Source organism: Thrips palmi, unplaced genomic scaffold (assembly GCF_012932325.1).
Source record: "Thrips palmi isolate BJ-2018 unplaced genomic scaffold, TpBJ-2018v1 HiC_scaffold_15, whole genome shotgun sequence".
Taxonomy (NCBI): Eukaryota; Metazoa; Arthropoda; class Insecta; order Thysanoptera; family Thripidae; genus Thrips; species Thrips palmi.
The window spans coordinates 11909152-11980254 of NW_023144624.1; the positions used below are offsets into that span (position 1 = coordinate 11909152).

Below are 71103 nucleotides of genomic sequence, written 5' to 3' on the forward strand. Positions count from 1 at the left end.
CCCTCAGCATGCAACACGTAAGAAGTAACCGACGATGGACAAGCCAATGCCTGCCAAAGGCAGGCTAGCGCCGCAGGCCAAGGTAGGTACGCCAGGCGCGGATTGGAGGAACACCCCAGACCAACTTTTCGTAGGCAACATCGGGCAGGCATTGGTCAAGTACCGAGCAACTATGCGCAACCAATGGGTAACTACCGGGCAACTTCGGGCAACTGCCGGGCAACTACGAGCAACTGCCGAGCAACTCGGGGCAACTGCCGGGCAACCACCGGGCAACTCCGAGCAACTTCGAGCAACTGCCGGGCAACCACGGGCAACGACCGGGCAACTGCCGGGCAACTGTTTGCCCGTGCACAGCTCGCGGGCAACTAAAAATGTGGGGAAATAATCAGTTTCAGCGGCACCGCGGCGTGCGCCAAGTGCTGATTATGCACTGTTTTGGGAGCTTGTGACTGCTTGTGACCTGCAGAGCGGTAGCGCAGTGTCTCGAACCTGTGCGACATTCTGTGGGAGGTGCGAGAGAGACAGAGTGTCGAAAAAGCTGTGCATAATCATGCCGACGTGCGTGCGGAGACGCAGCGCGCGTAGTAATACGGTTCTCTTTACGCTGTACACGCTGCATTACCCGGCCCCGGCCGCCCCAGCCGCCTGCCACCACTGGCATAGGCAACCATACCAACAGCGGTCCCAATTTGTTGCCTACCCTTGGCCCGTCAGGCGCCTCCACAGCGCGGACTGGTTAGTCGGTGCGGTCGGAGCAGGTGGGGCAGGTGGGCAGAGGAGAGGAGGCAGCAATATTTTTCTCTCCCTCTCCCCCTCCCCTGCCAAATGTAAATATCAACAGCACAGCAAAATCTGGGTTTCAACGTCGTATACTGAAAGTCGTGTTGGTACGTGTTTACATCTTCATGGCACGCATTCGCTTCGAGCATTCCTAGTTACTTTTGCCTTGACATGGCATTAGTCTTGCAGCTGTTGCTGGTTTCGAACTTTATCTTAACCTCAAATACCATTTGAAGCACTTTGAATAACCACGTTCGTTCGAGCTTTTCTACTGCACACGCTTTACTTTCCGCATTATTGGCTTTCCGTTTGTCCAAGTGACACACAAGATTGCTGCGTAGGGATGTCACTGATTTGATAAATATTTGATGAGGCTAATGTTCTATGATGTAATTGGTTTTGCAGGTAACTTCATGCTTGGCTGATTTGGAGACCACCTTCTTACCACCTCCAGCCTGACTCTGGACAGCAACCTTGAGGGCCCTACATCTAAGCCATTCGGATGAGGCAATAACACCGCTACGATCACATCACATTTTTGTTGCCACTCATGGTGAGTCTGCGCTATGCGTGAAGTCCTTTTTCTTTTAAATTGTTTTTTTTTCCCGTCCACTCATTTTATTTCTTTCATTTCATCCCTTTTGTGTTCCAAACATGTTTACACCAATTTTAAAAACTGTCTACCCATTTCCCTTTACAGAAGCCGCTTGCTTGGACCTGAAAACCATGTTTAGAAATGCGAAAGATCGACTCCAAGGATGGAGTGGGCAGCGATGTTGAATGTTATAATATTCCCTTAGTCTTTGTAAAATAATCAAGAACCTATAAAGCCCCAATCCGACTGACTCACTGACTCACTCACTGACTCACTCACTCAAAGAAATGTTTGGGGTGAAGGAGTGGTCGTAGAGACTTGCGGTTTTTTCCATTCGATTCCAAATTTTATGGGAGAATTGGGAAAAATCCCAAAAGTTGAAAATTCCTCACCGTTTCCGAGAAAACCTACTTTATCTACAAAAAAGGGGAACAAATTTCTCACCGTTTCCGAGCAAACCTACTCCATCTTCAAAAAAGGGGACCGACCGACTAAAAATTTTTATTCGCCCCATCGGTAGGTCTGGTCGAGACATTTCCGAAACTGTGCCGCAATCGAGTCCTCGTCACCGGCAACATCCTCAAAAACGATAAAATAGGCCTAAATTTAACAAAATCCACTCAATCTTCAAAAAAGGGGACCGACCGACTAAAAATTTTTATTCGCTCCATCGGTAGGTCTGGTCGAGACATTTCCGAAACTGTGCCGCAATCGGGTCTCCGTCACTGGCAACATCCTCAAAAAACAATTCAATGGGCCTAAATTCAACAAAACCCACTCAATCTTCAAAAAAGGGGACCGACCGACTAAAAAATTTTATTTGCCCCATCGGTAGGTCTGGTCGAGACATTTCCGAAACTGTGCCGCAATCGGGTCTCCGTCACTGGCAACATCCTCAAAAAACGATTAAATAGGCCTAAATTCAACAAAATCCACTCAATCTTCAAAAAAAGGGACCGACCGATTAAAAAATTTTATTCGCCCCATCGGTAGGTCTGGTCGTGACATTTCCGAAACTGTGCCGCAATCGGGTTCCCGTCACCGGCAACATCCTCAAAACGATGAAATAGGCCTATATTGAACAAAATACAACCGTTTCCGAGCAGTTAAAGCCATGTAATATATTGCGTCTTAAACCTGGCCGGAGAAATCTGTAGAAATCAGAAATGAAAGACGCAAAAGAGGCCCATTAGTTTGGCCTTCGGTCACATTGACCATAATGAACACAGATCTTATTCTTTTCAAAGCTGTCTTCAATATTTTCCGGACCTTGAATGCCGTTGACTGCCACAGTAGCCAATACAATACAAGCTATCTATTTGGGCAGTAATAGTACCTTAAAAATTAATGGTCAAAAGCAGTTAAATAGACCTTCCCAAAAAGCAGTACAGTTACTCCATTAGAAAATTTTCCTTTGGTCACCACGGACTTACTAATAATACTTCGGTACGCGCCCCACACATGCGGGGGTCTGGGGGCGGAGCTCCCAGCGAGCAGCGCGAGTCAAATGATAAATGTGTTATCAGCTGGAGAGTAATATGCTATTCATCTTACTGTATTTTTCATCAGCTAGAGATTTATATGCTATTCATCTTACTGTACTTTTTAAGCAGTGTGACCACATTGTATTATTTGCTTCAATTGACATCGTGCTGCACAGCCGAGTTTAATTAATTCCCAGATTTGAGTGAGCGCTCTATTTGTAGGATACCTGCAATGCCACTGAATGAATTACAATTTATCTTATGTTCAACTTTATTTCTCGCATTCTCTTTCAAGCCAAAAGAACTCAGAGGGCCAACCTCAGGTCGTGTATTATTAAATGATGGATTTCAGGACACCGAATTTAAGAACAAAAACAGCAGTTGATTCATGGAGTATATATTTTTGATTTCACAGCAATGGTTAATTAAGTTTGCCTACCATCACTCTAATTTTATCTCTTTAAGGGGAGGTTCTGGTGAAAATGCTATTTTCTCCTAAATAGGTCCCACTGTGAAAATTTGTTAAAATTTTGATGTCTTATCAAGTATTTATTAAAAATTTTTATTGGGTAGGCACATTCTATGCCCTGAATCCAGTCGCAGAGCCTTTTTCTCCCATTTAGGCTATAACTTTAAAAATCTTCTTGCGCATACTATTTTGTCGTAAAAGGTTGGCTTAGACATTTTTCACTTCTTCGATTCATTTTTTAAAAATGCCGGCATGCCCATCTCAAAATGTCGATTGCATTTTTATTCGCAAGCTTTCTAACCAAGCATTTCACTAAAATTGGTCAAAAATGTACAAAATAGTCAAATTTTAGGGACTTTTCAGCTTAAAAAGCCAATAATTAATAATATAATGGAAGTTTTGAGCTATGCATGCCGGAATCTTTTGAAAATGAGTCGAAGAAGTGAAAAATGTCAAGGTCAACCTTTTACGACAAAATAGTATGCGCAAGGAGATTTTTTAAGATACAGCCAAAATAGGCTCAAAAAGACTCTTCGACTGGGTTTACAGCCTGGCATGTGCCTTCAAAAGTCAAATTTTAGTCTCCCCAATGAAAAATTTTATATTCCGAACAAATTATGACTGTGGGATCCATTTGGAAAATGGCAAGATTTTCACCAGAACCTCCCCTTAATAAGTATGATCAGAAAAATTCTAAGCTCCCTCTTCAACTTCAGAGTCACTGCCATCTTCGGACTCTTCCTCTTCCTCTCTCTTCATCTTATTGTACTCTCTCTGTAGGTAGTCATACATAAAATAGGTGAATATATATACATGAATGAAAACATGCCAAAAATGTTAGTTAACTAACTGGTATTGCATACCTTTGCCACTTGTTCTTTTCTGGTTTTCTCATTTGTTCTATCCCTCTTTACATTCCGTAGGTGATCACTTAAATATGTTGTCATAACAGATTCTACAATCCTGTGTTCTTCAGGGAGCTTGAAGTTAAGGTAACCTTGATAATTGGAGTGAAATTGTTAGCTTTGTCTTGAAAATTATAAGTATCAATGAAATGGTAACTTTACTTACATCTTATTGCCAAAGGAATGTCTTTTGGTATCTGTGAATACTGGATATGTTTTAGAATATCAATAGGGATAAGCTTATCCAAAAGATAGGTGGCTAATCCTCGGGGGTACAGTTTGCTTCTATCAGTACGTGTTTTCTTTCCCTTTTCTTCGGGGGTTTTTAATGCTACTCCTGGAATGCTGCAGATGTCTTTCTTTGGTAGATACACTGGTATAGTTTGAACTAATGGGAACTGAAACAAAAGAGGAAGTAAGTATCTCATGATATTATAACTTTTAAATACCTCAAACTCAAATGTTTTTTGTACCATCAATTCGCCTTGCTGTAGGCACTTCAAATCAGTTAATACCAGGGGAGTTGGTTTAGGTGCTGGTTGTTTGAATGGTTTCTTTCTTTCAGACTCCTAGGCAATCAATTAAATTAATAAAAAAGAATAATTATTCAAATACTACTTAACACATCATAACAGAGCTTACCGCACATCCATTGTGTACTAATAATGCTTGATACAAATTATCCAAGAAAGTCAAATTTTCTGGAGTTGCTGAAAATAAATTGTATATGAATCTCACTATCTGAATCAGACTTTGCAATAGAGTTTCAAGTAATAAATGAAATACCTTGTTGCATAACTTTCAGAAATGGGCAATGCTCATCACTTAAACATTGCATATGTTCGACACTCGATAAAACCTTAAAACAAGTCTGTTTTGAAGTTCCAGGAATGGAGGAGGGATTCGGTCTAGGTACTGAGGTCGCTGAAGTGAATAAGGGGTTAAAATGACTATCCTTTGTAATTCCAAAAGTGGATGATGGTCCAGGCATTGAGGTTGCCGGAGGAAATGAGAAGGTGAAAGGAGCTTTCTTTGGAATTTCAAAAGTGGATGAAGATCCAGGCATTGAGGTTGCCGGAGAGAAGCTGAGAGGAGCTTGAAAGGAGGAAGTTTGAGGAATGGATGAAGGATTTGGTCCAGCAGGCACTGAGGAAGCTGGAGTGTCATTTGAAAGTGACACTTTAGGGCTGCCCATTGTTGAAAAAGGCAGATTTGGAGATCCAGGTGCATTTTGCTTAGGGCTACTAAAATTTGAGACTGGCTGACCACTCACAGTTGCTTGGGTTGTCTGGTAACACAAAAAACATTAATTCAAAATTACATTTTTTAAATAAGCATCTAAGGTTTTCCTGGAACATATATAGAAGTCACTTACATTAGGAGAAGATAAGTCACCACCCGGAGAGATTCGCATTAAAACTGGAGAGGAAACCTTCGGTGTGAGGGGCAGGGCCTGTTATTAGGAGAACATTTTGGGAAAGCAATTAATTAAAGTAATCGGTGACTTTATATCAACAAGACATTGACATTGAGTGCATGATTCTTACAGTTGAAAGATTGAGTAAACTATTGTCAATGTCGGTCAGCACCTTCCGCTTCGAAGCTGTTTCTGCTGCTTTTACAGATCTCTTACGTAATGCAAGAGCATTTTCTTTGTTCTCATCAATATCTTCCAATACCTTTCCAGTTATGTCAACTACCAAATTTTGCAAATAATCAGTGTCATCTAAGCAAGAAAAAAAAACAAATCAGTTAGAAACTGCCAGTTAAGTAGAGGCAAGTAAAGACACAAAGGCTGGAGGTGGAGGGGAAGGGAGGGGAGGGGAGGAGGAGGGTGGGTGGGTGGAAGAACTAGTCTCTTACGAACCGATGCAGAATACTCACATCCCAATTCAACAATTTTCGCATCGTGTAGAGGCCCCTTTTGCAGCATATCCAGCTCAATAGGAAGAGGCGAGTGGCACAAAGCTCCTTTAATGAAGCCCTTTTCTACATTCTTCAGAACCACACTAAATCTTGTTACAACTCCAGTAGTTTTGTCAGACAAGTACAATACTAAGACAAAGTCAGGCAGTTCCTCTTCACGCTTGGGCTTCTTCTTCGGAGGGTTAACAGCAGATCTGCTCCTTCTTGATCCTGCCATCTTACAATGATTTTCCAGAACAGCTACCGTTTAAGTTGGAATCAGATGAAATTTTTGTAATAACCGATATCCGCGGGCTACAATCGCGATTTGCTTTTGTCAACTTTTGTGCCAACATCTGAACACTAAAAATGACATGCTCGTCCACATCTTAGCGGGCGAACTTCTCTGAAGCGTACTTTAATTTATTCAATAATGAATCAAAATTATTTTTTTAAACCGTCATTTGATTGTTTTTTTTTTCTTTTTTATAAAACTACATTGTCCCTCACACGTTGGATGAAGTTGGCGGCACAAAGCTAAAACAAGAAACAAGACGACAACAAACAAAACAATTTGAATCCCGCACCTGCCGAACAATTCTAGCACAGTATATAATCTTAGAAGAATTGAAGTAGTTATTCGTGCCAGTTGTGGCTGATCACTTAGAAATAATGAGCGATCCTCATCCTAAACGAGCGAGGTTTGTTCCCATGCAGCAAGTTTTTTTCAGTCGACTTTGTTTCTCAAAGTCTTCAACTTGTTTTGGACCTAACCTTTCTAAATTCTTCTTTTCTTTTTGTTTTAGAATCGAGGGATCTCAGAACTTGAGTGGAGAATGTTCTCAAAACAATGCAGGAGATGCAGGTTAGTGAGATGGTTAAATTTATTTCTCTAAATTTACTTCTGGAAGGCAATTATATTTCTTAAATTTCCTTACAGTGTTGACATCAGGTCTAGAGCCAGCGCCAGTTCCAGTTTCACTGCCAGTGCCCCTACTTCATGCAGTGCCAGTGCCCATCCCTATCTCGACCCCACTACAAGATGAGCTTCAAGAGCCTGTTCCCTCTTTCACCAATGAACCTGCATTACCTCAGTCTGCGCCTCCGGAAGTCTTGAAACCAGAGCCCTCGTCTCTCCAGCTTTCAACTTGTCCGCTTCCTGAACAAGAAATAACACCTGCAGAAGATTTATTTGTGCCACCTTTACTTCTTGAAGCACCTTCTGTTGAACATCAACCAAATCCTGCTGTGATTCATCATGCATCAGCTGATGCACCACAGATGGAGATTGAGCCAGAACCTGACCCTACAGTGTTTGATTTGAAACATCTATTAGATCAAATACTCCTCAGTGATGACAGCAAGGAGTTGGATATTGACTTTGAACCATCTGGAGTGCCCTTAGTAGATGTAACTGAGGGTAACTCTACTCTGTACCCTGGTGCACCAATTACTCTACATCAGTCATTAGTAGCTATTCTGACATTATTACTTTCTTTTAAATTGTCAGGGGTTTGTTTATCTGCTATCCTTTCTTTGATTTCTCTTCACTTGCCAAAAGATAATATTTTTAAGTCATCTCTGTTCTCATTTAAAAATTATTTTGCACATCTTCAGAGTGAAAAACAATATATGTATTTTTGTTCAACTTGTTTTGCTAAGTGTGAAAGAGCTGGTTGTTCACAGCATGTTGGTGCAAAGTTGTGCACCTTGATTTGCATTCCTTTGATAGAACAGCTGCAAACCTTATTTCGAAGGGAAGGATTTTATGCCAAGTTGAAATTTGTAAATGATAACCACTCTCCTGGAAAGTTTGCTGACGTGTGTGATGGTAATGTGTATCGTATTGAAGTCGAGGCAGGACGCCTTGGTAAGGAGGGACAGGTCTCTTTCAGTTTGTATACTGATGGCATCGCTGTTTATGAATCGTCACAAATTAGTGTCTGGCCATGCTACCTGAACATCAACGAACTGCCTTATGAAGAACGGTACAAGAAAGAAAATGTGCTGATACCTATGCTTTGGTGTGGCCCTGTAAAACCTCCAACCAACATTTTAGTGTCTGAACTGTATCCTGATCTGAAAAAGCTTGCTGAAGGAGTACTATTTGAAGTTCCAAATGAAGATAAGAAGATGATAACAGGTTTTGTCCTCTGCAGCACTGGGGACACTCCTGCCAGGAGTATGTTGATGAATATTTCTCAATTTAATGGGGCAAGCTCCTGCCAGAGATGTGAGCAGCCTGGACAGGCTCGTGCTGACAACCCAGGTGTTCGCATATTTCCCTACAAACCTGCTGAGATGCTGCCAAGAACAGTGGACAGAATAGTTGAGTTCGGGAAAATGGCTAAACCTCAGAAGCCCTACAAAGGAGTGAAGGTAGGATTCCCACCTCTAAAATGTATTATGCCAGATTTTGTTCGTGGTGTTGCGATCGATGCTATGCACCAGGCATATGGAGGCGTGGGAAAAAAGGTAACCGAACTCTTGACTACTACCTCTGGTTTAAAAAAATACTCCATTAAGAGTAAGGTGGAACACATCAATGAGATGCTACTGCAAATACGTTCACCAGCCCACATTTCAAGAGCACCTCGCTCTCTCATTGACTCAGGCTATTGGAAAATGGTTGAACACAAATTGTTTCTTCTCCAATACTCTTTGCCTGTGTTGAAGAAATTTGTCTCCAAGAGTTATTTAAGACATCATGGAACTTTGGTTGCTGGACTTCAACTACTGAGTTCTGATGTTGTCACCAATGAAGCATCGGACTTAGCTGGATCTTTGCTGCACAAATATGTCTCTCAGTTCCCTGATTTCTTTGATATGAAGTTCATGACAATGAATTTTCATCTACTTTTACATCTGCATGAAGTAGTAAAAGATCTAGGGCCATTGTGGGTACATATGTGCTTTACCCTGGAGGGAATCAACGGGGAAATCTTGAGTCTTGTCCATGGTACACGATGGCCTGACACACAAGTTGGAAACTCCGTGCAGATCGTCTTGGGACACTCTGAAATCATCCGAAAATTGGAAGATTCAGCGAGCAAATCCTTTTGTACCAAGATTATAAACCGCAACAAATTAGTTATCTCTGGTAAAGTGGGTAAAATTAAGATTATTGGCCCAAGTGCTCGAGTAAATGAGTTGCCTCTGGACTTACAATGTATCAGTCTTGACACGAAAGTCACAGAATTAGGCTGTATACAGATTGGAAGAATCATTTATGTATCTCTTGCCAAGCACAACTCCAACTCACGCAGGGATTCCACTGCTGTAGCATTCCAACAGGAAAACAAAGAAGAATTTGGTCTCATCAAAAATATTTACCGAAAGTTCATCTGTTCTTGCCCTCAAGAGTGTCTCTGTGATAGTACCATTTTTGTTTCAGTGCAGAAGTATGAAGTTTGTGGGTTCTTTGAAACATTAATTCAAGGTGTTAATGTGCCTAATAGTGCACAATTTAAACCTACAAATGAAAATGTTGTAATTAAAGCACAGTGTCTTATAAATGTTTGTACAAAGATCCAAGATGGTGATGACTTGTTCCTATCAAAGCCCTGCAACACCAGGGAGGTAGAATAAAGAGAACTGACTGTTCCAGACCGCCTCACTTTCTTCAATTTGTGTGATGGTAGGCAAACTTAATTAACCGTTGCTGTGAAATCAAAAATATATACTCCATGAATCAACTGTTGTTTTTGTTCTTAAATTCCGTGTCCTGAAATCCATCATTTAATAATACACGACCTGAGTTTGGCCCTCTGAGTTCTTTTGGCTTGAAAGAGAATGCGAGAAATAAAGTTGAACATAAGATAAATTGTAATTCATTCAGTGGCATTGCAGGTATCCTACAAATAGAGCGCTCACTCAAATCTGGGAATTAATTAAACTCGGCTGTGCAGCACGATGTCAATTGAAGCAAATAATACAATGTGGTCACACTGCTTAAAAAGTACAGTAAGATGAATAGCATATTAATCTCTAGCTGATGAAAAATACAGTAAGATGAATAGCATATTACTCTCCAGCTGATAACACATTTATCATTTGATTATTTTACAAAGACTAAGGGAATATTATAAAATTCAACATCGCTGCCCGCTCCATCCTTGGAGTCGATCTTTCGCATTTCTAAACATGGTTTTCAGGTCCAAGCAAGCGGCTTCTGTAAAGGGAAATGGGTAGACAGTTTTTAAAATTGGTGTAAACATGTTTGGAACACAAAAGGGATGAAATGAAAGAAATAAAATAAGTGGAGGGGAAAAAAAAAACAATTTAAAAGAAAAAGGACTTCACGCATAGCGCAGACTCACCATGAGTGGCAACAAAAATGTGATGTGATCGTAGCAGTGTTATTGCCTCATCCGAATGGCTTAGATGTAGGGCCCTCAAGGTTGCTGTCCAGAGTCAGGCTGGAGGTGGTAAGAAGGTGGTCTCCAAATCAGCCAAGCATGAAGTTACCTGCAAAACCAATTACATCATAGAACATTAGCCTCATCAAATATTTATCAAATCAGTGACATCCCTACGCAGCAATCTTGTGTGTCACTTGGACAAACGGAAAGCCAATAATGCGGAAAGTAAAGCGTGTGCAGTAGAAAAGCTCGAACGAACGTGGTTATTCAAAGTGCTTCAAATGGTATTTGAGGTTAAGATAAAGTTCGAAACCAGCAACAGCTGCAAGACTAATGCCATGTCAGTATACGACGTTGAAACCCAGATTTTGCTGTGCTGTTGATATTTACATTTGGCAGGGGAGGGGAAGGGGGGGAAAGGGAGAGAAAAATCTTGCTGCCTCCTCTCCTCTGCCCACCTGCTCCGACCGCACCGACTAACCAGTCCGCGCTGTGGAGGCGCCTGACGGGCCAAGGGTAGGCAACAAATTGGGACCGCTGTTGGTATGGTTGCCTATGCCAGTGGTGGCAGGCGGCTGGGGCGGCCGGGGCCGGGTAATGCAGCGTGTACAGAGTAAAGAGAACCGTATTACTACGCGCGCTGCGTCTCCGCACGCACGCCGGCATGATTATGCACAGCTTTTTCGACACTCTGTCTCTCTCGCACCTCCCACAGAATGTCGCACAGGTTCGAGACACTGCGCTACCGCTCTGCAGGTCACAAGCAGTCACAAGCTCCCAAAACAGTGCATAATCAGCACTTGGCGCACGCCGCGGTGCCGCTGAAACTGATTATTTCCCCACATTTTTAGTTGCCCGCGAGCTGTGCACGGGCAAACAGTTGCCCGGCAGTTGCCCGGCAGTTGCCCGGTCGTTGCCCGTGGTTACCCGGCAGTTGCTCGAAGTTGCTCGGAGTTGCCCGGTGGTTGCCCGGCAGTTGCCCCGAGTTGCTCGGCAGTTGCTCGTAGTTGCCCGGCAGTTGCCCGTAGTTGCCCGGTAGTTACCCATTGGTTGCGCATAGTTGCTCGGTACTTGACCAATGCCTGCCCGATGTTGCCTACGAAAAGTTGGTCTGGGGCAGGCCGCGAGATATCGCGAAGCCTGTTACGACAAGACGCGGTCTGGCGTATACCTACCTTGTTAGCAAAATCTCATCACTGAGGTCATTCAACTCCACCATTGCCAACACTGATTCAAATAGCATCACGAAACACGCACTCCAACCCAACAAAAATAAAATTAACTTCGTGACTCCTAGGATTTCGTGAAATCGTATTTTTTTTTTTAACACCCTAATGCCGGCGTAATGGCATCTAACTCTGCAAAAAATTAAAAAACAATTGTGATACAGATCCACTACACTTATGATCCCCCTGATACCCCCCGGTGACAAATGTCAACGTACGAACGCACGGCACGCATCACGGAGGCCAGCCCCACGCGACCCGGACGGTCCGGTTTGTCCGGGCTCTTCTGGTTGGACGGCAGGGCCGCCAAGCTCGGCTTAGACTGCTTAGATCATAATCACCGCCTCCAGGCAACTGAATAGTCGCATTAATATTGACAGTCCTTAGGTCTTTCACATGGCTGCCAAAACGAAACCTGCAGCACGTAAGAATAAAAGACTTCATGAGACTACACTGCACTTATTTCGGTTTCACATTTCCAACACAGAACTTACCTGTTTACAATCACAAGCAAGAGCAGGTGGACATTTGTGAATTAAGTACTGCCGTGTACACAACACATTTGTGCTGCAGGCCCTGCATTTGATTGGGACATTAGACTCAGGCAAATACAGCATATTAATGAGATCTTGTGCAGAGGATGCAGATCTAGACGGAATTCTTTCAATTTCTCTAAATGCAGAGTAGGTCTCACTTTGGAAATTGCACAAAGGATTTGAGCAAATGCCTGCGACAGAATTAAAACATTGACTTTACCCTCTACCATGAAACCTAAATCATTACACCAACATTGACTCCAAAGGGATTCATACATGTGGTCTTCAGCCAGCCTGTGAAGATCCTTCCATTAGGGGTTGTAAGGCTCCTCAGATATTCGAGCCTGTAGGGAACATTAAACAACATATCAAGAAAAATCTACAATCTACTTCTACTATTTGAACAGTAAACAAACACTTTGAAATATTACTTGGTACGAAAGCCTGCAAGGAATTCAGCATCAATGAGGTCTAGTAAACGATAGAAGAACTCATAGGCGTCTTCCTGTTCGCCCGTAACTAATTTGGGAAGGCTAACTGGAAACAAAACAATTTGTTTTCAGATGTCCAGATATCTTGTTTATTGAACATAAATAGTACAAAAGAAATAGTGATTGTAGAGAAAACGTATGATGTAGCACGTTCTTGTGTCAGTGCTATTTAGAATTTAACTTAAAAGACATTAGGTTGATAATCAGTAAAAGGATAGAAATAAAAATTACATCTTAAGTGAAGCTTGGGAAGTTAAAACTAGTTACAGTTGAAGCGAAAATTAAAAAATTAGACTCGAGGTTCAAAACCTCCTCTGGCTGGATTCTCATATTTGGCTGTTTCTTTGTGTCGACTTTCACTCTTTCACTGCTCTCTTTCACTTTGTCACTGTTCTCTTTCACATTTTCATTGTTTTCTTTCTCTCTCAGGTTCATGTTGAGTCCAACAAGAGGCGAAGTGACCGAAGGCTCAGACTACTTACCTTTGGTCTTTTCGTTTGAAGGGGGAAGAGAAGAAGAATGTGTTTCACAAAGTCTCAAAGTAATAACCCGAAATGTCACCTGAAGGAACTTTTGTTTTGATTGAAATGAACAAGAAGGGCGAGTCATTGGGCCAGAACTGATGAGTTTCAAAACCAACAGGACCAACTTTTAAATCTTGGAACCATAATCCACAGTGGACGTGAATCTAAAAGGAAAAACATAAATAAATTAATAGATAAATAAATAAATAAACAGACAATGAAAGAAGTGAAGAAACAAGAGGAAAACTTACAGACGCTGCAATTCCACCAGGAGCGCTGAACTTGATCAACTGACCTACAGGGGTACGCGGTGCGCTTGGACCGTAAGATACAAGGTAGGTTTACGCCAGACCGCGTCTTGTCGTAACAGGCTTCGCGATGTCTCGCGGCCTGTTCCTCCAATCCGCGCCTGGCGTACCTACCTTGGCCTGCGGCGCTAGCCTGCCTTCGGCAGGCATTGGCTTGTCCATCGTCGGTTACTTCCTACGTGTTGCATGCTGGGGGCTCCAGACCGCCCTTCATTCTAGATAGAGTTGCTTCATCTACAGATAACACGATCTTGACGCTTGTCACTTTTTAACTTGACGAAGCTGGGGGGCTCCGCCCCCCAGACCCCCCTTTTAAGACAGAGGTGATCTACCTGCAGAAAACTCGATTTTTCGCCGTTTTTTAGGTGTTTTTCGGCTATAAAAACTGAACCACTTGAGCTAGGATGGTGAAATTTCGCGTGTGCCGAGCCAAAAACATACCTAATAAGCCTGCAAAATCTCAGCCAGATCGGCCGAGCCGTTCAGGAGGAGTAGTGTACACACACACGCAGACAGACAGACAGACAGGAAAAATTTTTCAACCCCACTGGAGTAACAGGCTTCGCTATCGCTCAGCCAATTAAAGACACCCATTATAGGGAGTGTAAAGCAATAAGGAATAATAAATCAAACAATAAAAGCTTAGAGCTGAGTTGGTGAAAATAGCGAGAGAACAAGAGAGAGCAAGATGGCGTGAGAAACAGGAGCGACAAGAAGAAAACAAGCAGATTGACCAACGCAGGAAAGTTACAGGAAGTGTTTACTAGGGGTACGCGCCGTTTAGTTTGGGCACGTAGTAGGCGAGCGATGCGTCTGAACACATTCTTATAGGAGATGGCGAAGAATATGTGCAGAATAAGGCCAATACAGTGTCTTCCGTCACGAAAGGGCCGGAATTCATGTCATTTTCGTGATTATCTTACTGAAAACTGCAGGAAACAATGGGAAACTCAACTTTGAAATTTTGGTCACAAATTGGTTAATTTTGGGAAAAGTAAAGGTCTGGGATGGAATTGGAAGTCATTTTCGTGATCAGCACACCTAAAACTGCAGGAAACTATGTAAAACTCGACTCAAAAATTTTGGTCCAAAATTGGTAAATATTTGGAAAAGTAAAGGTCTGAGATGAAATTGGAAGTCATTTTCGTGATCAGCACACCCAAAACTGCAGGAAACTATGTAAAACTCGACTTCAAAATTTTGGTCAGAAATTGGTAAATTTTGGGAAAAGTAAATGGTCTGGGATGAAATTGGAAGTCATTTTCGCAATTTCTAAGTGTGTTTCCTGTTCATTGTGTCGTAACATGAACCCTGACACTGTTACTCAGTCGAGTAACATTCAACAGCCAGCATTGAATTACTTAATACGATTCACAAATGCTTCAATTACCATTCGATATCTCCTTGTTATTGAACTCATGAATACACAATGTTATAAGTAATACCTACAAAGCCTTTTATCTCCCTTTTATTTTAAACTAGTGGATAAAACTACATTGATTTATCTCAATTAATTAAAAAGAGACACATTTACAGGCAGGCTGATTGCAACTTCATTACGGAGAACACCTTCTTCTGTCAGATCCAATGAATCGTTCCATTGAATTCAATGTCGAGCCCACTTATTGCTAAACGCAAGTTAATCTTATTCATAATGATAGTCATGATGTGATATTTAATCTTTAAAACAGTATAGCATAAGTATTTACCTAACATTCTGAATAAATTAAAAAGACAGCCAACTCAAACCATGACTGACACAAATTACCAGTTGTCGCAGACAATGTAAGATGAAGTTAAAAGAATCGTCTCATGAAATCATGTGACCAAGTCACTGAATCGTCTCATTGAATCAGATGTCAATGTCAAACCATGTATGCGCTAATCTCACTCACCATATAGTTATCTTTAAGGTTAGTACTATAGTAAACTTACAGCATTGCAATGAAGCCTTTCCCCAGAGTCAGTGCCAAGAGTCAGTAAAGACTATTTATTTTGGCAAGATTAGTGTCTGGTTTGTACTTTTAGATTGTATTGATCTATTTTCTAACTGTTATTGAGCAAAGCAAAAAACTAAAAAGTATAATGTCTGAGAATAAAAATGGAAATACACTCTCAAAACTTAAAAAGACCAAATCATTCTTGCAATTATCAAACAATCAAACACACTCCACTGACTAAAACATTTCCCCTGTGGCGGGGGAGGGGAGGGGGCGGACGGACGGACGAAACGCGTAATAATTGTCACTTTCATTTTCCGTATTTCACTGTGTTGACACTCCGGAGGGGTTTCAATCATTCTAGAATATCGAAAAACTAAGACCGAACTCACTTCTAAGCCCTTTTCCTCTCTATTTTGTTTTATTTGCCAATGTTTTGCCAGTCCCGTATTTGAGAGCCGCGGCCGCAAGTATGAAAAATTGCTATATATGCTGCCAACCTAACCATGCTAAGAACCTAATTCAAAAAGATGTTTTGAATATTTCAAACGGTAGTAATCGTGAATATAAGATAAACTCCCCCTGTGGGACCTTTAGGGGATGTTCGGTGCAAAATTTGGGAACTATTCGTGTTGTAGTTGCTGAGAAACGTGAGCGTGTACGCTACAGACAGACAGACGCACGACCAGTCACTTTTTGGAGCGCCCAAACACGGCAAGGGCTCGCTATCGCTCGCCAAAAAAGAACGCGCGCTAAATTTACAATGCAAAACCGCACGGAAAAAAATAACGTGAGCTGAATCAGCTAATTTGTTGGCTAACTAGTGGCCAGCCAAAATATTGGCTGTGACAACTAATCTAAATTGTCCATTCTTCACAAAAGTCAAGGTCAAAGTGAATTCGCTAGCCCAGCGACGAAATTGTCCATCTCAGCACAGTCTACAGGCGACGGTAATTCACAAACTAAGTTATGCTGACCGAAATTCATAAATGTAATTGAAACGAACAAATTTCTCTGGTCGGCTGGTTTTGTCTTCTCCGTAGGGCTGGTTAACTACAGTTCATTCCCTGCTATTTCAATTCTTTGAACGGTATCAGAAGACACCGCGCATGGGAAAACTGGTTACGCTCCGACCGGGAGTCGAACCCTCGTTCTGTCGGACCCGGCTTACTATCAAGCCTCCCGGCACGCAACCAACTGAGCCACCGAGACAACTGAGAGGGAGGCAACTTCATCAGACCCAAGAAAGACTATAAGTCTGCGAGTAGTCCAATGGGTTTACGAGGCTGCGAAATAAAAGAGTCTTCTTGCGGGTTTGAGCAATAGGTCCTACCCAGTTTTTGGCTGAGCGATAGCGAAGCCTGTTACTCCAGTGGGGTTGAAATTTTTTTCCTGTCTGTCTGTCTGTTTGTCTGCGTGTGTGTGTACACTACTCCTCCTGAACGGCTCGGCCGATCTGGCTGAGATTTTGCAGGCTTATTAGGTATGTTCTTGGCTCGGCACACGCGAAATTTCACTATCCTAGCTCAACTGGTTCAGCTTTTATAGCCGAAAAACACCTAAAAAACGGCGAAAAATCGAGTTCTCTGCAGACAGATCACTTCTGCCTTGAAGAAAGGGGGGGTCTGGGGGCCCCCCAGCCAGGACAAGTGAAAAAGCTACAAGGGTAAAGATCGCGTTATCTGCAGATGAAGCAACTCCATCTAGAATGAGGGGGGGTCTGGGGGGCTCTGCCCCCCAGCATGCAACAAGTTAGGAAAATCGACGATGGAGAAGCCATTGCCTGCCGAAGGCAGGCTAGCGCCGCAGGCCAAGGTAGGTACGCCAGGCGCGGATTGGAGAAACAGGCAGCGAGACATCGCGAAGCCTGTTACGACAAGACGCGGTCTGGCGTAAACCTACCTTGTATAGCTAATCCTTTCCTGTTCGTTTAAATCGAAATTTCACTTGACGACAATGTCTACACGAGATGATCAAAATTCATCGAGATACTTTTTTAAAGTGAAAGTTATAACCCGTAACTGATGACTTCTTTTAAAACGGTTTAGTTATTTATCCAGCTTCTCGAATTTGTACTCGGAAGCTACTTGCAACAGTCCATACCATTACTGAACATTGTCTTTTGAAGCGTTATGAAAGCAGTTGTCAAATATGTGAAAGACCCCCTGATTTGAAGTGGTCGAGCTTTTGTTTTTTCAATGATTTATTGGTCAGAACAGGGTGCAGAACTCCTGGTCAATTAATGACGCGAGTTTTTCGATCAGTAGAACTATCTATGCCAATTCTGCTCTACAAATCGGAGAGCGTACATTGTATGCTCTAACTGGAGCATGCCTGCAAGCACGCTCTAGCTAGCGCATGCTTCCTACACGCTTCCTGATGCGGGCAACTCCCTATCCCCTATGCACTAGATGCATGCTTCAGTTAGCGTGTACATGGCTTCCATGCACTAGTAAGTCCATGCTTGGCAGGCATGCGCTAGAGAGCGTGCTTGCGGGCATGCTGCAGTTAGAGCATACAATGTATGCTCTTCGATTTATAGAGTGAGTGAAGTCATCAAAAGCTCATGTTGACTAGGCACTCCTCAGCTTTGGTGAGCTCACTGTTAGGGCCGGCCCTACATAGTTGTACAAACATCATCCATGCCCAGAAGTACGGACGATATTCAAGTTAGAAGTACGATGGAGTAGCAAGAGGGTAGTCAGGTACAGGAGTGCGTACATAGTGGCACACGCCGGGGCCGTCCCCCCACCACTTCTAGCCGCGCCGGACGGCCCCGCCCTCCGCTCCCTTTCCGCTACATCCCTGAATGCGCCGTACTAACCAAGTAGGACGTTGAATGTACTTGTGGATTGCACGTCGTGTGCGTCTCAGAAGTACAGTGGATGTACGTCTCGCTTGTATGGTATCTGTTCAACCGGGGTCGGGTTTGGGGGGTGGGGAATGAAAAGCTGGAAATGCTGGAAGTGATTTTATTGCAAATTGATTGTCCTAGCTGAAAATGTAAAAATAACCATGATCTCTTTCCAATACTAATTGATTCAGAAATGAACACCCACAAAAATGGAATGCTATTGGAAGAGACCTGAAGAAAATTGGGAACAAAAATGATAAAACAATCTCTCTATTGTTCTAATGCACAGATAAAGTAACAAGGTAGGTTTATGCCAGACCGCGTCTTGTCGTAACAGGCTTCGCGATATCTCGCGGCCTGTTCCTCCAATCCGCGCCTGGCGTACCTACCTTGGCCTACGGCGCTAGCCTGCCTTCGGTAGGCATTGGCTTGTCCATCGTCGGTTCCTTCTTACGTGTTGCATGCTGGGGGGCTAGACCCCCCTTTTTCTAGAAAGAGTTGCTTCATCTACAGATAACACGATCTTGACCCTTGTAACTTTTTAACTTGTCGAGCCCCCCAGGCCCCCCTTTCTTCAAGACAGAGGTGATCTACCTGCAGAAATCTCGATTTTTCGCCGTTTTTTAGGTGTTTTTCGGCTATAAAAACTGAACCAGTTGAGCTAGGATAGTGAAATTTCGCGTGTGCCGAGCCAAGAACATACCTAATAAGCCTGCAAAATCTCAGCCAGATCGGCCAAGCCGTTCAGGAGGAGTAGTGTACACACACACACACACACACAGAAAAAACTTTTCAACCGCACTGGATTAACAGGCTTCGCTATCGCTCAGCCAACAAAAGTATTCACAAATCACCCAATAAATGAAAATTGGTTACGTGCATAAATAGACCATTAATTGAATACGTTTGTTCTTGCAGACAGGAAAAGTGTAAAAATAACCATAATCTCTTTCCAATGGTAATTGGCTGAGCGATAGCGAAGCCCGTTACTCTAGTGGGGTTGAAAAACTTTTTCTGTCTGTCTGTCTGTCTGTGTGTGTACACTACTCCTCCTGAACGGCTCGGCCGATCTGGCTGAGATTTTGCAGGCTCATTAGGTATGTTCTTGGCTCGGCACACGCGAAATCTCACTATCCTAGCTCACGTGGTTCAGTTTTTATAGGCGAAAAACACCTAAAAAACGGCGAAAAATCCAGTTTTCAGCGGGCAGATCACTTCTGTCTTGAAGAAAGGGGGATCTGGGGGGCGGAGCCCCCCAGCGTCGAAAAGTTAAAAGGTAACAAGGGTCAAGATCGTGTTATGTGGATGAAGCAACTTTAGAATGAAGGGGGTGGCTGGGGGGCTCCGCCCCCCAGCATGCAACAAGTAAGAAGTAACCGATGACGGACAAGCCAATGCCTGCCGAAGGCAGGCTAGCGCCGCAGGCCAAGGTAGGTACGTCAGGCGCGGATTGAAGGAACAGGCCGCGAGACATCGCGAAGCCTGTTACGACAAGACGCGGTCTGGCGTAAACCTACCTTGTTAAATAAGAAAGTAAAAGGTGTCGTCAATAACAAATAGACATAACACTCAGTAGGTGCCTCAATTTACCAAGAACTGAGCCAGGTCCAAGTTTCATACCACATCTTCATCACTTGTCTGGAACAAGGAAAATGAAATAAAAACTAACAACAAAGACACAAGCTAAGCTAAAATGAGAGTAGAGTGTACTTACATCATATTAAAATGGCCCACTGAAGAAGATGTACTGGAGTTGTAGATTCTTGGACAGCGTCAGAGTTCAAACAAACAGCATTAGTTGTGACGAGCCCCTAAAAGTAAAATCTGGAGTTCAGAATCTCTATCGAAGTCCAAGTTTCATCCCACATCTTGGTCCCTTGACTGAAAGATATAAAATAAAATAAACACCTAACAAAAAATACACAATCTAACTAAAATATGATAAAATGAGAGAGTGTACTTACATCATAATAATATGGATCACTTAAGATGTTCAAAAGTTTCAGACTCGTGGACAATGTCAGAGTACAAAACAAAAATAGTGTGCAGGAGCTGAGACGAGCAACTAAAAAGGAAATCTGGAGTTCAAGAGTCTCAATCGTAGTCCAAGTTTCATCCCACATCTAGATCACTCGCCTGGAACAAAGAAAATAAAAACTATCAACAAACACACAAACCAACGAAGGTGTGATGAGATAATATCTACTTACATTATATTGCGTTGCAGACTTTGAGAACAAATAAGAGCCCAGAGGAATCATATTAAAATGTACTGTAGCTGATGCGCCTTAGTTTTAACAAGAAGTGGAATTGGAATTGGAGGCCGAGTTTCTCTGAAACATGCGAAAAAGAGATTAGCACCTAAGAGTTCATAACCTCACAAGTGGTATGGCAAAGTATTACCAAACTTGCAATTTTCATCGGAAAATCTTGCGGAAGCTTAAGATATCCCTGTGTGAGTGCCGAACACGATAAGGCTCGGAAAACTCTTCGAGTTTACAACTACAGGTTATCGGCAAAAACAAAAGTTCGCTTTCAGGGCGGACCTTGCTAAGTTACGGGCCGCAGCGCCCGGCCGCCGTTAGAAAGTAGAAATATTACTAACCTCTTTATTCCGTGTTGAAGAGATCACTGGAGTTTAAACTGTGTTGCACTTCCATCTATTATTCTCGTGACCAGGCACAGATACACAACAAAGTTTGAGCTAAAGGAAAATATAAACAAAGACAAGAGCGCCGAGAGCGCGCGCAACAGACAGAAAGACAGACAGAAGACAGTCGGTAAGAGTGGCCAACTTAACAAGACTAGAATGCTGCCAACCTAACCAAGGCGGTTTATTTGAACGGCTGTCCGCGCGAGGTCCTCATTGGCCGTCGGTGGCGGCGGGGCGCGGGGAGGACGGGGGACGTCCCCCACTCCGTCCGCGGCGGGCCGCAGCCCGCGGAGCGCAACCCCTGTCCGGTGCAGGGATGTTAAGTAAATGACATGTACGGTACATGGCATACCCCAAGTACGAAGGTGCTACATGGAGGAGCACTTGAACTGCCCCAACATCTCGAGAAGAACGTTCATCGTACTTCGGTTTCTGTACATCAGGGGCTGATGTAGGCTCGGACTTTACCGAGGGGTGGCCGACTCCAGAAATTTCTGTATGAGAAACATGTTCCGGACGGAACATGTTGGAACATGTTCCAATTTTGGGAACATTTCGGAACATCTCGGAATAGAGGGAACATCGGAATCATCAGGAACATCGGGGAACATTTGGAATTATCTGGAAATATGTTGGAACATTTGGGAACATTCGGGAACATCAAGGAACATCTGGGAACATCTGAGAATATTAAGGGAACATCTCCAGAGTACCTCCATTGCTGTCGAATGCAATGCAAAGAATAGATTCTACTTGATATCGCTATCGAATTCTGTCTTCTAAGCCAAACTGCAAATCTGAGTGTCGGATAGTCTGACCACACCTAAAGTCGAACCTGGGTCCAAACTTCTTCGATTGACTCAAAATGGACCGATTGACCTTGCCCTGTTTCCAAAAACACCCCTCTTTTGCTATTCTAGCTTTGTAAGGGGATCCTACTTTGCCCCGTAGACCATGACGGACCTGCAGCAGTGCCCCTGGGCCTCGGATCGAAAAAGCCGACTCAGGGTAGTTCATTTGGTCGTCCAAACACCAAATTTGGAGTAGATCGGACGGCGGCAATTCCCCCCTTCCCCCTTTTACGTACGTACGCGCGCGCGCAAACACACACACACACACACACACACCATGCACTCTCGTTCCAAGTACGTGACATCACGTTGAAACGAACGTGACAAAATGTGGCATTGTCACATTCGTTTGGATGTGAACAAGGTAATTTTTGGCCGATTCACATCCAAACGAATGTGACTCAATGCTCAAACGACCGTGACATAGTTTCAACCGGATGTCTCGCACTACGAATGAGAGTGTGCATCCGACCATCCTGACACGGGACAGGCTAAAAAAGATATAATAAACCAGAGGAACACAAGGAACATTTTGGAACATTAAGGAACATTTTGGAACATTTGGGAACATCGAGAAATACTGGGAACATGAGAACATTGGGAACATCAGGGAACATTTTTCGGAACATTTGACCGATGTACGAGGAACATCGAAGTCGGCCACCCCTCGGACTTTACAGTGAGGCGCGCTTCGTTCACTGAGGCGCTCCTGAGGCATTGGCTGACAAAGCGAACGGTCTTGCGGCGGTCGCTGTTGGCGTTGGCGTAGGGCTCGTGCAGCGTGGCTTCGATCATGCCGGAAATGGCGGCGTACGCGCACTTGTCAGAAGTCTCCTGAAGTTAGGACAGCAAAGGAACCATCAGAATCAGTCTTAGGCCACCGTGCGGCACGAACATAGGAGGAATATGGGAGGAACAAGGACAGACAGTCAGCCCGTGCGGCGGAGGTAGCGCCTAGAGCCTAAGTCGCCGCCGTCGCCGCTGCCGTGCGGCTGGGTCGAGTCCGGCGTGTCACACCTTCGCCGCCTCACTCATTTCATCTCCTATCTCTCCTCTTTGCCTTTCTCTCTCTCTCTATGCGGCCCGCAAGCCATGCTCACTCTGAGACACCTGAATTAAGATGCCTACAGAGCGGGGGCCGTACATGAAAGACAGTCGATCCATCAAGTGGAGAAGGAATCGCGAAGAAGGCCCTTCCTGCACTTGTACTTATCATGGTGGAGATGAATGTGCTTATGTGCTTGTGATTTCCACACCCTGGATTTGAACTTGGGTAACTGAGAATTCTCTTGTGAATATGCAAGAGGTGATGGGCAAGATGATGAATCTCCCTGTATGTGTCTATACAAGGTAGGTTTACGCCAGACCGCGTCTTGTCGTAACAGGCTTCGCGATGTCTCGCGGCCTGTTCCTCCAATCCGCGCCTGGCGTACCTACCTTGGCCTGCGGCGCTAGCCTGCCTTCGGCAGGCATTGGCTTGTCCATCGTCGGTCTGTTGCATGCTGGCCCCCCAGACCCCCCTTAATTCTGGTTAGAGTTGCTTCATCTACAGACAACACGATCTTGACCCTTGTCGCTTTTTAACTTGTCGGGGCTGGGGGGCTCCGCCCCCCAGACCCCCCTTTCTAAAAGACAGAGGTGATCTACCTGCAGACAACTCGATTTTTTGCCGTTTTTTAGGTGTTTTTCGGCTATAAAAACTGAACCAGTTGAGCTAGGATAGTGAAATTTCGCGTGTGCCGAGCCAAGAACATACCTTATAAGCCTGCAAAATCTCAGCCAGATCAGCCGAGCCGTTCAGGAGTAGTGTACACACAAACACACACACACAGACACACACACAGACAGACAGACAAAACTTTTCAACCGCACTGGAGTAACGGGCTTCGCTACCGCTCAGCCAATCATGTTGCAGCAAGATCAGATATGGTAAGATGTTTCATCAGTTCTTTCCAAATGCCTTTGTAGATACTGGTATATTACTGCCAAGTAAACTTGCATCAGGTGATACGTTGTTATTGTCAAGAGAACCTTGACCAGCAGCAGATGGAGAGACACTGCTTCCAGCTATTAACTGGGATGTTTCCATTGACTGAGATTTTTCCAAACCTAGAAGGAGAGACACTGCTTCCAGCTATTAACTGGGATGTTTCCATTGACTGAGATTTTTCCAAACCTAGAAAAGAGAGTAACAATTGTTAGTTGGCTGAGCGATAGCGAAGCCTGTTACTCCAGTGCGGTTGAAAAGTTTTGTCTGTCTGTGTGTGTACACTACTCCTCCTGAACAGCTCGGCCGATCTGGCTGAGATTTCGCAGGGTTATAGTCGTTCTACCGAAAGTTTACGGGGCCGAATGAACCTCGGCGTGGCTGTGGCCGCTTTCCCCTCCTGTCCCTCCAGCGCCTTTCGCCCCCACTACCTGCCCATTTGGACCAGAGCTAGAGGGGAAAGGCACAGCCCTCTCGGAAAAGTTGAGCTGTGAAAGCAATGCCAACTTGGCAAAAAGAAAGGCAAAGTATCGTCCCCGTCCTGCCCCCACGGCCCCTTTCTTGTTGTTGTTTGTTTGCAAAATGCTATAGTAAACCGTAGTAAACAGAAACTGCATGTTGATGTGGTTGACGAAGGTAAACACAGATGTCCTTCGTTTAAGATCCTGACTTATCCCAGGGATGACTGACAATTATGTTTGTAGTTATGTGGCAAAATAGTTCATATCTTTTTCAATTATAATTCTAAACCTTTGGACTTCTGAACTATTCAAGATTTTAAAAAAACCCTAATGATTGTAAAATTGAAATGTTCTCTACTGCTCCATTCTTGTATGCGTTGTGATCAATATTTGCCTAAGGGTAATCTTGATTCGTTGAAGAAAACAGTTGCTCCAGCGATACTCGTGCCTTGGCTATGATTCTTGCTCTGAAGTGATTTCGGAAAAGGGCTCATCAGCTTGTCATCCATAGAACGTGAGTGAAAGTGAAGAATACAGACAACGCCCATTCATTAAACAGTTATTACTAGAGGTCTTGTTTAGATCTTAATCTCAATATTGTTTAGCTTCTATTCTTAAATTGTGATAATCAAACCACCTTGTCGAAACTCTGTAGTGTACATTGAATCACCTCTGGAATACTGAAATGTTACTTGACTTTAGAAAATAAAGAAAATGTTGGAATTGACCTGTTTTCCAATAAATCACAGCATTCACCTTCATCATTCATTTTAGCACAGAATAATATGACTGTGGCGAATAGTGAGAGGATGCAAAAGATGATAGGATAGGATAGGCAGGCACAAACAAACACTAAATACAAGAATAGTTGAGAATTTATTTATTTGATCGATTGTGATGCTCAACTTGCATTTGGATCGTGTTTACAGAAATGATTTCGACATGAGAGTTTTGTAATAGTCAAGTAAGACAACGGAGTAGAGGCTCGTTCATGAACTACGGGCACCGACTTTAGATTTTAAGTGATTGATAGTTTGCTGAAGGCTGTGAGCAGAGGAGGCCGTCAGTGGGAATCGAACCCACCAAGCCTGTCTTATCAAGACCAGGCCATCGCCAGGAACAGTTTACCCATCACCCACAACCTGCAGCATACATATCATGGCCAGAAATGGTTAGATAGTTAAATACCTTTACGCAAAGGAGGAAAGAATCAAGATGTCAAATCACGTGAAAATTGGTGATGAAACTATTAACATTCCAATCTATTCCACAATATTTCCAAGCAAAATCCTTGTACAATTTATCTTGAACTAGTAACAGCAGAGGAGGTGACTGCCATCATAGTGCAGTTAAAAACAAAAAATCTATTGGTCTGGACAAAATATCTGCAAACGTCCTACAACAAATAGCAAATGAGGTTGCACACCCACTTGCTCATCTAATTAATCTGTCATTTGTGAAGGATACTTTTCCAACAAAACTTAAAGAAAGCAAACTTATGCCAATTTATAAAAAAGGGGAGAAAACAATGCCTGATAATTATAGACCACTATCGCTGATTGCTTAAGTCTTTGAAACAGCTTTCTACATAAGGCTTCTTACAAAATTCCTCAATAAAAATTGCATAATAGGTAGTGAGCAATTTGGGTTCCTGAAAAGTAAATCTAGTAGCGATGCTGTAAGCCCTGGCCTTATAAACAATAACAAATGCCATAAACAGAAAAGACGAGATAGCAGGCTTGTTCCTGGACATGTCTAGAGCATTTGATTGTGTAGACCACAAGAAACTTATAGTACTGTTAAATCACGATGGTATAAGAGGAATTGCAAGTGCCTGGATATCGTCTTATCTATTCAAGAGAAAAAAAAGTGTCATTCTAAAAGCCTGAATGTGCAAATGGAAGCCATAGCTCAAAAAGTAACAGATTTTCTTAATGAAATCAATTTAGTAAGTAACGTTTCTAAGACAAACTATATGTGCTTCTCAATCAAAAAAGAGGATGATGCCTTGAACATTAGTGTCACTCTAGAAGTAGTTGAAAAAGCACATAATACAAAATTCCTTGGGATCCATGTCTTGTTCTTAGCCACTTAAGTTATAGACTGCTTCTTTGAGGTTCTGCCAGCCAAGGTTCCAAAATGAGATTGTTTAGACTGCAGAAATTAGCTCTGAGAATAGCACTAAAATAGTCCATATGGTGAGTCATGTAGATCAGCCTTCAAGGAGAATGATCTACTGACTCAGCCTGGCCTGTATATTATGCAAGCAATCTAGTACATAGTCGATAAAACTGCTAACCCATTAAACAGTGATGTGCATGATTAAAATACCAGGAATGAGGACAATTACTATCACATAGCAATTAGAGGCAGGTTCGCTAAACTTAATCCTTCCTAAATTGGAACGCTTCTGTTGAAAGGTTTACCAAATGAGATAAAAGAGATAACAGATAGACCAAGAATGTTCAGGAACAAACCAAGTTATTTTGATGTGCGTAATTTTTTGGGGAGACGGTTTAGTTGTTGATTGGGGTAAAATAATTTCTGAAGGAAGTAAATAGTATTGCCTGAGCACCTATGGAGGGGATATTCGATATCTGGATCCATTTTGGAAAAAAAAATTCTTTTAAGTAAAATTTTTATTGAACATTTTTGAAGTTTCACCTAAAAGAATTTTTTTTTGCTACCCCCTTTAAAACCATCTACTAGAAGACCCACTCCTCTAGACAGACATTTCTACTGAGCCATTTCGTTGCTGCTGCTTTGCATCTGCATTCATCATTTCATGATACGTTTTGTTATATCAGTTGTATTGTAAATATTTGTTATTATTACTGTTCCATGGTTTTTGATAAAGTAAAAAATGAAATCAAACATTAGTTTGTGCAGTTTACAGGATACCTGATCATTTCTTGCTTACTATACATTAGCTAGCATTACACACCTCCTGACAGTCCCAAACAGAACTTTAGAAAAGAACTCTTGGAATCCATACATGTTAAAATAGATACATAACAGACATGATAAAGTCATGAGCTGGGAAGTAAGTGATTTGAAAACAATTACATTCTGACTGCATACTGTCTCAAAGATTTGCCTATACTGCCGCGCAGCAACACTTGTCTGCCCGGGGAATGTCACACCGCGCGGTCCAAGTAGTCGCAGACAGGGGAAAACTTCTGAAATCATACAGCGGGGGGCGGCGTTGGCATCCCATACTGTAGTAGTTCGGTGGGTGGGTGCGTGGCATGTGGCAAATGCTTCGGTGAAGAACTGACAAGTGACGAACACGGCTTTTATCTTGAAGGGGCGTCCTGGGGGAAGGCAGCTCTCACGTATCTCCACGTCCAGATTGTTGTACTCGTTGAAGATGGAGCCGATGGAACACGCAGTTCGGTACCGCCGTGAAGACAGTCTCGTAGAAATTGTAGCAGCAATGCCCCTGGAACACGTCAATTGATTGCATCAATTTTACTGATCAACACAACTCGAGCTCTGGATAAGGACCGCGATTGGAGAGAGAAGAAGAAAAGAGGAGGAGGGGCGGGGGGAGGGGAGGGGGCAGGAAATTTGGTAGGACGTCACTTGCAGGGCGTACAAACATTACGCTTTTGCAATTAACGTTAATTCTGTATCTTGTAAACGGCTAGAGATAGAAAAGTTATACATGGGGATGAACCCATCTTAAATTAAATTTTAGATGGAGTCATCCTTATGCATAACTTTTCTATCTCTAGCCGTTTACGATACGGAATCAACGTTAATTGCAAAAGTGTAATGTTGGCACGCCCTTCCAGCCAGTTGTTGCTTGTTGGTCCATTTGACACAGCAATTGATTAAGAAAGAGTGAGAAGTGAGCGTATATAGAGAAGTGAACTGAAGTGAAGTGAGGTGAAGTGAAGTGAACTGAAGTGAGGTGAAGTGAAGTGAACTGAAGTGAGGTGAAGTGAAGTGAAGGGAAAGGGAGTTGACGTCGAGTGATTAGTGAGTGCTTAGTGAGTGACTGGAGTGTCATAATGGGGCTAAGGGCTCGAAGAAACGTGCTTCATCGCAAAAAGGCTGCGCGAGTGAACAAGCCCATCTCCACCCAGGGCTATACGAACAATAGAGGGAGATCTTTTAACAGCCAAAGGCAGCAGGACATAGTGAATGTGTACAACTATTTCCAGGTGGAGGAGCTCAATGGTGGACCATTACACCCAGTGTCAGCATACAGGTATGTTGGCAGTATGTGAGCGAAAGAATGAGTGAGTGAGTGAGTGAATGAATGAATGTGTGTGCGTGTGAAAGGGGAAGGGAAGATGGGATCTTGTGACGGCAATTGTGATGGGAATGCACTGCAGGTGCCATGCAAACGATAATACTAACGTAACTCACTGCAGCGTAAAAATGCCGTATCCGCGCTCGACACCCAATACTCAGAGCTGTTCGAGTGGATGAGGGGTGGGGTCGCCCTGGTAAGTCGGCTCGGTGTAACAGTTGCTCGCCACGCTGCGCCGAGAATTGTTTCGCACCGTCACTACAGAACGTATGTGCTCGTCGTCGATGTCGTAGTGCACGTCGCCGGTGGTGCTCAAGTAGAGCATGGTGCCCAGGACGGCGAAGCGCTAGGAGAGCGCTTTGGGCCGAGCTGCCGGACTTGATGGCGAGCTAGGGCACGTCCGCCTCGACGGCCAGGATGCTGCAACACACAGAACGGGCAAACGTTACTCGACGATCCGGTACGGTCCGGACCACCAGCACTGTAGTTTGGGGTTGAGGCCCATACGACGCTTGGGTCGTAGAGCCACACGGAGTCCCCGACGGCGAAGGACGGGCGCTTGGCGCGCACGTCGCACCGCTCCTTGGAGGCAAGCGGGCCCTTTCCGCGGAGGGCGAGAGGAAACGGGACCAGTTCAAAGGGTACCACTAGGACCTATCAACCCTGAATGGAAAGTTGGCTAACTTAATCAACACCAGAGATATTGACAATTTTCTAAATTTGACAAATTTAGCGGAAAAATGTCGCTTTGTGCATTTTTGATAGTAAAAACTGTTTGCACATTCCTGTCTTGTGTTTCTTCTTTCTAGTCATATTAAAGAGAGTAAAAATGACTAGATACAATTTTGTGTGCTTTGCTTGGTTTGGCCTACACGAGCAAATAAAAGGAGTGAAATGAGACATATTTGGGTCAAATCCAAGGTGGAGTACTTTGGGGATAACAGTTGCGATACTTTTGGAAAAAATTGCTCGTGTACGCCAGACAAAGCAAAGTACTTACAATTGTCTCTAGTCATTTTCACTCTCTTTAATATGACTAGAAAGAAGAAACACAAGACAGGAATGTGCAAACAGTTTTTACTATCATAAATGCAGAAAGCGACATTTTTCCGCTAAATTTGTCAAATTTAGAAAATTGTCAATATCTCTGGTGTTGATTGAGCTAGTCAACTTTCCTTTCAGGGATGATAGGTCCTAGTGGTACCCTTTGAACCCACAAAGTTTGAACCAGAACCAAATAGATTTCGGTCCACTTTGGCCTGGAGTTATTCACATACGTCCTGTAGTGACGGCCCGGGTGCGGCGGGGAGGACCCTTCTTGACGCGGCACAACGCGCAGGACAGGACAGGCACCACAGCTTGACCTCCTGGTAGAGGGCTGGCCAGTAGAAGTGGGCCCGCACCTTGGCGATCGTCTTGTCGTGGTCAAGGTGGCCGCCGGTGCCAGGGGCGTCGTGCAGCGTGCGGAGTACAGCGGGGACGAGCTGGTGGGTGACGCGGTCTCGGTCGTCCACGAAGCGGCGCCACAGCAGGTTGTCGCGGAGCTCCAGCGACTGCCACTGTAACCACAGGGCCTTCGTGGGTACACCGGCGTTACTGACCGACTCTTTGCTGGGCCGAACACTGGGAATCCAGGAATGTGACGTCACGTTCGTTTAAACGTGAATCGTGTCACGCTCGTTTCAATACTGTGTCACATTCGTTTGAAGGCGAATCGGCTGGTTCCGGGCCTGGACGAGGCTGGATTCACATTCAAACGAATGAGACAGAAAATTCAAATGAATGTGACAGAAAATTCAAACGAACGTGACGCCACATTTCCGGATTCCCAGTGAATGCCGTCCTCCACGGCGCGCAGGATGGGGCCGATGTCCGGGTCCGCGACCTGGGCCGCACGGAAGTCCACGGCCGTCGGTGTGTCAGCGTCCACCAGGCGCCTCGGTTATCCAGGTGAAGGGCACGTCCTGCGAGAGCATCGCGTGGATGGCGCGGCGATGCCGGCGAAGTTGGTCACAAACCGGGCTTGCTACTGCGCAAGGCAGACAAACCTGCGGATCTGCGTCTTGTCCCGCGGCGTGGCAATCAGCGAGGCCCAGGGCGAGTGCGACTGCTCCATGACGTCCTGCTCCGTCATCTCTCGGATGCTGTTGTCCGCCGTCTGTTGCTGGTGGAAGCCAAGCCGCCTCGGTGCCTGCTTCATGGGTACCGAATCTACGGTGTCGATGTCGTGCTCGACGAGTGTGCAGTGCCCGATCTCACCGCCCTCGGAGAGAGCGGCGGTGCAGGAGTCCAGCAGGGCCAGCAGGGGTGCGGGGAGTTCCGCAGCCGGGGTAGCGCCGGCGTCCTCAGCCATTATCGCGCGGATGTGGGCCGGGAGTAGTGCCGACACGTGCAGGTTGCCGATGTGGGTACCGCGGCGGAGCGTCAGCGGCCGGTCGGCGTCGCTGCACACGGTCACCACCAGGACACGGCCGCCACCGTCGGCCAAGGGGTTGGGAGGCGCCCGCGGCAGTTGAGGGTAGCCGTCGGCAGCGGGTACTTCAAGCAAGTCTCCACCACTGGCCGACACGTAGACGGTGGCGCTGGAGCGAGGCGGCAGCACCGTGCGGTGGGACGACGCGGCCGTCGCGCAGCAGCAGGCGTTCCCCATCGGCGTCTAGATTGGCCACGTGAGCGACCAAGAAGTCGCCCCCGAGAAGGCACTGCTCGTAAATGGCGCCCTCGAAGCAGGTGACGGCCAGTTCGACGCCCGTGACGACAGCCGTCACACAGCGGTAGAGACGCAGCGGGGGCCGCGGAGCGCGGCGGAAGGGCCCTTCTCGAACGCGCCCTGCACCTGCATGCTGGGGGCAGGCACGGGGGCAACAGGCCATGCCGTACTACCGTAAACTCGGAGCCGGTGTCCAGCAGGAAGTGGCACTTCCGGGCGTCGAGGAGCTCGTCAGCGAACCACGTGACACGGAGGGGCGTTCCGGGGCCGGGCGCCGCAGGGCCGCGTTGAGGTGCTGCGTGGGGGGGGGGCGGTGGAGGCGATGGTAACCGGTGTGGCGCCCGTCGACGCGGCTATTTGTCGTTTTCCGAACGGCGGCCATTGGTGCCGGTTACCAGTGCGGTTGCCCGACCGATGACGGTCGTCCGGGCGCTGCGAGCTGTTGGGGCAATCGCAAAATCGGCAAACATGCTCAGGGAAAATGATGAGGGGTCCACGAGCAGGGCCTGGAGCTCGGCGTCGACGGCGGGGCCGGGAGTGTGGTGTCCATGACGGCGTCCGCGAACGAGGGCGCGGCGGGCAAGAGCGCGGTGGCGTGCTCAGGCCGGTCGTTAACTCCAGGAGGCGATGCTCACGGTGGTCCGGCACATGGTGGAAGTGCGCCAGGAAATCTGAGCTTAGGATTGGCAGGCTGACGTCGGCAATGGCGAAACGCCAGGTGAAATCACGGCGCAGACTCCGACCGCGACTTAGACCGCGACCGCGACTCCTTGAACAGGGCGAGAGCGGCCAGAACACTGGTAAAACCAAAGCGTAACTCTATGCTTGAGTCAAGCACAAAGTTACGCTTGAAGGCGTTACGCTTGAAATGAAGCTTAGACTAGAAATTCACCCATGCACTAAGATAGGCGACATGTTGGCAGAGAGCCTGTTACGCTTGATTTCAAGCGTAAACTGATTACGCTTGAAAGCAGAGGGTAATACTACGCTTTAGTTTTACCAGTGAAGCCACTCCACGGGCCGCGTGGCCGGGTCACCTTGTCGACCTTGTCAACCAGCTCGGCGAGCTTGCCCAAGAGCACACACCTCTGCACGGCCATGGTGTCCTGCGCTTGGACGGGCGAGCGACGAAGCCACAGCTGGGGGAGGAGTAGGTTGGACTGGAAAAGACGTCCCGCGAAGGGCCTTCAGGTGCCATAGAAACTGCGAAGACCGGCGGTCGGCCAGCTCGGCTTCAGTTAGGATCTCCCGGACGCGCTGCTCAGTTGGGTCAGCTGCTCTCCGCGATGTCCTCTCCCAGGTCCTTTATTTCGGCGGCCTGCAGTTGGTCAAGGTGGAGTGAACCTACTCCTTGGTCACGGCCACCCTCCTGGCATTCCTTCCTGCATGACAAAAACAAGCACGTGAGTTGGTAGACAAAGAGACAGGCATCTGGTTCAAGTTCGACTGCAGTCATGCTGCAGGCGTCCGCCGCGCGTTTACTTTTTCCAGCCGCCTACGAACCACGCACTTCACACACTACAAGTAAGACCATCATCATCAGCGCTGTTAGGTCTCAACGGGCCTTTAGCGCGGGGCCATCAAATTATCTCGCCGTTCCTCGGCATGAGGGCACTAGTGAGGGGATTTCACGACGGTCCCTCGGGGACAGCTAAAGCCATTCGAGCAAGTGCAATTATAACCCCCCCCCCCTTCTCTCACCCCCTCTCGCGGGTACCGATTGTTGGTACGAGGGCAACCCGGCGACAACCAGGGCAGACCGCAGACGCACCCGTGACGACTGCCCCCGCTGCTGTGCCGACCGGAGCGTCCGCCGTCACTGAGCCAGTCGTCGCCGTCGGGCCGTCCACCGTCAGGCCGCCCGCCGCCCAGCAGCCCCGTCGTCCAGCGACGCCCCCAGTGCTGCGCCCCCAGACGCCGCCTGCTGCCGTCGCTTTACCTGACCCGCAGGTTCCCGTCGTAGCCATGCAGGACCAGGCTGCACTGGAGGCCGTCGTAATGCAGCGGCTCACGGAGCTGCGTCGCGAGGTCGAGGCCGCCCTGGCCCAAGCACAGGCCGCCGCAGGGGCATGCCGTGCCAACTTGCCGCCCCCCGCCCCGCCGCGCGCCGCGCCACTGGCCGCCCCGGTCCAGCCGGCGCCGAATGCTCCAGCCGTGCAGCCCGCGGCTCGCCACCACGGCGGAGTGGCCGGCCCGTCGCGCGGTCCCGTCCCTCGCCTCCCGCAGTAAGGTAAAAAATCAATTGTGGGTCACGAATCAATTGTGGGTCATTTTTTTCGACGGGTCACCGCAGACACGACGGAGACTGAATCGATTTGAACTTCGCGGCAGACCTTCCTCCAACCTTTCTTTGTCTCCCCAAATAGCGTGTATGTCCGAGCGACGTCTGTAACGGCTCCTATGAGGCTTCAAAGGAAGGCCCTTCCAAAAGTTGTGAAAATGGCGCCCATCCAACGAGACGAAAAATCGTGTGTTTTTCAAATTGCCACCGTGAAGCTATTACGAGGTGAAACGGGACGCCCTTGCTGATTTAGGTTCATAATAGGTCAGGGAACATAAATTTACCATTATACAGTCGAAATTATTCGATGCCATGGTGCGCGGGTGATGGCAAAGTAGCGTTCGCTACCAAGTCAGACCCAGTATTTTAGACGAATTTTACGGTAGTTTTCTGATATTTTATTTGTTTTCTGCGCTTCTGAATGACTGATGTATCACAGTAGAGTCCATTTTTCTGCTCTGTCACATTTAGTACTACGATGCGAAGGTTATGTTAAGCTTAGGCTTCAGCCCTGAATGACAACGCTAGCTCTTACTTCCAGTCTGCCAAAAGGCTTTTTTTGTTGGGGAGGGGGGGGGGCATTGCGGGGCTTACATAGCGCCCGGAAGGTGGCCTTTCTCCAGCTGCTACCTCACCGGCGGCCTTGCAAGTGCTATAGAAGTTTGGTGTCCAGGACGTTCCAGGACGTTTAACTCACATCTGTCTCACAGTGAAATTAGCCTGTTTAAGTAATTTTCCTCGTTGAGTGAAAAACGGGCGTGCTTGGTTTATTGAGAACCAGGGACCTTTCATTAATGAAAATAAGGAAATATCTTGCAAAAGTGGTCAATTTACAAGCAAAAAGACGAAATGACCCACAATTGATATGACCCACAATTGATTCATTGTGCTACAGATTCTGCAGTTTTCAGGATTCCGAAAAATAAATTCAAAAGTGAATTCCTCACGTATTTAAGCAAAGCATATCCAAATTTGATCTTCCTACAACGCTGACCCACAACTGGTTCCAAAAATCAATTGTGGGCCAAAACAGACTATTTTTAAAACAGCCACAGCTTAGTAAATAAGGATGATAGACGGGGCTACTATGATGCAAAACAGTCCAAGGACCATAGTTAAAGGCCGCACATGCACTTTTGTCACCAGGTCAGAACTAGAGGCCTCAATTTGGAATTTTCAAAAATGTGACCCACAATTGATTTTTTACCTTATGAAGGTAGTTGGGACTACGCCGAGCTTCGGGCGCAAGCCACCATTGTGCTAGGAGAGCAGGACGCCACCACGGCGGCCATCGCCCGTGCTTCCTGCCTGAGCGGCGCTGCGCGAACGTTCTTCACGACGCTGCCTGAGGAGCGGCGTCAATCGTTCGCAGAACTGGACGACGCCTTCATGGACGCTTTCGGGCGGCGCCCGTCGTGGCACACGATCGCCGCGTCCGTCCGCTCATGTACACAGGGCCGGACGGAGACCACGCGCTCCTTCCGGCTGCGACTTCAGGCAGCAGCGGGTCGCGCCAATCTGCAAACCCATCTCCTTATCCCATTCTTCGTGCAGGGCCTCCGCGACGTCGCCCTGCGACGCGATGCACTTCGACAGCGCTTCAGCACGCTGGCCGACGCTGAGGAGTGGGTGGAGACCCCCACCGACACAGCGGCCGAGCCTCAAGCTAAGCGCGCGCGCCCCCTACGGAGGCCGAATGACCGATCAATGCGTGATTAAATGTCGCTGTATTTTCCAACCTCTCCGTCACTGCCCAGTAGATCAATTCCCCTTCCCCTCCCCACTTCCCCCCGTGAGGACCGTGCCTTGGTGGCCCACTTCTTTGCGTCCTACGTGATCAGCGCGAGACGGCACACTTGCATTGTGACATTGCCCGGCTGCACACTTTCGATCTCGGCGTACTTTTCCGGCAACAATGAGCTCGCCTATGACGCGTTCCCTCTGGAGGCCCGGCCCGCTTGTCGTAGGAGATGGACTAGCCCATGGAGACCGCGTCCGTGGAGGATAAGCCCACGATGCAGGGAATCTCTCCGGCGGCGCGCAGCGCGCAAAGAGGGCGCGCACGAGCGCTCCGCACGTCGAGAAGGACTGTTTGGCTGCAGCACAGGGACATCGTGGACGAACGAGTTGTTTGCCTCCGGCGGCGCATGTTTCGGCTCCGGCTACGAACATAGGGAAGGAGCGTGTTTAAAATCCTGGTTTTAAAACGATTTTTAATATTAATTAAATGTGACTGGCACAGCACTGCACTGATCGCATGGTCGCCGCGGTGCTTCGCGCATCGCAGGTTGATGGCATCACCGCAGAGGTGCGCGGCAAGCGGCGCAAGCGGCAACGGCAAGCACCCACAATATGCCCGTACGGGTGCGAGAGAGACAGACCGACGAGAGCATTGCTCGGAATCAGTCTGCTGCTGCACTGAGACACACCCCTAAATCAAGGCAAGCCTGGTGGGCAAGCCTTGCAAGGACGCCCTGCCGCCCTGCCAGTGTACCGGAGTCTCCAGGCTGACGTCCCACGGTGGGCTAGAAAAGTGGCGCTGGCGGCCAAAACTCTAGACGCGTTTTGACCTCCAGAGTCGCTAAATGGGTCTCGAACCGAGCGTGTGACCCCACCAATGGATTGCTCTCCGAACGAAGAATCGATATTGGTGGGGTCACACGTTCGGTTCCAGTCGTATTCAGGGACTCTGGAGCTCAAAACGCATCTTGAGTTTTGGCCGCTTGCACCGCTATTCTGGCCCACTGTGCGTCCCAGGGCTGTGGAGTCTCCTGAACGCCCGGAGGCGTGGCCGTCATTTCCATAGGGATACGCCGCCGCCGCGCAGAGTGGATCTCGGCCCCGACGAGAGCCCCGCCATGGCAGCGAGAGCCTCTGAGAGGTTCGCAACTCGGCGGTCGGCCGTGCGTTGTGGCCTTGCCTATGTCAGTGTCGCAGGCGCTCCAGCCAGGCGCCCAGGGTAGGCAACGCGCCGCGACCGCGAGCGTTGCGGGCTTGCCTACGCCAGTGTCGCAGGCGCTCTAGAGGCCGCAGGGCTCTAGTGTAGCGTTTCTGTGCAGTGGTGCCGTTTAGGGTATACGCGGTCATACGCCGTATGACCTATAAATGAAATCAAGGGTATCGTATAACCTATAATTTTTTGGAGGTCATACGCAGGTATACGCGTATAACCTCGCTGAAATGGCGATATTTGCCCGGCGGACCAGCCGAAAAGTGCCATTGTCGGGGTTTCCCAGGGTGCGGGGCCAGCTGGGGCGACGCAGGGCGACGCGGGAAACTCCCGGGCGGCCCGGCATTATTGTGCTGATGCTCTGGCAGCATGTGAAAGAGGAGAGTTCAAAGGAACGAAACTGTCAGACAGGCCACAGCAATCTTGTGTTGATAGGTCAGCTTTTATTGACCGCCTCTCAGAATGTATGACAGCCAGGCTTTCCGAAAGTGGGGTAGACCCAACGCCTGAAGACGTTCCAATCTCTCTTTGAGAAACTGTAAACCTTGCAGATTTCACCTAGTGTGTTGTTTTATCGATCGAAAAAGGGATACGCGGATATAGGTGAAATCTGCAAGGTTTACAGTTTCTCAAAGAGAGATTGGAACGTCTTCAGGCGTTGGGTCTACCCCACTTTCGGAAAGCCTGGCTGTCATACATTCTGAGAGGCGGTCAATAAAAGCTGACCTATCAACACAAGATTGCTGTGGCCTGTCTGACAGTTTCGTTCCTTTGAACTCTCCTCTTTCACATGCTGCCAGAGCATCAGCACAATAATGCGGGGCTGTTCATTCGACCTACCTCACAGTTGACATACCAATATATTTATTAATAAAAATATAAATATAAATATTTGAATAAAAATATGGGACTATAAATAATAGTGTTATAAATATTAACAAAAAAGGTTGACCTACCCCACAGTTGACCTACCCTATATTTTTATTATAATTTTTTTTGAAGTATCGTCTACTGTCACTGGGACACTGTCACGCTTCACCTGCCGCGACGTCATCGCGCTTCCCCCTGCCGCGACACTGTCGCGCTTCCCCTGCCGCGAGGCCGTCGCGCTTCCCCTGCTGCGAGGCCGTCGCGCTTCCCCTGCCGCGACACTGTCGCGCTTCTCCTGCCGCGACACTGTCGCGCTTCCCCTGCTGCGAGGCCGTCGCGCTTCATTTGCCGCGACACTGTCGCGCTTCCCCTGCCGCGACACTGTCGCGCTGCCTTTGCCGCGACACTGTCGCACTTCCCCTGCCGCGACACTGTCGCGCTTCCCCTGCCGCGACACTGTCGCGCTTTCCCTGCCGCGAGGCCGTCGCGCTTCCCTTGCCGCGAGGCCGTCGCGCTTCCCTTGCCGCGGACGCTGGCACAGCCTCACTGTTTGACGCTGGCACAGCCTCGCTGTTTGACGCTGGCGCAGCCTCGCTGTTTGACGCTGGCACAGCCTCGCTGTTTGACGCTGGCACAGCCTCGCTGTTTGACGCTGGCACAGCCTCGCTGTTTGACGCTGGCACGGCCTCGCTGTTTGACGCTGGCACGGCCTCGCTGTTTGACGCTGGCACAGCCTCGCTGTTCGAAGCTGGCACAGCCTCGCTGTGTGAGGCTGGCACAGCCTCGCTGTTCGAAGCTGGCACAGCCTCGCTGTTTGACGCTGGCACAGCCTCGCTGCACTGAAAAAACTGTTTCAGTAGATTCTACTGAACGCGTTCAGTAGACCCCTCAGCAGTATGTTGTATGGAGCGCGCAATACAAGCTACTGTTTGAGTGGCAGTAGATTCTACTGAACAGTTCAGTGCGCGCCGTACAGTAAATGCTACTTCAGTCCGGTGGATGCTACTGCACCTTAGTCGTCGGGCCCCCCACCCTACACCTCCTCACCCCCGCCGGAGCCCTCGGCTCCACCCGCGCGCTACCCCCTCCCTCGCTCCTTTGGAGACGCACTGGCGCGCTTTTGTCCGGGCCGCACCGACACAGACGTGCTTGTGTACCATCTCCGGATGCACTGCCTCCAACGCGCAGGCATGACTGAGTGGTACAGTCATGGCTCTGTGATCGGGCGGCCCGGGTTCAACTCCGAGTCGTGGCCGTCGCAGTTCGTCGCAGCGAGCCAAGTCGAAAGCTAGGATTGACGAGTGTGGAAGGGGAAGGGGATTGGGGGTGGGGTGAGGCTGGGTGCGCCCCCTCCCCCGACTCCTTTTGGCCAGCAGTCCCATTTACTGTACGCGACCAGTAGCATCCACAACAATTTTGTAGTAGCGTCTACGGAATTGCCGTTCCGTAAAATCTACTTGAATTCCCAGCTAACGATATTCTACTGTACGGTTCAGTAAGAAAAAATGTTATGTCTGTTGGATATACTGAAATTTTTTTTCAGTGTGTTTGACGCTGGCACAGCCTCGCTGTTTGACGCTGGCACAGCCTCGCTGTTTGACGCTGGCACAGCCTCGCTGTGTGAGGCTGGCACAGCCTCGCTGTTTGACGCTGGCACAGCCTCGCTGTTTGACGCTGGCACAGCCTCGCTGTTTGACGCTGGCACAGCCTCGCTGTGTGAGGCTGGCAGAGCCTCGCTGTGTGAGGCTGGCACAGCCTCGCTGTGTGAGGCTGGCACAGCCTCGCTGTGTGAGGCTGGCACAGCCTCGCAGTGTGAGGCTGGCACAGCCTCGCTGTGTTAGGCTGGCACAGCCTCGCAGTGTGAGGCTGGCACAGCCTCGCTGTGTTAGGCTGGCACAGCCTCGCTGTTTGACGCTGGCACAGCCTCGCTGTGTGAGGCTGGCACAGCCTCGCTGTTTTACGCTGGCACAGCCTCGCTGAGTGAGGCTGGCACAACCTCGCTGTGTGAGGCTGGCACAGCCTCGCAGTGTGAGGCTGGCACAGCCTTGCAGTGTGAGGTTGGCACAGCCTCGCTGTTTGACGCTGGCACAGCCTCGCTGTTTGACGCTGGCACAGCCTCGCTGTTTGACGCAGGCACAGCCTTGCAGTGTGAGGCTGGCACAGCCTCGCTATTTGACGCTGGCACAGCCTCGCTGTTTGACGCTGGCACAGCCTCGCTGTTTGACGCTGGCACAGCCTCGCTGTGTGAGGCAGGCACAGCCTCGCTGTTTGACGCCGGCACAGCCTCGCTGTGTGAGGCTGGCACAGCCTCGCTGTTTGACGCCGGCACAGCCTCGCTGTTTGACGCTGGCACAGCCTCGCTGTTTGACGCTGGCAGAGCCTCGCTGTGTGAGGCTGGCACAGCCTCGCTGTTTAACGCTGGCACAGCCTCGCTGTGTGAGGCTGGCACAGCCTCGCTGTTTGACGCTGGCACAGCCTCGCTGTTTGACGCCGGCACAGCCTCGCTGTGTGAGGCTGGCACAGCCTCGCTGTTTGACGCTGGCACAGCCTCGCTGTTTGACGCTGGCACAGCCTCGCTGTGTGAGGCTGGCACAGCCTCGCTATTTGACGCTGGCACAGCCTCGCTGTTTGACGCTGGCACAGCCTCGCTGTTTGACGCTGGCACAGCCTCGCTGTGTGAGGCAGGCACAGCCTCGCTGTTTGACGCCGGCACAGCCTCGCTGTGTGAGGCTGGCACAGCCTCGCTGTTTGACGCCGGCACAGCCTCGCTGTTTGACGCTGGCACAGCCTCGCTGTTTGACGCTGGCAGAGCCTCGCTGTGTGAGGCTGGCACAGCCTCGCTGTTTAACGCTGGCACAGCCTCGCTGTGTGAGGCTGGCACAGGCTCGCAGTTTGACGCTGGCACAGCCTCGCTGTTTGACGCTGGCACAGCCTCGCTGTGTGAGGCTGGCACAGCCTCGCTGTTTGACGCTGGCACAGCCTCGCTGTTTGACGCTGGCACAGCCTCGCTGTTTGAGGCTGGCACAGCCTCGCTGTTTGACGCTGGCACAGCCTCGCTGTTTGACGCTGGCACAGCCTCGCTGTTTGACGCTGGCACAGCCTCGCTGTTTGACGCTGGCACAGCCTCGCTGTTTGACGCTGGCACAGCCTCGCTGTGTTGGGCTGGCACAGCCTCGCAGTGTGAGGCTGGCACAGCCTCGCTGTTTGACGCTGGCACAGCCTCGCTGTTTGACGCTGGCACAGCCTCGCTGTTTGACGCTGGCACAGCCTCGCTGTTTGACGCTGGCACAGCCTCGCTGTTTGACGCTGGCACAGCCTCGCTGTTTGACGCTGGCACAGCCTCGCTGTTTGACGCTGGCACAGCCTCGCTGTTTGACGCTGGCACAGGCTCGCTGTGTGAGGCTGGCACAGCCTCGCTGTTTGACGCTGGCACAGCCTCGCTGTTTGACGCTGGCACAGCCTCGCTGTTTGACGCTGGCACAGCCTCGCTGTTTGACGCTGGCACGGCCTCGCTGTTTGACGCTGGCACAGCCTCGCTGTTTGACGCTGGCACAGCCTCGCTGTTTGGCAGCGCGGCCCCCCCCCCACTTTCAGACACTAAAGTGCCATTTTGAGCTCAAAATAGAGGGAAAAATATAGCAAAGTCGCAAATTCTTTGATTTTTGGCTTCTTGCTCGCTTCGCTCGCAGGTTTTCTTAGTTTTCCTCCATTATTTTGCCGTTTGGCTCGCTTCGCCCACCAATAAAGCGTGTGATTAAGCTCTAAAAATGGCAAAAGTTGTGTTGAAGTCTAGTATTGTGTGAATTTTCGCTTTAAGCTCGCTTCGTTTGCTGGATTTGGAACACTATTAGAGAAGTCTAAACCGTATTGGGTGTTGCCCCTTAACGGTAGGCAACCCAACCATTTTTCATAAAAATTTCGCCCCCCCCCCACCAGAAAGTACTTCCGGGGGCCCTGGCCGCGAGGCCGTCGCGCTTCCCCTGCCGCGACACTGTCGCGCTTCCCCTGCCGCGACACTGTCGCGCTTCCTTTGCCGCGACATTGTCGCGCTTCCCCTGCTGCGAGGCCGTCGCGCTTCCCCTGCCGCGACACTGTCGCGCTTCCCCTGCCGCGACACTGTCGTGCTTCCCCTGCCGCGACACTGGCGCGCTTCCCCTGCCGCGACACTGTCGCGCTTCCTTTGCCGCGACACTGTCGCGCTTCCCCTGCCGCGACACTGTCGCGCTTCCCCTGCCGCGACACTGTCGCGCTTCCTTTGTCGCGACACTGTCGCGCTTCCCCTGCCGCGACACTGTCGCGCTTCCCCTGCCGCGACACTGTCGCGCTTCCCTTGCCGCGAGGCCGTCGCGCTTCCCCTGCTGCGATGCCGTCGCGCTTCCCCTGCCGCGACACTTTCGCGCTTCCCCTGCCGCGACACTGTCGCGCTTCCCCTGCCGCGAGGCCGTCGCGCTTCGTCGGTCAAGTCAAAAATATAGGGTAGGTCAACTGTGGGGTGGGTCAACTTTTTTTGGTAATATTTATATTACTCCTATTTATATTCCCATATTTATATTCTAATATTTATATTAATATTTTTATTAATTAATATATAGGTAGGTCAACTTTGGGGTGGGTCAAGCTACATAGACTCCAATAATGCCGGGCCGCCCGGGAGTTTCCCGCGTCGCCCTGCGTCGCCCCAGCTGGCCCCGCACCCTGGGAAACCCCGACAATGGCACTTTTCGGCTGGTCCGCCGGGCAAATATCGCCATTTCAGCGAGGTTATACGCGTATACCTGCGTATGACCTCCAAAAAATTATAGGTTATACGATACCCTTGATTTCATTTATAGGTCATACGGCGTATGACCGCGTATACCCTAAACGGCACCACTGCACAGAAACGCTACACTAGAGCCCTGCGGCCTCTAGAGCGCCTGCGACACTGGCGTAGGCAAGCCCGCAACGCTCGCGGTCGCGGCGCGTTGCCTACCCTGGGCGCCTGGCTGGAGCGCCTGCGACACTGACATAGGCAAGGCCACAACGCACGGCCGACCGCCGAGTTGCGAACCTCTCAGAGGCTCTCGCTGCCATGGCGGGGCTCTCGTCGGGGCCGAGATCCACTCTGCGCGGCGGCGGCGTATCCCTATGGAAATGACGGCCACGCCTCCGGGCGTTCAGGAGACTCCACAGCCCTGGGACGCACAGTGGGCCAGAATAGCGGTGCAAGCGGCCAAAACTCAAGACGCGTTTTGAGCTCCAGAGTCCCTGAATACGACTGGAACCGAACGTGTGACCCCACCAATATCGATTCTTCGTTCGGAGAGCAATCCATTGGTGGGGTCACACGCTCGGTTCGAGACCCATTTAGCGACTCTGGAGGTCAAAACGCGTCTAGAGTTTTGGCCGCCAGCGCCACTTTTCTAGCCCACCGTGGGACGTCAGCCTGGAGACTCCGGTACACTGGCAGGGCGGCAGGGCGTCCTTGCAAGGCTTGCCCACCAGGCTTGCCTTGATTTAGGGGTGTGTCTCAGTGCAGCAGCAGACTGATTCCGAGCAATGCTCTCGTCGGTCTGTCTCTCTCGCACCCGTACGGGCATATTGTGGGTGCTTGCCGTTGCCGCTTGCGCCGCTTGCCGCGCACCTCTGCGGTGATGCCATCAACCTGCGATGCGCGAAGCACCGCGGCGACCATGCGATCAGTGCAGTGCTGTGCCAGTCACATTTAATTAATATTAAAAATCGTTTTAAAACCAGGATTTTAAACACGCTCCTTCCCTATGTTCGTAGCCGGAGCCGAAACATAACGCGGTGCCCCCTCCAAATATTTCAAAGGGCGTGAATTTTTCAGTCACGCCGATTTTTGGCGTGACTTTTCTGTCATGCCGTTTAATGGCGTGACACTTAATTCACGCCCCTGCAGCGGCACGAAGTCACGCCGATAGATTTTCAGTGCAGGCAGACTCGAGGTGAGGCTGGAAACAGTTCGGCTCACCATTACGCTGCGTCCGGCTGACCCGTCCGTCGGCGCTTCCTCGCTTTCGCCTCGTCGCGGCGCTCCTCGTGGGGGTCCGGCTGCCTCAGGATGGCGACGGAGGCAGCTGCCCAGGCGTCCCGGTCCATCGCGGCGTCCCTCCAGTTGTGGACGCCGAGAGTTGCGATGTCGTTGACGACGGCGTCCATGCGGCGATCCCTCGTGCGGCCACGGGGCCTCCTCCGCGGAGACGACGCGCGCTGGGCAGCCCGGGTAGCCAGCGGCGCGGAGCCACGCTCCACGTGCATGGCGAGGGGGTAACCACTCGCGTAATACCCTGTACACAAAAACCGTGTATTACGCGTAATACACGTGATCGTAATAACATTTTTGGGTCAAATGTGCCAAATTTGGGCATTTTAGGGCCGTAATACACGTGTAATACACCCGTAATACAGCGTAATACCGAGTAGTCTGTACACGATTTCTTGAAGTGTTTACCCCCTCGGTGCATGGCGTACTGGGCGCGCCGGTAGCGATGGAAGTTGAGGATGGGTGGCACCTCGGTGATGTCGCGGACCTCCTTGTTGGTACGCCACACCTTCTTGCCGATCCGCCGCTTGTAGACCGACTTGGCGACCCTTCGAAGCACGTTGTTTTCGGTCCCCGCGACTTGCCGCGGGCAGCGCGCCGGCCAGGACGCAGTACACACGGCAAGGAGACACCCGACACCTGGCCGGCCGCCACCGCCCAAGCGGCTCAAGCGGCCAAAGCCCGCACTGTTGCCTACCGCCGTTCGAAAGAGTCGGTTCGTGGCGCTGCCCCCTCGCACTTATGTGAGTGCGACAGAGACAGCGACACAACGACTCGGTGGAGCGCCTGTGAAGTGCAGGGTAGGCCAGCCCGCCAAACGCGAGGCCGTTCGGGGTTGCCTACCCTCTGTCTCGCAGGCGGTCTGACACACGTCACGCTTCACTCCACCCTCACGCCTGCAGCGTACTGAGGGAAGTCCACCAAGCATTTAGAACGGAAGGATAGGGCTGCTAGGAGACGCGTAGGCAACGCGCTTGGAGAGAACTCCTTCGTTGGACTGTTGTTCAACCAGAGTACAGCTCGAAACCCGCCCGCACGCGTGCCCACGGCGACGTTGATCCGAGCCGCTGTGGACTGATTCCGAGAGTCGTTTTCGTCGCGCTGTCTCTCTCGCACTTATGGGGCGTCCCGTATAGGTGGGAGAGAGACAGAGCGACGAAAACGACTCTCGGAATCAGACTGCTGGCGCTTTCCATTCGCATCACACTCGTCATCGGACTCGCCGGACACCGCGCATTACGGTGTAAGTAGCGAGGGCAGCCCATAAATCAGGCGCCGTTACGCGCCACTTGCGCGACTCGACCGGCGAAACGTTGTGGCTCACCTTAGATCGCCCCCACTGTGGGAAAAATCACAGTAAATCCTGTAGTGATTAGTACAGCTATCACTGTAGCTCAGAGTACAGGATTTACTGTACTTTTTTAACAGGATCTACTGTACGTTGTACGGGATTTACTGTACCACAGGAGTGGAGTACGGAATATCCTGTACCAGGTACAGTAGATACTGTAGCCAGGCACGGTAAATCCTGTGTTCTGAACTACAGTAAATCCCGGCAAAAAATTAACGGGATTCACTGTGGTTTTTTCGCACAGTGCCGCGGTGTCGCGGGAAGGAACACACCGCCGCCGCTGCAACTTCATGTCGCTCACAGTGCCTTTTCCGCCTGCTCTCTCTGCAGCGAACGCACGCTGGGAAACGGAGACAGGAAACGGTTTTCGTTTTAGTTTCTTTGCGACCGGGACGATCGAGTCCGCAAACTTCTCGCGAGATGGTAAATTAGGACTGCGGCGGGGTGGTTTGTTTTCCCTATTTTTCCTGTTTTTCCTATTTCCGAACAGACGGCACTTATCTCCGTGTACTTTTCTCACCGACGCGGCAGTCTCGTCGCCTGGCCGCCGAGTGCTGTCATCGCTCTGTCTCTCTCGCTCTCACGCGGCGCCCCGTCAGCCCCATCAGGGCGCGACGAAGACAGAGCGACGCCCCCCTGGTCTGGTCGGATTGAGCCTGCGGACTACGTCACGCGCAAGAGACCATCCTTACGCAAGGCACGGCAGGCAGGGTTGTCACATAGGAAGGGAAAAAAATACTCGCACATTGAACACACTGTGAGAAAAAAGTACGGAAAAAGTACGGAACATGTCTGGTCAATAATTTGCCTGGACCGTCCGTACTTCCAAACTACGGAACGTTCCGTACCTATTTTCCGTACCTATTTACATGGGTTTATATGGAGCTAGTACGGAACGTTCCGTACTTTTCTCCGTACCTCCGTACTATATTTTTCTGTACCATTTCCGTACAAAAGTACGGAATTTTTTACAGTGCAGTTATGAAAGGGTCGCCAACCTCAGCCTGCCAACTCCTCGAGGGCAGGGCCAAAGTATTTCCTAGTGGGCAGGCAGAGCTTGGCAACCCTTTTGGCACTGATGCATCGTAGGAATTTTCGCCCTGGCGACACTGTGCCAGGTCGCCAGCCAATGGGCGTGGAGTCTCGCCGCCCCATTCCAGCCTTGGCGGCTCACGTGATGCAGGATGCAGGTCAGGCGGTTCCCATTCACGCCGCGCCGCTAGTCTAGTGGGGTCTTTCAGACTCATTCTTACTTGGGCCCTTGGGAGCCACTGGAGATAAAAGGGGGGGGGGGCGTGGCGGGCCGGAGACAGATCAATTTACCCAGTGGTGTGCCGGCCCCTCCGCGCGGGGGCGGCTGGACTCGCCGCCTCATCGATGGCGCGCGGCCGGCCTTGTGTCGACGTGGCGGGGCGGGACGGGGCGGGGCAAAGAGTCCGGTGGAGGGTAAGCCTCACTTCCTGCTCCCGCGCTGCACGACGTGCGGCCCGCCGTTATGAGCAACGGCAAACAGCTCGCGAATCTGAACACACTAAATATTTTTGTACAAATTTTGTACGAGACATCACAGTTTTTTGTGCACACGAACTTTTCGTACAAATTTGTACAAAATTTTGTACAATTTTGTACAAAACTGGCGAAAAATGTGCAGTTTTTCGTACGAAAATTGTACGAAAATTTCGTGTGCACAAAAAACTGTGATGTCTCGTACAAAATTGTACATAACATTTAGTGTGTGGTGTTTGGCGTTCAGCACCCACGTCTCGCTCGGAAGGTGACCTGGGCCGACACTGGCGCGTGGTCCGTGTTGTAGTTGTACCGCGCGATGGACTTGATGTGCCGCACGGCGTGCCGTCCGGGACGGGGGCATATGAGGGGGAATTTTCCCCGCGCGCATGGCACTCACTGTTCACACTGAGAAAACCTTACAAACTATTCTGGGCCTTACAAAGAAAAGTAGTTTGTATAACAAAGTATTTTGAGCATACATAAGCTTACAAAGAAAATACTTTGTAATTTACGAACTATTTCTTCGTATAACAAAGTATTTTAGTTTGTTATATGTATGCTCAAAATACTTCGTAAGGTTTTAAGAGTGCAGAAATGTAATGTTCGACCTTCTTTGTTACAGTTTACGTACGACAGAGGCTCTTCGAATTTCACATGCGTCGCTGCAAAAATACATCAGACTGTCCAACCAGCAAGTCAGTTTTGAGACGCCAGGGAAGTCGAGGCCAAGGAGGAGTCTCATTACAGAGCCCGACGATGAGGCAAAAAATCAGATCATGGAAGTGATCTACGACTTCAAGAGATCCAGTGAGTATGACAAGTTTCCGATGCATATTAAATATGATATTTATAACTGAATCTTTAATTCATGTTCTAATGTTTGCAGAGAAACATTTGACCCTCCGAGTTTTGAAGGAACACTTGAGGTAAATGGGGATGCAATAAGTACTGAGAATCCAAACGCTCTACTCTGCAAACTCTACAGTGTGCCTACTCCAGCGGTTCCCAACCTGGGGTGGGGTGGGGTGGGGCGGGGTGGGGTGGGGTGGGGTGGGGTGGGGCGGGGTGGGTGGGGGCGGGGTGGGTGGGGTGGGGTGGGGCGGGGCCGTTCCAAAGGGTGCAAGACGGCGGTTAACCAATGTTTTCCGAAACACAAGGCGGTTGCATGTCCTGGTGCAACCCCATAGGATGGCTTGGGCAGCCCAGACATGGGCACGGTACTCTGAAATTGGTACCGCGGTACTTTACCGGTACTATCGATAAGCACGGTACCGCGGTACTTAACCGGTACTATGGAAATTTTCAGTACCGCGGTACTTTACCGGTACTTTCAAAAGTACCGACGGTACTTGACGCGGTACTTTAAAAAAAATAATTAGAAAATCGAAGATAAATTTCAGATCAAGTAAAAGTGCCGGAACGGCAACAGAAGTGTCCGCCACGCGAACGCCAACATTGCCATTTATTGGTCTCCAGTTCTTTCTGAGCGGCGACGAAGGGCATGTTTATTGCGCGTCATTCATAGCGCACCCCGGCGGCCGCCGGCAGGGCCGGTGACCTGCACAGGCCTGCTACCTGATTCCGAGGGTCTGTTTTGTCTCCCTGTCTCTCTCGCGCTCACGGGGCGTCACATGGGGGGTGCGAGAGAGACAGGGCAACGAGGAGACCCTTTCGGAATCCGCACGTGGTGGCCATCGGCTCCCCGCACCACTCCTCCCCTCCCCCCTTCTCTGCACCGGCCCTTTCCGGGACCCCGAGGAGGACTGCGGGAACTCAAAGAAACAATAAAGACAGACGGACAAACAAGTATGCAGGCGAGATAGGACAAGGCGACGGCCACGGCTAATCCATTTTTCTCGCTCTTTTCTCTACTCTCCAAAGGGAAAAGGACCGACTCGGTACTGTGCGTTACTTTACTCGGGAATCGGTACCGCGGTACTTTACCGGTCCTTTTCGCGACATTGGTACCGCGGTACCGGTACTTTACCCAAAAAAGTACCGCGGTACCAGTACCGCGGTACTTTACTTTACTTTACCGCCCATGCCTGGGGCAGCCATCCTCGTCTAACCCATTTTAGCCGCCTTGAGTGCGAGAGAGATGCAAGATGTGCTCGCTCGTCGAGCGTCGAGCGCCGCCATAGGCAACCAATCTCACAGTGCAGCCAGCTCTCCTAGGATTTCTTGAAATCGTATTTTTTTTTACAGGACTGTGACGCACAGGAGAACGGGAGATGTTCTGTTCAAAGGAGGTACCGAGTCCTTGCGCCGCCTACTCTATAAACTTGGTTTCAATTATGTGCTCGACAATGGCACATACTATATACGAGAGAACCCCAGGATACAACTACTTAGGACGCAATACCTACTAAGATTTCATGCAAACTATATATCACCGGACAAACTTGATGAGAAATACCAGGATGAGACCTGGGTATATATGGGCGGCACCGGGCAGCGGGTGCGCGGCTGGATCAATAAAGATGTTCGGAGTTTTAGCCGCCGCACCACCAGCCTGGGAGACCGCTCCACTATAAGTCATGTGGGAGGCCGGAAGGGCTGGGTCGAAGGGGCCCTGATGTTTCTTGCGCCTCACAAGGACAGCAAGGTAGGATTTTCGAACTAAGTTAAAGGGGGTTGCAACCCTGGAGGGCTCCAAAACCATTATTTAACAACCCTTGTTTTGTAGTTATTTTACTCCCAAAATATTTTTTCTAATGAATTATAGCAATAAGGGCGATAGTACTTAAAAAAACCTTAAAAGTAACTACACACTAATTTTTTTTTGGTACATATTTTGTACGAGACATCACAGTTTTTAGTGCACACGAACTTTTGGTAAAAATTTGTACAGAATTTTGTACGTTTTTGTACAAAATTGGCAGAAAATTTGCCGTTTTTGTACGAAAATTGTACGAAAATTTCGTATGCAAAAAAAGCTGAATGTCTCGTACAAAATTGCACATAACATTTAGTGAGCACAAAACAAGGGCTGGAAAGTAATGGTTTTGGCACTGTAAATACAAAGGCAATACTTTTAGTACCTTTTTTGGCGATACAATTGAGTATCGCCAGAAAACGTCCTTACGGAAAAGTATTGCCTTCAGAACGGCAAAACACAAAAGTATTACCAAAATTTGGCGATACTTCTGTGTGTCGCTGTTCTGAAAGCAATACTTTTCCGTAAGGCCATTTATTGGCGATACTCAATTGTATCGCCAAAGTACTCAAGTCTCGCCTTTGCATTTGCAGTGGGAGCACTCCAGGGATGCGAATCCCTTAAATCGTAAAATGCCTTCGTTAACTGATTTGCGTAACTTTGATTCTTACTGTTAATTTAGGAGGACTATCATAAGTCTATGAACAGAGACGAGTTCCTCAGACACTTCCGGGAAGATATATTACCAAATATGACTGAGCCGTCTCTCCTCATCATGGATAACGCGTCATATCACCGCATGCAGGTAAAAAACTGAAATGTTTGACACACACTGTGTTCTCTCTCTTCTCTCTCTCTCTCTACCACACACACACACACACACACACACACCACACACACAGAGTCATGGTCACTCACACACACACAGCAACATACACCTCGCCGGTCGTACGCGCTACCAGTGCGTAAGTATGATGCGATATCTCACTGAACCGCACACTGTGAGAAAAAGGTACGGAAAAAGTACGGAACATGTCTGGTCAATAATTTGCCTGAACCGTCCGTTCCGTTCCGTACTTTTTTTCCGTACCCATTTACATGGGTTCATATGGAGCAGGTACGGAACGTTCCGTACCTCCGTACTACATTTTTCTGTACCACTTCCGTACAAAAGTACGGAATTTTTTACAGTGCACCATACGTGCTATATTCATAGCGTTTGGAATTTCAGAGTAAATCTGGATATTTAATTTAGTTCCAACATTTATTACAGGAAGAGAAACAGCCAACGTCCGGCTGGAACAAAGATCAACTACAAGATTGGCTAAGAACTCAAGGAGTGCATTTTGCAGAAGGCATGACCAATGCCAAGTTGTATGACCTCTGCAAAATGCACAAAACAGCTCCCCGTTACATGCTGAGGGCTCTAATGGATGGCACAGGACATCGTTTGTTGTTTCTACCACCCTACCATTCCATATGGAACCCTATCGAGCTGGTGTGGAAGGTTGTCAAAAATGAGTATGAGAAGCGGATAATGGCAGTAACTCTACCTAGTGATAGGGCAGGTAGGCATGCGCGTCATTGTTCCTCCGCAGTCAACTTGTAGTCAAACATGCAATAAATCCACTGAGAAGCAGAGAATGTGACGTCACGTTCGTTCAGACGTGAATCGTGTCACGTTCGTTTGAATACTGTGTCACATTCGTTTGAACGCGATTCGGCTGGTCCCGAGCCTAGACGAGGCTGGATTCACGTTCAAACGTATGTGACATGTGACACAATATTCAAACCAACGTGACACGATTCACGTTTAAACGAACGTGACGTCACATTCCCGGATTCCCAGTGTCAACTCTGCTTTAATTCTTACTATGACTTTGACCCTCCAGGCCGAGCGGCGATCGCTGAGAAAGCGTGGCGGGAGGCCTGCGATTCCATTACGCCGGAGGTGTGGGGGAACTGCTGCCGCCACACCGACGACTTGGTTCTGGCGGCCTACGAGGAGCTGGTACGCTCCGGGGCCGGCCCGATGCAATTTCAGGACGACGCCGGGGAGGAGGGATCAGAGGACGAGGATGATCCAGAAGAGGTAACTGTTGACATACTCATTCCTACGCATTCCTGCACACAAAATCTGTGTGTGTTATACTGTGCACTCTTAAACGCCTCCGAAGCATTTGCTTCAAAACTACAAAGAAACTGAAGGCATTGTAGAATTGCTTCGTATTATGAAGAAATGCTTCGTATTACGAGGGATTTTGCTTCATAACACGAAGCATTTCCACGTAGTTTTTACAATGCCTTCATTTTCTTCGTAGTATTACGAAGCGATTCTTTGTAGAGTTTTTACCGTGTTATGCTTGGCTATCTAGAGACTGAAGGCACTCGCCTGGCGTGGCCTGCCATAGCGCCCGACTTTATAACTTAGGCTGGTTACGAACAGCACTTCACCGCCCTGTCTCTCTTGTTGTTGTGCGGGACGCCCCACAAGTGCGAGAGAGACAGAATGCGGCCAAACACACTCGGTAGCAGACTGATTATTCACACAGCGTTTGCGGTGTCCCTCTCGCACCTTACGGAGCCATGCAGCGCCCAAGAAGGGCGAGAGAGACAGAGCGACGGTAGGGATGAATCCGATTTGAACCTAGTGAACCGACCCGGGGCAAGAAAGGGATTGAATCGCGCTGAGGCAGTCAGCAGACTGATTCCGAGAGTGGTTTTCGTCGCTGTCTTTGTCACACGCATAACGAACTTCCCATATGAGTGCGAGAGAAGCAGAGCAACGGAAACGACTCTCTGAATTAGTCTACTATGCTGGGGACGCCTGCATGCGTAGAGACTCCAACCCGCGGGGCCGCCAGCGATCGAGGGAATGCACATACAGTACTGCACACTAAATCCTTTTTTCTACGAGTCATCACAGTTTTTTTGAGCACACGAAATTTTCCTACATATTTCTATGCGATTTTGCACAAAGATGGGTAAATAGGTGCAGTTTTTGCGACAAAATTTGTACGAAAAGTTCGTGTGCACAAAAAACTGTGATGTCTCGTACAAAATTGTATATACCATTTAGTGTGTGGAAACGGTGGCGACGCGCATCGACGATGCCAACTCGAAATCTCGATGTCGAGCCGCTGAATGCGGCGACCGAGATTCCAATCTTTTAACAAGAGTCGTAAATTTGGGACTTTTGAGTCTTTCGAGTGAAACGTGGCCTAGGAAGTTGGAATCAATAAGGAGCAGGGCTTGCGATTCGGGCGGCTAGCCACCAGATAAAATCGGATAAAATGTTAATTGCCATGTATCATTGTTTCAGGCACCCCCAAAGAAATTTGCTGGGGTCGAGCCCCTGGTTCCCACACCAAATATTGACAGCCAGGTAAGTTTCCGTCTCACAACTCCATAAACTGAACAGTGTGCATGCACACTAAATGTTATGTACAATTTTGTACGAGACATCAAAGTTTTTTGTGCACACGAACTTTTCGTAAAAATTTTGTACGAAAAACTGCACGTTTTCACCAATTTTGTGCAAAACTAGGTACATGTTTGTACGAAAATTTCGTGCGCAGAAAAAACTGTGATTGTCTCGTACAAAATTTGTACAAAAATATTAAGTGTGCGTTCATTGAAGCGCCTGCAATCCTCGCTCTGTCTCTCTCACACCCCTACGGCACACTCCATGAGGGCGCGAGAGACAGAGCGAGGGGTGCGGGCCGCGCGGCATCGCTGTGACCGGGACATTCTGCGAGGCGCACTCATAGGAACGGTGAGCATTCACGTACGCTCCAGGTGGAGTGTGCAATGTGCACTATTCAGTTTAAAAATAATAGAGAAATTAAAATTTTGACAACGCAAATAGGGTCATTAGGGTCAGTGCGGGGAGAAACTGGACAGGGGAAGAACTGAACACCACTTATTTTACTTCAAATGCCGTATGCAACTTGTATCATGTAATGAACCGCTGATGCCACGGAACAACTTTTGATTGTTGTTATGCTTATGCTTATTGTATTTGAAGTATAATATGGGGCGGGGCGTTCAGTTCTTCCCCGCACTGTGCGAAAAAACCACAGTGAATCCTGTTAATTTTTTTGCCGGGATTTACTGTAGTTTAGAACACAGGATCTACTGTGCCTGGCTACAGTATTTACTGTACCTGGTACAGGATATTCCGTACTCCACTCCTGTGGTACAGTAAATCCCATACAAAGTACAGTAGATCTTGTCAAAAAAGTACAGTAAATCCTGTACTCTGAACAACAGTGACAGCTGTACTTATCACTACAGGATTTACTGTGATTTTTTCCCAGAGTGCGCCCTGACCCTGAATAAGCAATGGTTAACCATCAATTGATTTCCAAGGAACTTGCTCGAGGCGCAGATTACTTTTTTCGTATTTCAATCAAGCAAAACCACACCCAACATTTAAAGGCCGATATTATATACACGCAGCGTGTACGCAACAATGGTAAAAATTATTTAAACGCCGCGTGGCAATAATATATACATTAGAACAACACACGCAGCGTGTCTGAAATCACAAAAGTATTATGTACACGCCGGAAGGGCCTTTCCACGCCGGAAAGGCTTTTCCAGCGTGTACATAATAAAAGCAGCTGTTTCCATCACGCAGCGTGTCTGCAAGCGCTCTTAAATTATTTGCACGCTGGAAAATCTCTTCCAACGCTGGAAAAGCTTTTCCGGTGTGTCAATAATAAAGGAGGGTGTTATTTTTACGCAGCGTGTTTGCAACTCCCTATATTATTATTTGCACTCCTGTTTTGAGGCCAGCCAGGAGATAGAGATGCCTAGGAGGAAGCCGACTGGGTGTGTCGCCTCGTGGTCCAGTGGATACGTGCCTGCATGCCACTCTTTTGGCAAGGGTTCGAAACTTGGAGAATTTTTTCAAAAGATGCGTGCACATAATTTTTCGGCATTCAAGGGACACGCGGCGTATGAATAATAGATCGTCGGTTGTGCAGACGCTGCGTGTCGCGTGTCGCCGAAAAATTATGTGCACGCATCCTTTGAAAAAATTATCCAAGTTTCGAACCCGGGCCAAAAAAGTGGCATGCAGGCACGCACCCACTCGACCACGAGGCGACACACCCGGTCGGCTTCCTCCTAGGCATCTCTATCTCCTAGCTGGCCTCAAAACAAGAGTGCAAATAATAAAATAGGGAGTTGCAAACACGCTGCGTAAAAATAACACACTCCTTTATTATACACACGCCGGAAAAGCTTTTCCAGCGTGCAAATAATTTTAGGGGGCTTGCAGACACGCTGCGTGCAAAAAACGGCTGTTTTTATTATATACACGCTGGAAAAGCTTTTCCTGCGTGTATATAATGAAAATGGCGTTATTTGCACGCCGCGTGTATTTAAGTTGCTTTTTATTATATAAACGCTGCGTGTCTATAATCACTTCGACATTTAAAAGCTAGGGTCAAACTCATTCTCATCAAAATGTCTGATTGGTGTCTACAGAATATCGAATCCAATCCGGCGCTGTGGGGAGTGATACCATCAAGGGATATCACCCGGACCGAGACAGAGGCGGCTGCCGCGGCGCTGGCGGTGCTCACAGACTACACCCCCCCTCCACCTCCAGACCCAATTGTGGTACTACATACCGAGAAGCGTGGCTTTATTTTAAATGCAAACTTGGCAAAAAATTTAATATTTTTTTCGTGACATTTCAGGCTTTGTTAGAGAAAAACGACGACGCCGACGTCATCACGAAGTTTGGTATTGCCTTAAAGGTCGAGGAGATTCGCTTACTGTGGGACAATAAATGGCTGAATGACAATGTGAGTGACTTCACACTAAATAACAAAGCACTTACGAAGAAGTTCGTATGCTCAATTTCACTAGCATTCCAGGAACCTGACATCATGTTGGAATGTAAATAAGCTAATTATTGGCGGATTTACATTCAAACGAATGTTATACAATGTTCAAAGGAACGAGACATTGTCACATTCACTGCTAATCCAAGTGTGGACCACGAATGGTCCACGCTAGGAGACGTGGACCAAGCTGTGGTCCATGTCTCTCAGCGTGACACACTTGGATTAGCAGTGTTCGTTTCAACGTGATGTCACGTTCCTGGAACGTGAGTGTTTGTGCGAAGATACTCACTAAATTTTAATGTAGAATTTTGTAGGTGCCACTTGCACGATTTTGTGCGGGGATTTTACTTAATATTATGCCTGAAAATGCATAAATTTATGCGAATTTCTGCACAATTCTATGCAAAACGTCATTCAGGTTTGAAATCGTGCATCACGACGTACAAAATTCTGCATTAACATTGAGTGCGTATGCACAAAAACTAGTGTGTAGTTTTATCTATCTAAAAAGGGATAAGCGGATTAAAAATGCCTTTCCTTCACAGATTATCAATTTCTACATGCAGCTTATAAACCAGAGTAGTCCACACGTACATGCCATGAACTCATTCTTTTTCAAGAGGCTACCAGATGGTTACGAGTTTGTCAAACGATGGACAAAGCAGGTAAGGGTGTCGGTCGGTAAGCGTAACGGCGGGCAGGGGTTGTCGTGCTGTTGTGCGGCGTGGCTGGAGGTACACTGGGTACACTGATAAAACTGAGGCGTAGTTCTACGCTTCATTCAGCGTAGCGCCTCTACAGCTCGAAACGCGTGTAGGGTTTTGGCCACTCGCGCCGGTATTCTGGCCCACTGTGCGTCATTCTGTCTCTCTCGCGTCAAGTTCGTGACGATAGCCCCGCTAGTCCGGTCTCCCGCAAATTCAGTCGATGCGGAGCAAAAGCGACACATCAAGAAAACATTGCTCGAGACAACTGGAGACGTGTTCCGTGATGAGGTGGCGAAGCGCGCCTCGAGTATATCGACACGCCCCGCTGTCTTTGGTGGACCCAGGCAGTCTGCTGATTCCGAACAGCGCTTCGTCGCTCTTTCTCTCTCTTCACTGGAAAAACTTAGGCGTGGTATTACGCCTTTCTTGAAAGCGGGAGGGGGAGAGGGAGAGGGAGAGAGAGAGAGAGAGAGAGAGAGAGAGAGAGAGAGAGAGAGAGAGAGAGAGAGAGAGAGAGAGAGAGCGGAATCAACGTGCAGGCAGTGGACTGACTTCGAGAGACGTTTTTGTCGCTCTGTCAGAAGATCAGTAAGTCGCTGTCTCTCTTGCACCAAAACGGAGAGCGACGAAACGACTCTGCTGAATCGCTCGGCAGTCAGACTCGACGGCGGCAGAAGCCCAAGGGGCTCCACCTAGCGAACGCGCACTCAAAAATGTCAGCGAAAAATCTGCTCCGTAACTACAAAGAAAATGAAGGCATTGTGGAATCGCTTCGTATTCTGAAGAAACAAATGCGAACATTTCTTCGTAGATTTTACAATGCCTTTGTTTTCTTCGTATTAAGCGAAGCGTTGCTTCGTAGATTTTTTACTGTGCGGGGCGTGGTCGCGGCTGAAGTGATTTGAGCGAGGCCGCAGGACCCAGCCTCCCATCGCGGGGCAGCCCGACTCCAGGGCAAAGGGCCACACGGAAAATTTTGCCTTTAAGGAGGCGATAAACAGAAGTATCGCCAATAACTCGGCAACACTTGGCATCGCTAGAATGTGGCAATAACTTTGCATTAGTCACGGCGATACTTATGGGTGTTTCCTCTTTTAAGGCAATATTTTATGTGTGCCCCCTTATTTGTTTGTTTTTGGCGATTCCCAATTATATCGCAGAAAGGATTTTCAAGTATCACCAATTGATCTAGTCTGTAGAAACACGATAGATGAAACAAAGATATCCTCTCAAGAGCCACCTGATAAGAAACAACAATATTTTTGCAGGTTGACATCTTTTCTAAATCAATGCTTCTTATCCCAGTCCATCTTGGCATGCACTGGGTTTTGTGCTGTGTGGACTTTGATAAGCGGACCATTACTTATTTGGACAGCATGCAAGGCAGAAACGACGAGTGCCTCAAGGTGAGTATGTTTGACCACGCGAACCAGCTAATTTTTGGCCGATTCACACACTAAGTGTTTGTGTAGAATTTTGTACGTGCCACTTGCAAGATTTTGTGCATGCCGGGAATTTGCATAATATTATGCGTGAGAATGCATAAATTCATGCAAATTCGCGCACAATTTTATGCACGACGGCACACAAGTTTAAAATTATGCATCACCACGTACAAAATTGTACATAAACATTTAGTGTGCACATCCAAAGGAATGTGGCATAATGCTCAAACGAACGTGACATTTGGTCACGTTCGTTTCAACGTGATGTCACGTTCCTAGGATGAGAGTGCGGACGTCTGTAACGCAGTCAAGGAAGAGCGTTTCGGGGTGCTTTGCACAGGAAATGTATTTGTGCAATTCTTGTTTCAGTTGGTGTCGGACTATTTGTTCATGGAGCACAGGGACAAGAAGAAGTCAGATATGGATGCTTCAAACTGGGTTCAGTCTACGCAGGAGGTATGTAAAAGAAACTACAACAGGGCCGTCCATCACACGGAGATTCCAAACGCTATGAATATGGCACGTTTGGTGCAAATGCATTGATACATCACACCCTACACTGTGGCAAAAAAGTACGGAAAATTCTGTTAATTGTCAGGATTCTCCGTAGCCCTCTTATCAATATTCTCCGCAGGGCCGTAGTCTTATCCGTAGGACCTGGGAGACTGCATAGTCCTACGGAGATCACTGTAAGGGCCTACGGAGAATACTGACAAGGGGGCTACGGAGAATTACCACAAGCCGTTCACAGAATGTTCCGTAGCTTTTTGCCACAGTATAAGTGTGATGCGTCCCCAAAATGCCTTCAGCTAATGCATGGGAAGGCATTATAGTTCACGTGCGCTGCAAACGCATTGCACTAATTGGCGGGATGAAAACAGTTATGGACGCATCCCACACTGGTAAAACTAAGGCGTAGTATTACGCCCTTCGTGAAGCGTACAGCCAGTACGCCCTTATTCAAGCGCACTAGAGTTCATGCGCTCCTTTCTTCCTATCTAAATGCATGGGGGAATTGCCTTGAAGCGTATTTGTACGCTTCAAGAAGGGCGTACAGACTTGAAGCGTAGTTGTACGCTTAAATGAAGCGTACAACTACGCTTTAGTTTTACCAGTGTAACAATTCACGCTATATTAATAGCGTTTGGATTGTCAGAGTGTTCACTGCTTAAATATGTTTCAGGACATTCCACATCAAGACGATTTTAACAACTGTGGGGTGTTTGTCTGCGCATACGCAGAGCACTTAGCTCGCCGGGCACCAATGGACTTCACCTCCGAAGATCTGCCACGAATGAGAGTCACGATAGCCAGGGAGCTGATCCAAGGAGCACTTGTAGATCGTCCAAGATTTGCACTACAACCGGTAAGAAAACATGAGGTTGTGTGTGGCTCTAGCAGCGGTAGGATACTAGGAACGAACAATGCACACTAAATGTTATGTACAATTTTGTACGAGACATCACAGTTTAATGTGCACACGAAATTTTTGTACAATTTTCGTACGAAAAACTGCACATTTTTTTACAATTTTTGTACAAAATTGTACAAGATTTTGCACAAATTTGTACGAAAAGTTCGTGTGCACAAAAAACTGTGATGTCTCGTACAAAATTTGTACAAAAACATCTAGTGTGTGGCAAAGCGCGACGTGGCGGCATACGAGCGCCGTGGTTCAACGATGGGGAACCCGCAGTGGTGAACAGTCCAAAGGATTGCGCGCCTGCCATCCGGAGGGTAGGCCAGCCCGCCAAGCTGCCGCGTGCTGAGGGCCGGCCTACCCTCCGGATGGCAGGCGTTTACTAAAATAAACGGTAAGGCGCAGAGACAGGCACTGGCCCCCGTTTCTCGCCCGCACTCACCCGTTGGCTAGCCTCGCCCCCCTCGCACCCAGGTCGGCTCTGCCGCACAAGCGTGGAGTCTCGTGCTTCCAAACAAGCCGCGTGTAGTGCCGTGCCTTGGCCGTGGCGTAGTGGCGGTGTGTGCGACTGAGTTTTGACTGGCTGATCGCCGCTGCTGTGCGAGAGAGTCAGCGCGACCAGGCACTGTGCGTAGTCGGTTTGCTGACTATAGGCCTCGGAGCTGTGCTGCGAGCGTGTCTGTCTTCCCCAGCGCCTGCAAGGCCACCAGGCAAGGCGGCGGCGGAGCGGCCACGGCGAACCTAGAGTCCAATGGCTACACTCTAAATATGGAGTGCCCAGAAACTGGGCGCCTTTGTCGCCCGCCCCACTTTTGAGGGGTGCCAAATTTCAACCAGTTTCTGGGCACCTTTCACTGTGAAAATTTGTTGTCACTTTATGACAAAAACGTGGATGACATGTTCATCACTTTGAAATGACGACAATCTCGTCACAAATTGATGACATTTTCATCAAAGCTCCTATACTTATTGCATGGGCGTGACAACAACGTCATCAATTGACTTGATGACATCCTTGTACGGAAAATTAGCTTTGAAATTGTCATCAAGTGACGACTCAAATTTTCACAGTGTTGTCGCCCAGTCTCGGGGTGGACAAATCACACAGTAACCGGCCCTCTCCCATGGAAGAGCATGCTCAGGTGTCTAGTTACAGGGCGACCAAACTGCCCAGATTGTGGGGACTCCATATTTAGAGAGTAGCCAGGTTCGCCGTGGCCGCCCCGCCGGCCAAGCGGGGCCCGCCACGAGCGGCACTGCTGGTCTCCGCTAAGGCGGCGGTAACTCCACATCCATATCGTCCCGCCTCGCGCAGGCTCTCCAAAACGCTTTGTAAAATACCTATCCCCCCCACACTGGTAAAAAGACCCTCTGCTGAAAGCTAAACGGTTCCTGGTTTTCCCTTCGAACTCCCTGGAAATCACCTTTGTCTCTACAATAGGCTTCCTGGGAAAAGTATGAACCGTTTTTACCGTGTACTTTCCCAATGGCGCCTCCAGACGCAACGCCACTTTGAAAGTTTCCGGCTGAAAACGACATCATTCACGACTTCGGGTCGACTTTTACTCACGCCAGATGATGGAATCTTGAGTCGGCCAGAGGGAGACGGCGAGCTGGTGTAGCGGGCCGAGTGACACGGTCACGACACGCACTTCACACACCTTTTGAGGCAGCACTGACACTTGGAACAATTGCCCATTTGCCAAACGCACTAGCAAACGCAGTTGCCAACCGCACTGGCAAGAACACAAAAGGCCATACGTTGGACGCACTTCTAGTGATGACTTGGAATGGCAACGGCCCCAGCCGCGCCGGGCCAGGGCGGTAGGGCACGGCGTGGCGAGGAGGCGACGCGAGGAGGCGAGGCAGGGCGTGGCGAGGCGTGGGCGTGGGCAGTGCAGGGTACAGCGACGGCGCCACAGTCGACTCCAACGGTGACTTGGAGAGCGACACGCACACTCTCCTTTTCCCATCTGGACAGCTCACTGCAAGGAACCAACCTGCATTAGTTCACAAACACACAATCGCGCTGGAAACACCGTCACCTTGAAACTTTTTCACCCAAAAGAGTGTTTTGTTGGAACTTTTTTTTTTTGGGGGGGGGGGGGCGGACACAAAAGGATACGCGCTGGGAGCTTGGATTGATAGAGATGAAATTGAAAGGGTTTAACTGACAAAAACATTTTCTGTTCCAGGAGACAAGACCTGAGGCCAAATCTAGGCCAAAACGAAATCCTGACTCTGAGCCGGCGCCACCTAAATCAGAACCAGTTGACCTCCAACCTATTTATAAACCTATATTCGGCATTGATCTCCTTGATATTAATTTCAGGAAGATTTTTAATGCCGGATCTGGTCTGATTAATGTTAAGAACAGTTGCTACATCAATAGTGTTCTCCAGGTACAAAAAGTTTTGTACGTTCAAATTTTGCAGTATAACACCGGCATAATCATTTTTAATCAATTTCTTTTCTTTCTGCAGGTTTTGTTCCATGTGCCTCCATTTGTCCAATGGCTCTTTTTTCAAGATGCGGAGCACTTTGCGGCATGCAAGGTGAAGAAAGAGGTAGGTTGGAGCGGGTGTGGTGGAAGCGCATCACGGTTATTTAACGAATGTAACGTAATATTCGAAAGAATGTGCACTTTGACAGGTTCGTTTGAATATGACGTCACATTAGTTTGAATGTTGATCCACGTTCAAACGAATGTGACGAGAAGCGCAATGCCTTCCTATGCATTAGCATAGGGCATTTTCGGGACGCATTGCACGTAAGGTATGGCTATGGCAGGCCTAGCAGCGTTGATGATGATGATTGCACGTATGGTGCAATATCTCAATGCATTGCACCATACGTGCTATACACACAGCGTTTGGAATCTCAGTGTGATTGTCCCGCTCTTGTACGTGCAACTACAGTAAACTGTGATTCCAAACGCAATGAACATAGAACGCGTGGTGTACACTGGTAAAACTGGAGCCTAGTTGAATGCTTCATTCAAGCATACAACTACGCTTGAAGACTTAGAAATCCTCCCATGCATTTAGATAGGCGGGAGAGGGGCGAAATGGAGAACTGCGCTTGAAGCCGAGCGTAGTTCTACTACGCTTGAAGGAAGGCGTAAAAGTACGCTTGAGTTCTACCAGTGTAATGCACTGACATATCGCAACATGCGTGCGATGCGTCCCGAAAATGCCTTATGCTAATGGGAAGGCATATGCTAATGATAATTAGAAGGCATTGCAAAATCATTGCACGAATTGACTAAAGCAATTGTACTGGTTTTGTTTTCAGCCAAGCCTATGTATAACATGTGGAGTGGCAGATTCCTTCCTGGAGCATTTGAAGGAAGTGCCATTCGTCCCCCGCCGCATTACGGACAACATCAAGGGTAGGTCAAATGACAACAAAGAGTTTAAGTTTACGTCAAACGTGGATGTTAAATTCAGTTGCGAATGGCCAAGGCGATAAACCCTCGCAACTCGTTCTCGCTAACTCTAGCTTTATATTTAAAAAGGTACTTGTACGAAATGCTCGTCGTCGATAACGTTTGAACCTTGCTAACGACATTGCACTGTGGCAAAAAGCTACGGAAAATTCTGTAAACAACTTGTGCTAATTCTCCGTCGCCCCCTTGTCAGTATTCTCCGTAGGCTCTTACAGTATTTTCCGTAGGACCGCACAGTATTCTCCGTAGGACCTTACAGTGATCTCCGTAGGACTGTACAGTCTTCCAGGCCCTACGGAGAAGACTGTGCGGTCCTACGGAGATTACTGTACGGCCCTACGGAGAATACTGTAAGAGCCTACGGAGAACATTGATAAGAGGGCTACGGAGAATCCTGGCAAAAAAATTAACAGGATTTTCCGTACCTTTTTGCCACAGTGTGGGAAAGAGTGCTTGGCCGGGATGCGTAGGATCACGGACCCCACTGCACCCACGTTTAATCACGAAATTTTAAATTATGATTGAGAAATATTTGAAAGAAAAAATAATATTTTTGCGCCCTGAAAATGCAATAATTCTTCTATGGAGCTAGCAGTAAAATTTAATTGCTTCCAAAATGAATTCTATGTCACGCTCTTTCCCTTAATTAAGAATTCGATTGCAGCCTTTGCACCTGGCATGAACCCGTTGGTCCAAGACGACGCGGCTGCATTCCTGGACTATCTCCTCCAGAGAATGGCGCAGGAGTATACGGCAAGGGATGAGGCGTTCGAAAGGTAAGACCTAAATTGATAACGAATGGATGGATGCTTTCCTGCGAAAATCTGGGGGACTACAAAGCGTTCTGACACAATCGCCCACCACACTGCAAGAAAAAGCCACAACAAAAGTACACAAATTCCTGGCAAATATTTTGTCAGGAATTTATTGTACTTTCAAAGTACAACAATTGTTGTACAAAGTACAACGGAACCGGCATGGCGAGTGGTGAGCAGTCTAGGCCTCGTGGTTGGTACAATTCTCGTTGTAATTTATACAATTCCATTTGTACTTTTATTGTACAGTTTTTGTTGTACTTTAGTTGTACTACACTCTAAATGTCTTACGAAGAAATTTCCCATAAAGGAAATGGCGCAAGCATAATACGAAGGTGGTTTTTCTTCGTATTACGAAGGTTTCTCTTTGTATCCTACAATTTAAAATCTAAAAAGATTCGTATTGCTTCGTATTATGCTTGCGCCGAGTTCACTGTAACATACGAATAACATTGGTCAAATTTCATTCTAAGACATTTAGAGTGTATTCACACTTCTTCTTTGCAGTGTAGGTGTTGTCGGACGCCCACGGCCATGGCAGAGCAGGTTGTTTCTAGGCGCTTAAACCGACCAGACGCAGGCGCGGATCCAGAGACGGGTTCACGGGGAAGGGAGGGAAGGGAGAGGGGAAGCGGGGTCACCTCCCAGTGGATCTGCGCCTGATCGGTCGAGCGATTCAGAGGAGCGGTTTGTCGCTCTGTCTCTCTCACACCTTTACGGAGAGCTTCATGAGTGCGAGAGAGGCAGAGCAACGAAACGACTCTTCCGAATCGCTTGGCAGCCGCGCCTCATGAGAGGCGTCCAAACGTTTGCCTTGCGGCCGTTTACGTTTCCGAGCACTCACACTAAATGTTTTTAGCAGAAGATACCTTTATTTAAAAACATACCTAAAACTACAACTACAAGACACATAAAGGTGTCAGCTAGCTTTTACTCCAGAGTCCAAAAACCAAGTGTGTATCCTAACAATATAATAGGGGCTGTTGGCTTGCTGCTGGGGCGGGGCGGGATGGTGCGTCTGTGCCTGCGGCGCAGCCTGCGCCGAGTTCGACAGCGCCAGCGGCACCGGGCGTAAACAATCGATACAATCCCTCCCCGCTAAAGCGCAGAGGCACCGGGTGCTCGCAAGCCAACGGGCACGGCGCGGCTGTGCAGGCCACGGCACTAAGAACTCAGTTTTTAAATGCTTTCTTTGGAATGAGCGCATACTACTCCGTAGAAGAAAAGCAAACGAGTACCATCTGCTTTCATTAACGGTCGTTGAATGAGATTTTTGTACAAATTTTGTACGAGACATCACAGTTTTTAGTGCACATGAAATTTTCGTACAAATTCGTACGTGAATTTGAAACGAAAATGGTGAAATATGTGCAGTTTTTCGTACAAAATTTGTACAAAAAGTTCGTGTGCACAAAAAATTGTGATGTCTCGTACAAAATTTTACATAACATTAAGTGAGTTGCAAAGTAGTTCTTACATTCTATTTGTTTCTCATTACAGAAGAGACGGGATTTACAAATGGACCACGCCGGTGCACCACGTCTTCTTCGGCATTCTCATGGAAAAAGGTACAGTGCAAAACAATTATTTACACAGTAAATGTATTTGTACTATTTGGTGCGTGGCCTTACACAATTTTATGCATGAGAAATTCTTCGAGCACGGAGAATCGCACAAACTCGGGCGAATCTTTCGTACAAATTTGACTGAACATCACGCATGCGCTGAATTGTGAGAGACCACGTACAAAACTTGTACAAAGGACTTTCTTAACACGAAAGAGCCTAAAATGCGAGACTCTCACATGTGGACGCATTTATTTTGTTGCAGCAATCTGTCAGCAGCCAGGGTGTGCAGGCGGCAGTACGCGGTATTCCCACTTCTCTACAGTGCAAGTGCCGCTGACTGGCGCTGGCGGCACCCTGGAGGAGGGCCTTCAGGCCTCATTCCGGAGGGGGCTTCAGGGCTACAAATGCGAGTCATGCGGAGCCACGCGCAGCGACACGCTACAAGTGACGCAGCTCGCGGCGGCTCCGCTGGTTTTAGTCCTGCAAGTTCTCCGGTAAGTCTCCACAGGTCGAATTCTTTCACGACATGCCAGCGAAACAGTTACGGACGGAACATTGCCCTTCTTTCTTTCATTTTATCTTACCCAACCTTACGTTTTTCACCCCCGTTGCCCATAACTTAAGCTTCATGAGAGGACAAACAACTAAAACATAACTGCACTTTTAACAGGTTTGACAATCAGCTAAATAAAAAGCACCAGCCGCTGGCCTACCCCACCTTGCTCAATGTGAAGGCCCATGTCACAGAGAAGGACAGTCCAGGCCTGTACCGCCTGATTGGGGTCGTCCAACATGATGGCCCCACCATGGTGGAAGGCCACTATACGGCCATTGTCAGGGCGGCCGACCGGCAGTGGTACCAATTCAGCGATGCGGAAGTAAGTGATGGTGGAGTTCAATATCATTGAAACGTGTATTCATGACTGCAGTCTAGTAATAATTTGGGATATTTTATTTTAGGTGGAACAGGTGACAGAGCCTCGGGCTACTTCTGCGAAACGGAAATGCTACCTGCTGTTCTACCTGATGCACAAGACCTAATTGGTGAGTACAATTTATGTGCAGCTCGCAATTCGACACACTGGGCCCAAAATTCGCACGAAATGACATGAAACGACGACATGACATGACGAGGCTCTCCACTGATTTTTTCGCATTAATTACGCATTTGTACAAGCAACCTATTGCTGCATTTGCACTTGCTTTGGTATACGTCTGATTGCAAAACTGTTGGCTGCGATCGAGAGTCAAAGCTAGCTGATTTAACAATCATCTGCTAAAAAAATTCCGCTATCTCTCAAAAATAGATCGGACAGAAAATTAGTGTGGGCGGACCGGCCGCCGCGAAAAGCCCCTACCGCCCCGTCCCTCACCCCGCTGGCCCAGCACTCACATTGCAATGGTCGCTCGGCTGTACCTACTGCACCGGTGCCTTGGCGGGATGCGGCGGGAAGAAGGCGAAAGTGGCATCTCAACACGCTTGCTCTGCGCTTCTGCGTTACCGTTGAAGCAAGCGGGGCCGGTGGCATAGCAGCCACTGGGCCGCCAAGCCACCGGTTTAATTGTACAGCGGCGTGCGTACGACGGTAGGGTGGACGTGGCGGCCACACGAGTACGAGCGATCCGGGGCTGTTTCGCACAGTCACTGTCCTGTTAGACGGGTGCGTGGCCAGCCATGCCGTGGCCGAACGGCGCCGTGCCCCTCTTACGATGACCCCAACACTGCCAAGACGCAGGACGACCCTCGCAGGAATAAGGCGACTGGATCAGGGAGACACCTACGGACTTCCCTGTTCCTGCTTGCCTCGGCCGCGGCTCGGGTTGCGATATTTCAATCTTAGAACAGACACACTGAAAATAGAAAGGTGAGACTTTTCACCCTTTAAGGGGCTATACAGAAATTTATGACCGAACAAGGGTCATACAAGGAGCCGAGCTACGGCAGTCTCACTTTTTCGAGCCGATCACACCAGTAGGCAAACAGGCAATGTCGGGCCGGGTCTGACCAGACCGGGGGCGGGTCTATAGTAACCAGTCTCTCTGCCAAGTTTGAAATGTTTTGGCCACACACTAAATGTTTTTGTACAAATTTTGTACGAGACATCGCAGTTTTTGTTGCACACGAACTTTTCGTACACATTTTAAAAAATTTGCACAATTTTGAACAAAAATTGCGGAAAATGTGCAGTTTTTCGTACGAAAATTGTACGAAAATTTCGTGGGCACAAAAAGACTATGATGTCTCGTACAAAATCGTACATGAAAATTAGTGTGCCAGCCGTTTTTGAGAAATCGCGATTTTAATTTCGATCTGCACCGGACCTCGCGTGGAGGCACGGCCGACGGCTGACCTGGAGTCTCCTGTTAACGCGACATGTCAAGGTTCGTTCGAATCGGTAGACGCACCCAGAGAAGTCCTATGGAAGCCACCGCAGGGCCCGTAGACTGGGCTGCCGGGCAGCGCAGGGCTCCGCGATCCGCAAGGGTCACGGGGCACCGTCCGCCCTGTCGAGCACATGACTCTACCGGGCGCACTCCTCGCTGTCTCTCTCGCACCCCTACGGCACACTCCATGAGTGCGAGAGAGACAGAGCGAGGAGTGCGGGCCTCGAAATCACTCGCCTGCCGAGCCCTTAGTACCTCGATAGGAAGGGACGCTGCGCTGAAGGCCCCACAGGTCGGCCACACGACTAAACTGCATGCTTCCAAGCGCACTCTTATTTACAGCATTCTTGCAAGGCACACGCTAAAATCGAGTGTGCCTGGCATGTACACGCTAAAATACACTCGATTTGTCCTACCTAAAAGCATGGGCCAGTTTGAGTGTGTTATTTAGCGTGTACATGCCGGGCAAACTCTATTTTAGCGTGCGCCTAGCATGTATTTGCTTGGAAGCACGCTCTAAAAAGTGTGTACCATGTACACACTATAGTTGCCAAGGCGCCTTTAGTCTCGTTCCGAAAGGCGCCCCGTCGCTCTGTCTCTGCTCCTCGCACCCCAACGGGACGCCGCATGCGTGCGAGAGAGACAGAGCGACGGGGCGCTGTCCGGAACAAAGTCTCGGTGATGGCCGTCACTGCTACACTGTCAAACGAAGTGTGGTCAACTTCACACTTCCCGGTGTGGAGTTGACCACACCGGGAAGTGCAGAATTTACTATCTCGACATTTCAAGTCATTGGAGTAGCTCACAGAGCGCCAAACTCTTTGCAATGGTGCAAGCGTGGACAACTCCACATTTGAAGCGTGGAGATTGCAAACTCTGCACTTGCAAAAAGTACAGAAATGCGTTTGCTATGAGAAAAAGTCAGTAAACGGCTGAGAGTGTTATTTCCGCCGGTGTTTGCTGCCTGAGTGGTCAGCGAGCCGATCCCAGGGACAGCGCGAGACTCCACCCCTTAACCTTGCTTTTCCTGACGTCGCGGCCGTAAAGTAACCATCTGATCGTTTTTTTACAGTGCGTCGCGCAGTACTTGGCACGCCACTTCCCGGAAAGCTCTTTAGAGTGTTGCCTTAAATGGCCGTGCTCTAGAGAGGCCTGCAGAGTTGCCTTCACCAGCCGCTCTGCCGGAGCAGCGTGGTGCTTTGCCTTCGCCAGCCGAGCACCGACGCGCTCACGCCACTTCCCGGAAAGCTCTTTAGAGTGTTGCCTTAAATGGCCGTGCTCTAGAGAGGCCTGCAGAGTTGCCTTCACCAGCCGCTCTGCCGGAGCAGCGTGGTGCTTTGCCTTCGCCAGCCGAGCACCGACGCGCTCACGCCACTTCCCGGAAAGCTCTTTAGAGTGTTGCCTTAAATGGCCGTGCTCTAGAGAGGCCTGCAGAGTTGCCTTCACCAGCCGCTCTGCCGGAGCAGCGTGGTGCTTTGCCTTCGCCAGCCGAGCACCGACGCGCTCACGCCACTTCCCGGAAAGCTCTTTAGAGTGTTGCCTTAAATGGCCGTGCTCTAGAGAGGCCTGCAGAGTTGCCTTCACCAGCCGCTCTGCCGGAGCAGCGTGGTGCTTTGCCTTCGCCAGCCGAGCACCGACGCGCTCACGCCACTTCCCGGAAAGCTCTTTAGAGTGTTGCCTTAAATGGCCGTGCTCTAGAGAGGCCTGCAGAGTTGCCTTCACCAGCCGCTCTGCCGGAGCAGCGTGGTGCTTTGCCTTCGCCAGCCGAGCACCGACGCGCTCACGCCACTTCCCGGAAAGCTCTTTAGAGTGTTGCCTTAAATGGCCGTGCTCTAGAGAGGCCTGCAGAGTTGCCTTCACCAGCCGCTCTGCCGGAGCAGCGTGGTGCTTTGCCTTCGCCAGCCGAGCACCGACGCCCTTTCATCAAGCAGTAGAGATGCCTCCTCCACGGATTCACATGTAAATCGTGAACTGCGGAGGAGTGCAGGCTCGCCCCCGGAGGAAGAGGGGGTAGCCCAACTGTATACGGTACCGGAGTGTGTATTAAAGTCTCGGTATCTTTACGGTTGGTGCTTCCCCCCATCCTAAACCAACATTTATGACGTAAATAAGAAACTAGGGATTCAGCAATTTCATCGCGTACGGAACGTTCCGTAGTAGGCAAGTACGGACGTTCCAGGCAAATTGTTGACCAGACATGTTCCGTACCTTTCTCGTACTTTTTTTCGCACAGTGTAGTCGTTCGTTTTCGTGGTGGTAATGTTATCTTCTTCTTCTTAGTTATCAGCCGCGCAGGACGCTGACGCTAGGTAAGGTAACGAAGAAAACCTGCGATTGAAACGAGGTAGATGCCAAAAGTAAAAGAATTTGAGACGTTGCTATATTTCTCTCTCTATTTCGAGCTCAAAATAGCACACTTTAGAGTCTGAAAGAAGGGGGCGAGCCGCCTCCCCCCCCCCTCCACGTCGGGCGCCCTTGACTCTGGTATCCTGTGTAAAGCAAATTTACCCCCACCCCCACTGTTCCCTTTTAATTCAGCAGTCAAGTGATAAGGGCGACGACTCAAATTACTCGGGGCAAAGCATGCCAGGAGGCCCAAAACTGTTCCAATTCAATTTTCCCTCAGATAGACAGACTTCAGTATTCTTCGCGACATATGGCATTTACTTTCAGGCACGCAAGGCTCATAAAACCTGCCCTATTATCTGAAGACACCGTTTTCCAGCTTTATGTAGCATTTTACCAATGTCTTCTCTATTTTCCCTGAGCGTTAGACTCCTGCAACAGACGTTTCGTCTTCCGTCCGCCGAGCGTCCGATCGCAAGGTGCGGCAGACAGCAGCCGCAGCGGAAGTCAGACAGCCCGCCGCAGCATGTCCGCCGCCCATCCGCTACGCGTAGAGCGGCGGCGGACGGCTGGCGGACACGAGGCGGACACGATCGTTCAGGGGCCACCCACCTGGTTTGAAAACGCGTCCGAGCGATTGACGGACGCCAGGCTGGGGATACCAGCGTCGGTTGCAGAAGTCTGCTCAGCATAATCAATTTTTCCGAATTGTGCAAGGATTTCAAGGTCTTCCGCAAGGGGGAAACAACTTAGAAAAATTTTGTACACCTTTATTTCAAATTCAAATTATTTCACTTACTTCCAACTTATTTCAACTTATTTCACTTATTTCAAGTTAATTCACTTATTTCAAACTTATTTCACTTATTTCAAACTTATTTCTCTGCGACCCTATCTTCAACTTTGAATGGTTTCCACTATGGTCTAGTACTGATAAGGTATTGGGAATCGGGGGGACAGGACAAATGACTAAAGCTGTTCATCCTTTACTTCTACACAAATCACAGTGCTGTCGTCAGGCAGGAGCATACCTCAGTTGTTAGAAGCCATTAAAAATTGATAGATGCTGGCGGTGACGATGTTCTCTTGAGTGATGAAGCGGGAGAACCAGATCCCAGTGCTGAATGGTTGCACCAGTTTCATTTCCACGGACGACGGCCGGGACAGTCGGACTCTCGAACCAGCGAACATGAAAGCAAACGTAAACGTAAACCGAATCAGTTAAGCTAGGATAGTGAAATTTCGCGTGTGCCGAGCCAAGAACATACCCAATGAGCCTGCGAAATCTCAGTCAGATCGGCCGAGCCGTTAAGGAGGAGTAGTGCGCACATACACACACGCACGTAGACAGACAAAACTTTTCAGCCCCACTGGAGTAACGGGCTTCGCTATCGCTCAGCCAAAAATTATATGTTCCAAAACATATGTAAATGTCATCACTAAACAAAGCGAAACAAGTGTCGTTAAATCTAGTAAGCAACACTTTGTCATTGAAGAACAAAATTCTTGTTATCACCATAGACGATAAACGATTTGTGTAGGAACAACATCCTCAGCCTCAATTAAAATATATTGCCAAAGCCATATTGCACCTTAGGTGCAATGAGTCCCGAAAATGTCCTATGCTAATGCACGGGAATGGGGAGGCATAGCACACTAAGAAAACCTTACAAACTATTTTGGGCCTTACGAAGAAAAGTAGTTTGTATAACAAAGTATTTTGAGTCGTAATTTACGAACTATTACTTCGTATAACAAAGTATTTTGAGTCGTAATTTACGAACTATTACTTCGTATAACAAAGTATTTTAGTTTGTTATACGTATGCTCAAAATACTTCGTAAGGTTTTAAAAGTGCACTTCCTGTGCTATGCTTTTGCATTGCACCAACTGACGCTATACTCGCAGCGTTAGGATTCTCAGTGTGCTGCCATCTAGGTGGCAAAACGCCGGCCGGGCGCACGGGTACCCGGCCGCCCGGACTGAAATCTCGGGCCGGGCGGCCGCCCCGCCCGCGAAAACATCAGGCGCGCCATTGTGATCGCCCGCGGGCCGATCTCAAACACTAATGCAAACGTTCCCAGTAGTTTTGGTATCACATAGAGACTTAATGAGAGAGACTTAGAGAGACTTTGTAGAGA

The 71103-nt window shown here is 48.5% G+C and overlaps 3 protein-coding genes across 3 annotated transcripts; 1 reads left to right on the forward strand and 2 right to left on the reverse strand.

Moving 5' to 3' along the window:
- Positions 1-4024: 4024 nt before the first annotated feature.
- LOC117641229 lies at positions 4025-6523 on the reverse strand. Its single transcript, XM_034378384.1, has 9 exons — positions 6121-6523; positions 5784-5962; positions 5612-5689; positions 5023-5524; positions 4879-4946; positions 4710-4805; positions 4403-4634; positions 4195-4328; positions 4025-4105 (listed from the first exon to the last, which is right to left on the reverse strand). Exons 1-9 carry the CDS (start codon positions 6377-6379, stop codon positions 4025-4027), a joined length of 1629 nt encoding a protein of 542 aa, XP_034234275.1. The 5' UTR covers positions 6380-6523.
- A 19033-nt stretch (positions 6524-25556) lies between these two features.
- LOC117641123 lies at positions 25557-43553 on the reverse strand. Its single transcript, XM_034378236.1, has 6 exons — positions 43380-43553; positions 32391-32686; positions 30643-31743; positions 29872-30153; positions 28702-29014; positions 25557-27775 (listed from the first exon to the last, which is right to left on the reverse strand). Exons 3-5 carry the CDS (start codon positions 31242-31244, stop codon positions 28984-28986), a joined length of 915 nt encoding a protein of 304 aa, XP_034234127.1. The 5' UTR covers positions 31245-31743; positions 32391-32686; positions 43380-43553; the 3' UTR covers positions 25557-27775; positions 28702-28983.
- A 3534-nt stretch (positions 43554-47087) lies between these two features.
- LOC117641233 lies at positions 47088-49784 on the forward strand. Its single transcript, XM_034378388.1, has 4 exons — positions 47088-47118; positions 47198-47237; positions 48517-48916; positions 49650-49784. Exons 1-4 carry the CDS (start codon positions 47088-47090, stop codon positions 49782-49784), a joined length of 606 nt encoding a protein of 201 aa, XP_034234279.1.
- The last annotated feature ends 21319 nt before the right edge of the window (positions 49785-71103 follow it).

Excerpts from the sequence above, each read along its gene's own strand:
- LOC117641229 (XM_034378384.1), bottom strand. The coding sequence starts at position 6,379 with ATGGCAGGATCAAGAAGGAGCAGATCTGCTGTTAACCCTCCGAAGAAG. Across the intron at positions 5,963-6,120 it reads GAAAATTGTTGAATTGGGAT|ATGACACTGATTATTTGCAA; the intron begins GTGAGTATTCTG and ends TTTCTTGCTTAG. Across the intron at positions 4,806-4,878 it reads TAGTACACAATGGATGTGCG|GAGTCTGAAAGAAAGAAACC; the intron begins GTAAGCTCTGTT and ends TTGATTGCCTAG.
- LOC117641123 (XM_034378236.1), bottom strand. The coding sequence starts at position 31,244 with ATGGGGAACGCCTGCTGCTGCGCGACGGCCGCGTCGTCCCACCGCACG. Across the intron at positions 30,154-30,642 it reads GACAAGACGCAGATCCGCAG|TGGCAGTCGCTGGAGCTCCG; the intron begins GTTTGTCTGCCT and ends CTGTGGTTACAG. Across the intron at positions 29,015-29,871 it reads CCGGGCCGTCACTACAGGAC|CATCCTGGCCGTCGAGGCGG; the intron begins GTATGTGAATAA and ends TGTGTGTTGCAG.
- LOC117641233 (XM_034378388.1), top strand. The coding sequence starts at position 47,088 with ATGGAAGTGATCTACGACTTCAAGAGATCCA. Across the intron at positions 47,119-47,197 it reads CTACGACTTCAAGAGATCCA|AGAAACATTTGACCCTCCGA; the intron begins GTGAGTATGACA and ends TAATGTTTGCAG. Across the intron at positions 48,917-49,649 it reads CGCCTCACAAGGACAGCAAG|GAGGACTATCATAAGTCTAT; the intron begins GTAGGATTTTCG and ends CTGTTAATTTAG.